The sequence below is a fragment of the Punica granatum genome, chromosome 2 (genome assembly GCF_007655135.1).
Source record: "Punica granatum isolate Tunisia-2019 chromosome 2, ASM765513v2, whole genome shotgun sequence".
In the NCBI taxonomy this organism is placed as follows: Eukaryota; Viridiplantae; Streptophyta; class Magnoliopsida; order Myrtales; family Lythraceae; genus Punica; species Punica granatum.
Genome location: NC_045128.1, coordinates 14,529,492 through 14,600,925, shown reverse-complemented (window position 1 = coordinate 14,600,925; position 71,434 = coordinate 14,529,492). Strand labels below are relative to the sequence as shown.

General features: G+C 41.0%; 4 protein-coding genes across 6 annotated transcripts; 2 read left to right on the top strand and 2 right to left on the bottom strand.

Moving 5' to 3' along the window:
- Window positions 1-19,801: 19,801 nt before the first annotated feature.
- On the bottom strand, window positions 19,802-20,332 carry LOC116193706 (classical arabinogalactan protein 9-like). Its single transcript, XM_031522454.1, has one exon. The coding sequence runs from the start codon at window positions 20,330-20,332 to the stop codon at window positions 19,802-19,804; it is 531 nt and encodes a 176-aa protein (XP_031378314.1).
- Window positions 20,333-29,064: 8,732 nt separating this feature from the next.
- On the top strand, window positions 29,065-32,719 carry LOC116196136 (PHD finger protein ALFIN-LIKE 4-like). Of its 3 annotated transcripts, none has more exons than XM_031525714.1 (6): window positions 29,079-29,357; window positions 29,504-29,536; window positions 30,399-30,437; window positions 30,909-31,137; window positions 31,226-31,361; window positions 32,108-32,719. In XM_031525714.1, exons 1-6 carry the CDS (start codon window positions 29,261-29,263, stop codon window positions 32,369-32,371), a joined length of 798 nt encoding a protein of 265 aa, XP_031381574.1. In that variant the 5' UTR covers window positions 29,079-29,260; the 3' UTR covers window positions 32,372-32,719. The 3 variants fall into 3 exon arrangements, with proteins under 3 accessions (XP_031381575.1, XP_031381574.1, XP_031381576.1); XM_031525716.1 differs by having other exon boundaries at window positions 29,264-29,357; window positions 30,360-30,437; XM_031525715.1 differs by lacking the exon at window positions 30,399-30,437 and having other exon boundaries at window positions 29,065-29,357.
- An 18,121-nt stretch (window positions 32,720-50,840) lies between these two features.
- On the top strand, window positions 50,841-53,034 carry LOC116196135 (ankyrin repeat-containing protein ITN1-like). The gene is made up of 3 exons (XM_031525713.1): window positions 50,841-51,257; window positions 51,424-51,716; window positions 51,937-53,034. Exons 1-3 carry the CDS (start codon window positions 50,888-50,890, stop codon window positions 52,819-52,821), a joined length of 1,548 nt encoding a protein of 515 aa, XP_031381573.1. The 5' UTR covers window positions 50,841-50,887; the 3' UTR covers window positions 52,822-53,034.
- A 1,192-nt stretch (window positions 53,035-54,226) lies between these two features.
- Window positions 54,227-68,752, bottom strand: LOC116196134 (myosin-17-like). The gene is made up of 38 exons (XM_031525712.1): window positions 68,605-68,752; window positions 67,976-68,119; window positions 67,728-67,873; window positions 67,493-67,649; window positions 67,323-67,381; window positions 66,791-66,950; window positions 66,534-66,683; window positions 66,311-66,447; window positions 66,086-66,232; window positions 65,549-65,650; window positions 65,416-65,473; window positions 65,221-65,322; window positions 65,050-65,087; window positions 64,052-64,178; window positions 63,800-63,970; window positions 62,736-62,867; window positions 62,527-62,636; window positions 62,293-62,353; window positions 61,214-61,391; window positions 60,429-60,634; window positions 60,169-60,288; window positions 59,971-60,069; window positions 59,619-59,840; window positions 58,917-59,056; window positions 58,632-58,749; window positions 58,474-58,530; window positions 58,291-58,371; window positions 58,000-58,170; window positions 57,717-57,872; window positions 57,081-57,287; window positions 56,333-56,470; window positions 56,179-56,249; window positions 55,992-56,091; window positions 55,845-55,901; window positions 55,668-55,724; window positions 55,492-55,572; window positions 55,225-55,307; window positions 54,227-54,838 (listed from the first exon to the last, which is right to left on the bottom strand). The coding sequence occupies exons 1-38, from the start codon at window positions 68,605-68,607 to the stop codon at window positions 54,715-54,717; spliced, it is 4,470 nt and encodes a 1,489-aa protein (XP_031381572.1). The 5' UTR covers window positions 68,608-68,752; the 3' UTR covers window positions 54,227-54,714.
- Between the last annotated feature and the right edge of the window lie 2,682 nt (window positions 68,753-71,434).

Below are 71,434 nucleotides of genomic sequence, written 5' to 3'. Positions count from 1 at the left end.
GTTGAACACGAGAGCCCAAACATTGCGTAGCGAGGGCGACAATGTTGCCATCACTGCTGCCCATCATTTTACTTATCGAAAAAAAAGGGGGACTTTGGATGACCTTTTCAGGCATCGGAAAAAGGATCTTGACACTTTTCCTGACCCTTCAGAAAGGGCTGCCACAAGTTTAATCGGCATAGGACCGTTAACGCTTTAGGAAAAGCGTCGGCAAAGGTCCAACTTAAGCCGATGCTTTGGAGCTGTCGACTTAAGTTAGTTGGCCTAGGGCTGCCTAGGCAACACTCCTTTGAGTCGGCCCAACCATGGCTTTACCTACCCACACGAACATTCGAGCCTGGTCAGACTTGGCCAACCCAAATTGATGTTGACCTTGCCTTACCAGAGCCGACTCTTTTGGGCAGTTAGCCCAAGCTAATCTAGGACAACCCTTCGAATTATCGGCATAGCCATGCCTTGGTCAACCTTCATAGGCATCGGCCTTGATCAGGCTGAGCCAACGTTTTGTGGGGTCCATCCAGTCTTGACTAAAGTCGACTCATTCTAAAGCGTCGGCCTAACCCTGTCCAACCGATGCTTCTAGAAGTCGGCCTAGACAAAGCTGAGCCAACCATTTTCAAACTCTTCGACCCTGATCCATTAATGGGCCAATTCAAATCTTGGCCTTGTCTAACAAGAAGTTGTCAACTTGTCAGATTACAATAGCAAGTTGTTATTTTAAACTGACAATAAATTGTCAACAGACAGTCAACTTGTTGCAAATAGGCAAATATAAGTGATCTTGAGAATTAAATCACATAAACACAAATTGACAACTTAAATAATTAGAGCCAAGATACTATTACTACACGATTTATCAATCCTAATGTTACAAGACCCGACAAAGGCCAATGTCGCAAGTTCAATAATAATGCAGTAATTACCAACTTGAACCAACTAAAATAAAGTTCACACATACTAATGAAAATCACTCATATTCATACAACGATGAAAATAATTATTAGGTTGTACCAATAACATCATCATACAAACCTCTACCTCCAAGCTCGTTGAAAGTAGACACTAATTCAACTTGAGAGTTGTCTACTGTATCAAGTTATACTTGACATTAAAATCTCACACTTACTCTGCATAACAATAAGAAACATATGCAATTGTATACGAATATATGTTAATATTAAGTATATATATACGTGTAAGTTTAATAACTATTATGCCAACGTAGGATCCGTACATAGGATAGAACTTGGGTCATACTTCCATCGGATTAATTGGAGTGAAGGAGTCGCCACTATCTATTCGGGGTCGTTGGAATCCCGGGCCAATTAATCACCCAAAGACACGGATTAGTAGCGAACTCTACCACCTGTGTCTTTAAAATGAAGGTCTTGAACCAAAGAATAGGTTCGGTGTTCTATTACACGTGATCTCCAAATCATGTGCCCTTTCGATACTCCTACTTATTTAGGGCTTGCCGTATTTTAATTATTTGAGTTGAATCGGTTAAGTTCTCCCACAATCTCGCGCGGTCCTATTCAAATCGAGCAACTTGGGCTCACTCGGACATGTGGCTATAGTAAAGGTCATGAGCCCTTTTTGGACTTGGATGAACATGCATGCACGGATCATGGATCAAATGTTCTATAGGCCTTCCATAGACCCAAACCTATGTGTACGTATGATAACATGAGTGATAATTCAATTCAACTTAGGATGAACCTTATATAGGTCCAAGCCCACCTATTTATTTTAAAATTCTTGACCCATTATCCATTTTCCTATATGCATCTTTTCATTTTGATTTTCCATGCATGATCAAATTTCATGATATTTAATGGGAATGGACTTTTATATAAGCCCATGTCCACTTATTTACTAAAGCCCATCTATACATATTATTTTTTTCTTGATTTTATTTATTTAATCCTAACATGTCTAAGTGAAACCTCCTCGCTTGATTCTCAAATTCTCTCGGTTTGTGACTCTTTCTCCGCTCATGCTCACCGACTTATCCGATTTTTACAAAAATGACATAGGCTTGGATCCCTCAAGGGATGGAGACCAGTACGGATTGATCCATGGAGTTAAAAAATGGGCTTTGGGCCCATACTAAGTTCAATAGATTTATCCGGTTTGAGATCAGAAGTCGTCGAGTTAGGATGGAGGCAGATCGACTCTAATCGATCCAATGAGGGTCTTAGAGAGTCAATTTTAGTTTACTCTAATAAGATGTCCATGTCTCGCTCAAATCGACTCATTTATTTTGAAATTGGGTTTGGGCTTTGGTCTACTATCAAGTTTAATTGCTCTTATTTGCATTCTAGTTATTCGGGCCCATATCACACGGACACAAAATGAATTAAATGAGGGAGATTCGGTCTGAATTTACGTGATTAACCAATTCATGTGAGTTTTGATTTCAACTAAAGCACATAACCATGAATAGTCATCAAATCGAATATGAAAAGCACAAATATCCCTTCCCCCTCATTTTTACCATTCGGTGTGCGCACCCGAATTTCATCCCGTCGGGGCACGCATGCGCCCTCCTAATTGCAACGCGGCTTGGGAGTGTCCACCTTCCCGGGGACGCGCGACGGACGCACGTGAGAATGAGTCGCCACTACCTGTTTACGACTCGAAGGTCGAGGGCCGGTGAGTCACCCAAGTCTAGGGGTATGGATACACCTAGTATGCTAAGGCAATGGTCTTGTACGGAACCGGAAATTCCGACTTCAGGGGTTCTATTACGTGTGGGCCTATATCCCACACGCCTTTTCGGTACTCTAGCTTGCTAGGCTTGCCATTTTATTTATTTATCGCGTGATTTAGAGTTGCACTCGACTCGCCCGTTTTGACACCGTAAATTCGAAGAGACACTTGAACCGTCCATTCTCCGACCGAGATTATTACATGAATAAATATACATCATAAACCCTTACATTGTTCTCTCAAATAAATATAAGACAAGCTACAATGACTAAATTCCGGTCGGTTCGCATTCGGCCATGATTTCACCCATGCTCACCGTATAGTTTTGGAAAAGATCGAAAATTAAATTAAATGCGCACTCGGTGTATGAGGGCATTGGACCCCGTGATCGACGGTTATGGGCATTGGACCCAGTGTGAATCGAGTCCTAAAGGATTGGGCTCGATCCGCATAACAAACAAGTGCAAAAAAATATAACAAGCAAGCTCAAATAAACAAACAATGAGGTTTCTTGTTATCGTCGAATTTACGTGAATTAACTAATTATTAACCAAGATATCTTGGCATACAAATCCTACCTTAAAACAAACAAAATGGATGATGGATAGGGTATGTAGCATTCCGCATTATTTTATCGGACCCGACAGACATGATGTTTGTAGTCAAGTCCTGAATGTGTGGGTTATTTTTAAGTTATTTTGTATCATGACAATACGGCTTTTACAGATTAAGAGTATTTTCACCTAAAACCCAAAACCTAACCCTCTATTTGACTATTGCCCATGTTTGATTTAAGCCGAGTTTGAGATTAATATGTTTTTCCATGTTTTAACCCGTTCTAAACACAAACCTATACTAGAGTGACGGCAGGACAAGAACCGATAGTCATGACCTTGAATCGAAAAATATGTGTGTGTATGAAAAATCAAGATTACTTGGCACGTATCTCAATACTTTTGAAATTGTGAATTTAAAAAGGGAATGACTAACAGTTCTTGAACTGTTGATGCGATTACAGATTATTAATCGGTTCGTACAATTCATTTGAAAGAGTCAAGTGATTTAATTTAGCCAAATTTAACGTCCCTATTATCCCGTATGTAGAATTTTAGGTTAATTAGAAATTTTTCGAATGCTTTAGTCTACGGATTTCGAGTCGTCGAGATAGCCATTAGTTGATCGCTCGACAAACCCTAATTTCCGACATGGTCACGTTGTATACACATAATTACAAAAATAAAATATTTAAATGGGGCACATACATTGTCGGTGGGTGATCCAAGTAGGAAAGGGTCGGATATTTTTTAGAAAATGTCCAGGGGACTGAATTGAACGATTTTAAAAGAGCAGGGACTGATTTGAAAATTCGGATGAAATTGGGGACTGATTTGAAAATTCTGAAAAAATTGGGGACTGTGTAAAAATTACTGAAAATGTCCCAGGAATTGTTTGAAACGAATTTCAAAATCTGGACTGATCTGAAAACAAAAAAATGACCCCAGGACTAAACTGAAACAACTTGGAAAGTTCCTTGGGATGCTTGAAAAAATCTGGAAAAATCAAGGACTGATTGGAAAATATTAAAGTGACTGGGACTTGATTGAAAAGAATTTTGAAGTTCAGGGCAGATCTGAAAAGTGAAAAATGGCCCCGGGACTAAACTGAAACAACTTGAAAAGTTCCCGGAATAGGTTTAGAAATTCTAAAAAAATTCAGGGACTGATTAGAAAATGGTAAAAATGGCTGGGACTTGATTGAAAATAATTTTAGAGTTCGGGGCAGATCTAAAAATAAAAAATAAAAAATAAAAATAAAAATGCATCATCTGGACTGAAATGCGACAAGACAGAAAGTTCGTAAAATTGAGATCGGGACAAATCCGATCACCCACGGAACCCAAGAACGCTCATTTCACATCATATTCATCCTAGCAAACATAAACATTCAGAAATAGAGCCCTAAACATGCGACTAAGTCTAGGATTTACCTAGTTCGGGAAGTTGATGGGTGATTCTGTAAATAAAAAAAATGAAAAAAAAAGTCAAAAATTTGCCAGGCGAGTTGGGCCGGGCCGTGATCAAACTGGGCCGAACTGGTCCGAGGGAACTCGGACGGGCCGCGATCAAACTGGGCCGCTGCTGGACGGACCGGATTGCGGCTAGTGGGCTAGTGGACACGGGCTGGGCTGGGCCGCGGAGATCTAGACTGGGTCGCACTGGGCCACTATATGGATCGGGTCGTTGGACGCGGGTTGGGCTGCTAGGCCAGCTCGTGTCTATTCAACCCGGAAAATCACAGTAGAACCGATTAGAGAAAAAAAACGAAAAATAGAGGGAATGAGAGGAGTGGTCCGGGCGGCTGCGGTGACCGGTCACGGTGACTCTCTGCTCCCGAGGGGCTCGGCGGTCGGCTGGAGGAGGTTCGTGCGACGGGGAATGCTCGGGTCCGTCCGCGTGACGGAGGGACCGAGACGAGGAGTCGGGTCCTGTGACTCTATCCGGGGTCCGAACCGAGGGAGGCAAACAATTTTTCGGAGTTGAGCTGGGGTACCGCGAGCTGAGGGAGAGTGAGGTCCAGGTGTCGTGAGCTGAGGGCTTCGTGAGCTGAGGGCATTCGGGATCGGGGAGCTGTGGGCATCCCCATCGACGAGCTCCGGATCTTTTTCCAAAATAGGCGAGCTGAGGAGATTTCTTTTTTGTTATGCCCTGTTGAGCTTTGGGAGTTCGGATGGAGCTGGGGAAAAATGTAAAGGACCGGTGAGCCTCGGGGATCGAAGGAAAGAGCTGCGAGAGGAAAAAACCGTAAGCTTCGAAGGGAAAAAAAATCTGTTGCCGCTGAGATCAGGTGAGGGTTTTTTTTTTCGATCTGGTCCTCCCGAGAGAGAGAGAGAGAGAGCTCCGGCCGTTGAGGGAAATCCTCTCAATTCTCGAAGAATCAGCCGGGAGTTAGCTTCTAGGACTCGAGGAAGACGGGAGCTGCGGGAAGAAGAAGAACAGGGAAAGTCAAACGATCAGTTTGACGTTTCTTTTTTTTCTTTTTTTTTGGGTGGTGCAACGGTCGGTCAGTTCAACCCTGACCGACCCTGCCCATCCGTCCTATCGGTCAGACCGGCTTTGATCGGTTCTGACCGACTTGACCCTTTTTTCTTTTTTCTTTTTTTTTCCCGAATTCGACGCGCGTACAAAATTGAAAATTATGTCTTCTTGATCGGACGTCGGAAAAATAATTCGAGACCGCCATCATGCTCAGAAAAATTCGTTGATCGATATTATGCGATGAAATTATTTTCAATCTCGAATTTTGTCTCGAATTTTTGAAATTTGACGTCGATGTACGCGAAATTCGAAAACGTCCCAAATGGTATTATTTTTGAAAAAAAAATCATAAAATTGGTGTTAAATTAGGAAAATTTGCCATTTCCAAAACTTCGTGAATGCTCAAGTAATTAATCAGAATTACTTCTCTCACGGGTGGCAAAATGACGATTTTGCATCTCTGGAGCCGGTGGACCAAAATTGGATGCTGACAGCCAAGTTGATTGAAAGGAGGCCAAGACCTCCACATGCCAAATTCATGCCATAATCAGGTGTTAATCCCATATTAGGTCTAGATAGAGATTAATCCCTGTTCATGACAAGTCCAATTTCTGACTTTCCCAATCTTTTAGGCCATGTTTACGTGTTTAACAATATTTGTGTACGATTTTGGCCAGGAACCACCTCAAAGTGACACAAATCCACCTAAAATGACTATGTAATGGTTACTTGTCGATGTATACAGACTTAGCCTTAGATCTCTTCATTAGACATCCAAAATCAACTCATTTTCATCATGTTTTCATTATGTACAGCATGGTTGCATGGCCATTCTAAGTCATTTCCCCACAGATTTTATTGTCTTCAAGTGATTAAAGCCAAGTATTGATTAGTCACTATTCATGTGAGGCTAATTTCATGATTTTGATGTCCAAATCACCCATTAATAGTGGTAAACATCATCTAAACATGAATCTAGCATCAATCATCACCAATCAACACATCACACACATATCAATTCCTCAATCACAAGTCCTAATCATCAATCTAAGTTCAAGAGATTCGAGTTTAATCCTGATTTAGTATGAATAATGGGCAGCCACACATGGATCAATCATGCAATACATTCATCATTCATCATAAAAGAGAGTCTAGGTCATGGTTTTCTAAGCTCAAGAAGTTATATCTAATCCCAAGAGGTTCTAGGGATGAGTTAGCTCGAGAGCTCCTCGATTATCACGAACTCTGATGGCCTTGAAGTCTGGGTTAGCCTAAGCCTAAACCAACCACCATGCCTTCTTCAAGCTCGTCTTGATCTCCTCGAGCTTCCGTGATCACCTAAGAAGGGAAGAGGAGAAGAGAGGAACGAAAAGAAGAAAAGTCGGTGCAGAAACCCATGGAGGCGCGCTCGATTCTTGGCTTGGACGGCTGGATAGGGGACTCCAATGGATGAACAATCACCTGGAGGAGTTAGAGGAGGAAGAGAGGAAGCTAGGGCGTCGTTCGTCTTGCCGAAATGTGGTCGGAGGTGACAGCCAAGAATGGCCACTAGTTGAAGCAGGCAGGGGCGGAGCCAAAAATAAAGTTCAGGGGGGCAAATTAAAAGTTTTGGGGCAAAAGTCAAATAATAAAATAATTCAGGAGGGCATTGATGGTTTTTTAAGGGCAAAAGTTGAAATTTTTACAAATTTATATGTGAAATCTTTAAAAAATGAAAAAGTCTGGGGGGCCAAAGCCTTAATGGCTCCGCCCCTGGAAGCAGGCATGAGGCTGAGCAGTAGCGGTTGTCACTTGATGAAAGGGAGTGAGAGAGAGTATTTTCCAGAGAGGAAAGCTTCTAAATGGGCATAGGATCCTGTAATGACTGTTGGGTGTTTGTTTTGGGCAAGTTTTAGGTTATATATGGGGCATGGATGGTGAAGATATCATTTCTTCTTTGATCTAAGGGTTGTCCTTGATTTCTGATTAGGGCAGAGGGCTTGAGCGAGGCCTTACAAAGCCCAATCTGCAGATTCACGAGACAGGACTAGTCCTTTTAGTGAAGCAAAGCCCTCTAGCGAGGCTCGTGGGCGAGGGCCTGCTAGCGAGAGTTATTATAAGGAATTTCCTACGACGACAAGATACACTTCCTAATATATTGTGGTGTGGGATAGAAAAATATATCGAATATTTCGTTATGGTGGTAATGTAATCTATCTTTAAGCCCTCTATAAATACTTTACATGTTCTTAGGGTTGATCAATAATTCACTACTTTTCCTCATATTAATTGCTCACATTGACTTAAGTATCAGAAAGGGAAATCAGGCACCACCCCGACCTCCCCTCGTGCAGGTGTTCGAGGTTGAACGCGAGCTGTGGATCCAGCCTCTTCATCAACAGGACGCACGTGAATCACTCGTGGTTTAGACCCGAATTTTGTGGTCCTAACAACATTTAATGTGTCAATTCTCTTTACTGGATATATATTGATTAGTAAAATTAAATTGGGTGATAAGAAATTAGTTTGGGTGCATAATAAATTCAATAAAATGTACTTAAATCTCTTACTAACTATAGTAGAAAGAAAATAGCTTGGGTGCATAATTGTGCGCACCCGAATTTCGTCTCGTCGGGCATGCATGCGCGCGCCTAAATGCAACACGGCTTGGGAGTGTCCACCTTCCCGGGGACGCGCGACGGACGCACGTGAGAAGGAGTCGCCACTACCAATTTACGACCCGAAAGTCAAGGGCCGGTGAGTTGCTCGGGTCTAGGGGTACGGGGTATACCTAATTGCTAAGGCATATGGTCTGTACGGAACCGAAAGTTCCGAATTCGGGGGTTCTATTACGTGTGGGCCTATATCCCACACGCCCCTTCGGTACTCTAGCTTGTCTAGGCTTGCCATTTTAATTTAATTACCGCTTAATTAAATTTTGCTCATCTTATGCGTTTTGACACCGTAAATTAGAAGAAACACTCTGACCGTCCACTCTCCGACCGAGATTTTACATGAATATATTTATAATATAAAACCTTACATTGTTCTCTCAAATAAATAAAAGACAAGCTACAATGACTAAATCTCAGTCGGTTCGCATTCGGCCATTATTTCACTCATGCTCACCGTGTGGTTTTGGAAAAGACAGAAAATTAAATTAAATGCGCACTCGGTGTATGGGGCATTGGACCCCGTGATCGACGGTTATGGGCGTTGGACCCAGTGTGACTCGAGTCCTAAAGGATCGGGCTCGATCCGCATAACAAACAAGTGCAAAAATGTAACAAGCAAGCTTAAATAAACAAACAATGAGATTTTGTTATTGCCGAATTTACGTGAGTTAATCAATTATTATCCGGGGTATCTTGGCATACAAATCCTACTCTAAAATAAACAAATAGATTGATGGATAGGGCATGTAGCATTTGGCATTATTTTATCGGACCCAATAGACATGATATCTGTAGTCAAGTCCTGAATGTGTGGGTTATTTTTAAATTATTCTGTATCGTGACAATATGGCTTTTACAGATTAAAAGTATTTTCACCTAAAACCCAAAACCTAACCCTCTACTTGACTATTTGCCCATGTTTGATTAAGCCGAGTTTGTGATTAATTTGTTTTCCCATGTTTCAACCCGCTCTAAACACAAACTACGCTAGGATTACGGCAGGACAAGAACCGGTAATCATGCCCTTGAATCGGTAAATATGTGTGTGCATGAAAATCAAGATTACGTTGTACGTATCTCGGTGTTTTTGAAATTGTGAATTTTGAAAAGGGCATGGCTAACAGTTCTCGAACTGTCGACGCGATTACAAATTATTAATCAATTCGTGCAATCCAATTAAAGAAATCAAGTGATTTAATTTAGCCAAATTTAACGTCCAGATTATCCCGCATGTAGAATTTTATGTTAATTAAAAACTTGCCGAATGCTTTAGTCTACGGATTTCGAACCGTCGAGATAGCCATTAGTTGACCGCCCGATAAACTCTAATTTCCGACATGGTCACATAATTACAAAAATGAAATATTTAAATGGGGCACATACATTGTCGGTGGGTGATCCAAATAGAAAAGGGCCAGATATTTTTAGAAAATGTCCAGAGGACTGAATTGAACGATTTTAAAAGAGTAGGGACTGATTTGAAAATTTTGGAAAAATTAGGAACTGATTTGAAAATTCTAAAAAATTTGGGACTGATCTGAAGATTCTAAAATAATGGGGACTAAGTAAAAAATTTACTGAAAATGTCCTAGGACTTATTTGACATGAATTTGAAAATCGAGACTGATCTGAAAACAAAAAAAAATGACCCCAGGACTAAACTGAAACAACTTGAAAAGTTCCTAAGGATTCTTGAAAAATTCTGGGAATTCCAGGGCTGATTGGAAAAAAGTAAAATGACTGGGACTTTATTGAAAAGAATTTTTGAAATTCGAGGCAGATTTGAAAAGGGTGAAAAATAGTCCCGGGACTAAACTGAAACAATTTGAAAAGTTCTTTGGGATTCTTGGAAAATTCTGAAAAATCCAAGGACTGATTGGAAAATTATAAAAATGACCGGGGCTTGATTGAAAATAATTTTGAAATTCGGGGCAGATCTTAAAAAATAAAATACGTCATCTGGACTGAAATGTGACAAAATAGAAAGTTCGTAAAATCGAGTTCGGGACAAATCCGATCACCCACGCGACCCAAGAATAATCATTTCACATTATATCCATCAAGCAAGCAATAATATTTAGAAAAGGAGCCCTAATCATGCTACTAAGTCGAGAATTTACATAATCCGGAAAGTTGAGGGGCTTCTCTGTAAATAAAAAAAATCGCCATACAATCGGGTTGGATCGGATCGGATCGGACTGGCCATCCCGAAGGAGAAACCGCCCGGAAGAGAAGCTGGACCGGAGCGTTGGGCCGAGCCTGCAAAGAAAGAGAAATGGGCCAAGGCCCGTTAGCCGAAGGGCGGCCGAGATCGGGGGAAGCGGCGGCGACGAGGTTGGGGGCGGCGGTTCTCGCCCTTGGACGCCGCGACGACGGCACGAGAGGGCTCGGGTGACGGTTCTGGACACCGCTGACGCCTCCTCGTGGTCGATCTAGGCCTCACCGGAGTTTAGGCGGTCGGAATCGGGGGGAATTTCGCGATTTTCCGGCAACGGTTCCCGAATCAACCGATCTCCAAATTCTCTAAAACGAGAGCCAATTTCCCGTTTTCTCTCACTGGGTCGTCTTCGTGTGTCTCCCAATTGTATTTATGTTTAATTAATTGCAATCTATTACCCTTTTTCGTTGAGATTTTGGCCGATTTCGCGGAAATTGCAAAAATCGCGATTTTGGGGGATCCTGGGCCGGTGAGCGCTGCCCGGCCCTGCCCGAATCTCTTTTTTTTTAAAAAAATAAAGGCTGGCTGTCACGGGCAGCCGGTCAACGCTGCTCGGCCCTGCCCGAATCTTTTCTTTTCTTTTTTTTAAGAAAAGGTAATAAATTGAAAAAAATGACGATTTTGTCCCTTTGAGCCGATGGACCGAAATGGGGTGCTGACAGTTTGCCCCTCTTTGGTTGTGTGCTCGGATAGAGGATGCAACCAAAGACCATAAGAAGCACCCCGTCTAATTTCGACGACCGTCCTGAAAGCATGTACCTGAAAGCAATGAAGAGGTAGTTTATGGATCCAAAAGCAATAAAGGTGGGCTTATGGCCTTGAAAGTAATAAAGATGGGTTTACGGGCCCAAAGAAAGTAAAAGGTGGGTGTTCAAACCTAAAGCAGTAAAAGGTGGGTGTCCAAACCCAAAACAGTAAAAGGTGGGTGTCCAAACCCAAAGCAGAAAAATGTGGGTGTCCAAACCTAAAGCAGTAAAGGTGGGTGTCCAAACCCAAAGCATTAAAAGGTGGGTGTACAAACCCAAAGCAGTAAAAGGTGGATGTCCAAACCCAAAGCAGTAAAAGGTGGGCGTTTGTACTCAAAGCAATAAAGGTGGGTGTCCAAACCCAAAGCAGTAAAATGTGGGCGTTTGTACCCAAAGCAGTAAAGGTGGGTGTCTAAACCTAAAGCAGTAAAGGTGGGTGTCCAAACCCAAAGCAGTAAAAGTGGGTGTCCAAACCCAAAACAGTAAAAGGTGGGTGTTCAAACCCAAAGCAATAAAAGTGGGTGTCCGAACCCAAAGCAGTAAAGGTGGGTGTCCAAACCCAAAGCAGTAAAAAGTGGGTGTCCGAACCCAAAGCAATAAATGGTGGGTGTCCGAACCCAAAGTAGTAAATGGTGGGTGTCCAAACCCAAAGCAGTAAATGTGGGTGTCCAAACCCAAAGCAATAAAGGTGGGTGTCCAAACCCAAAGCAGTAAGTGGTGGGTGTCCAAACCCAAAGCAGTAAAAAGTGGGTTCGGTCATCGAGGATGGCCTGAGAACGCGAGAGAGTTGATTTGGGTCCGATAATGCCAACGGATTTGTCAGATGATGGTGCTAGGTGCCTCCTTGAGGGCCCTTCGCTCGGGTTTGAGATTACGATCTTGTCGCATGAGGCAGACATGAGTCCGTCAGGGAGAGACGCCTCTTAGGATCCACCTGCCCATACCTGCATAGGAGGGTGGCAGCTAACGGTCGTTGTCAGTCGCGTGAAACTGCTGGAATTACGATGTGCAAAGGAAATCTATGTAATGATGCTTCGGGGATCTGAACTTGGTGACCATTTGAAGGGTGGCCGTGTCCCGAACTCATGTTTGACCCAAAAGAAAGGCTTTTCGCAAAATGAGGGCATGGCCCACAGAACTTTGAATAAAGGTAAAGGGAAGGATCTTCAGGATCCTCCAAATCAAGGATACGACGATTCGACCCCATTTCGAGGAACGTCTCGAGCCTTAAGAGTCGAGGAGAATTGTTTGCATTGAGAACTGCCGAACCACTACTAGTTGTAGCTTCACGCGGGGTGCTGCTGTTCTTTCGTGGTCAAACCGACAATTACCCCTAATTTTTGCCCAGGCCGCAAAACGCGTGACGACCTGATGGGGAATTTTATTTTGACTTTTCTCTCATGAATGCTCTCCTTTTACTACGACCGCCCAAGATAGGGTCCGATCGCATTTCTCGATTCCTCTAACTTTTGCCTAGACCGCCCTTTGCGGATTTTCAGCCTAGCAAGGAATATGATTTATGCTCTCCTTTTGCCAGGGCTCCCCTTTGCGGGATTTTAAGCCGTGCCCCTCGTTCCCTAACTTTTGCCTAGGTCGCATCGAGGAGGTTTTCGACCTAACGGGAAATTTATTCTTTTCTCTCAAAGGTGATCTTAGATGGAAAGAGTACAGGTGTTGATGACAGGAAGCGCTGAGAAGACATGAGCGTGGAGTTTGAAGAATATAGAAGAAGACAAATGTCGGTAATGTAGCTTGCAGTCTGCGGGGACATGAAGAGGCTGCAGAATGACCAAGAAAGGTATCAGGGATAGTACTTTTTGAGGGCGTCAGCGTTAACTAGGAGCGCATTTTCTGTCCCGTCCATGTCACTTAAGATAATTGCTCCTCCAGAGAAGGTTTCCCTGACGACAAAGGGCCCGTCATACTTGTATGCGAACTTGCCCCGAGAGTCAGGTGTAATGTGAAGAACCTTCCGCAGGACGAGGTCACCAGGGTTGAACTCGCGGTGGCGGACTCTTGCATTGAATGCTCGAGCCATTCTTTGTTGGTAGCATTGGCCGTGGCATAGCGCTGTTAGCCACTTCTCGTCGATGAGATTGAGTTGTTCGTAGCGTTGCTTCGCCTATTCTGCTTCTTCAAGCTCTGACTCGGCCAGGACCCTCATGGAAGGAATTTCCACTTCGATTGGGAGGACGGCTTCCATGCCGTAGACCAAAGAGTACGGAGTTGCCCCGGTTGAAGTGCGGATAGATGTTCGGTATGCTAAGAGAGCAAAAGGGAGCATCTCGTGCCAATCCTTATAGGTCTCCGTCATTTTTTCGATGATCTTCTTGATGTTCTTGTTCGCAGCTTCCACCGCACCGTTCATTTGGGGACGGTATGGTGTGGAGTTACGATGCTGCACTTTGAATTGCTCGCAGAGCTCATCGATGATCTTGTTGTTCAAATTCTTAGCGTTGTCAGTGATGATTGTCGCGGGGACTCCGTATCGGGCGATAATGTTGCACTTGAGGAAGCGTGCCACGGCCTTTGCGGTGACCGAAGCAAGCGTTATGGCCTCGATCCACTTGGTGACGTAGTCGATTGCCACCAAAATGAAAAGGTGTCCGTTGGATGCTTTGGGATTGCTGGGGCCGATCACATCTATGCCCCACATTGAAAAGGGCCACAGGGCTGCCATCGGATGTAGCTCATTTGGGGGTGCTTTGATCTGGTCGGCGTAGACCTGGTACAAGTGGCAGTGTCTGACGTGTTTGGCGCAGTCGGCCTCCATGGTGGACCAGAAGTAACCCAAACGCATAAAGTTTCTTAGCGAGCATGAGCCCGCTCATGTGGGGTCCGCGACTTCCCTCGTGTATCTCTTCCATAAGGCGTTGTGCCTCAATTTCATCGACACACCGGAGTAGTGTGGCATCGAAGGAACGGCAATAAAGAACCTCTCCACTCAAGAAGTAATGTGCTGCGAGTCGCCGCAGTGTTTTTTTGTCACGCTGGTTGGCGAATGTCGGTATTGGCCGATTTGCAGAAAATGTTTAATGTCTTCATACCACGGTTGTTCGTCAATTGCCTCGATTGCGTCGCAGTGAGCAAGGCCCTTGGCAATCTCGATTTCGAGTGGCTCAATGAGATTCTCTTTTGTGATGCTCACCATGGATGCGAGCGTCGCAAGTGCATTTGCGAATTGGTTCTTGATGCGCGGTGTGTATGTGAATGAGATTTTCTCGAAGTTCTCTGCTAACTCCTCGAGATACTCGTGATATGGCACTAGCTTCGCGTCCTTCGTCTTCCATTGCCCCAACGTCTGGAAAATTGTAAGCATGGAATCACCAAACACTTCTAGTTCCTTCACCTTGAAGTCGATCGCTGCCTGCAGGCCGATGATGCATGCTTCGTATTCGACCACGTTATTAGTGCAGGGGAAATCAACCTTTGCTGCGACCGGATAGTAGCGTCCGTCGGGGGATATCAGCACTGCACTAAAGCCGGACCCAGTGGAATTTACTGCGCCGTCGAAATACATCATCCATGCGAATTTGCTTTCCTCACTGTCCACTTGGAGAATCCCTTCGTCCGGAAAGTCAGAGTTGATCGGCGTATCGTCTTCGATTGGGAACTCCGCTAAGTGATCCGCAATTGCCTGCCCCTTAACTGATGTGCGGGGCACATATTCAATGTCGTATTTCGTCAGCTGACATCACCACTTTGAAATGTTCTTCATGGAAGATGGACTATCGAGCAAGTACTTCAGGGGATCCGCTTTTGACAATAAGCGGATAGTATGATAGAGAGTGTACTGCCGGAGCCGCTGCATGACCCACACCAGTGCACAACACATTTTCTCAATCTCCGGGTAGTTGGACTCCCCTTCGGTGAACTTCTTGCTTAAATAGTAAATGGCATGTTCTGCGTGCATGGACTCGTCTTCCTGCCCTAACATGCATCCTAGGGATTGCCGGCGCACTATCAGATAGAGAATAAGAGGGCGATCTGGAGTAGGCGGGACCAATACCGGGGGTTGAACCAAGTATGCCTTGATAGTGTCAAAGGCCTTCTGACATTCTCCGTCCCACTTAATCGCTGCATTTTTGCGAAGCAAGCGGAAGAGTGGTTGACATTTGTCTGTCAGGTTTGCAATGAAACGCGCAATGTAGTTCAGCCGTCCCAGGAAGCCTCATACTTCACGGACTGTCGATGGTGGAGGTAGCTCCCTGATTGCCTTCACCTTGTCGGGATCAACCTCGTTGCCTCGTTCGCTAACCACGAAACCTAGCAGTTTCCCTGACTTGGAGCCACACTTTGCCGAGTTAAGTCGAAGCTTGTACTTCTTGAGTCGGTCGAATAGGGGTTTTAGATTAACGAGATGATCCTCTCCTTCTTTTGATTTAGCAATCATGTCGTCGACGTAGACCTCGATCTCTTTATGCATCATATCGTGGAATAGCGTGACCATGGCCCTTTGGTATGTTGCCCCGGCATTTTTGAGGCCGAAAGGCATGACTCGATAACAGAAAGTGCCTCACATTTTGATGAACGTCGTCTTTATCTTGTCCTCATCGGCCATCCGAATCTGGTTGTACCCGAAGAAGTCATCCATGAAGGAGAACAATGTATGGCGTGCTGTGTTGTCAACTAAGACGTCAATGTGATGCAGGGGGAAGTTATCCTTGGGGCTGGCCTTGTTGAGATCCCGATAGTCGACGCAAGCTCTGACTTTTCCATCTTTCTTCTCCACAGGCACAATGTTCGCCACCCACTCAAAGTAATTACAAACTTCCAGGAAGCCCGCGTTGATTTGCTTGATGACCTCTTCTTTAATGCGGAGGAGAAGGCCGGCTCGCTGACGCCGTAAATGCTGCCGTTTGGGTGGAAACCTCTCTGTATCGAGCGGAAGGAAGTGCTTAACTATTGAGGGATCCAGACCTGGCATGTCGGCGTAAGACCAAGCAAAGACTTCTTGGTACTCCTTGAGGAAATCGATCATTCGGGCCCGCTATGTAGAGTCGAGGCTCGTCCCGATCTTCAGGATGTGAGGCTCTTCTTCGGTACCCACGTTGAACTCTTCTGTCGGCTCAACTGAAGTGAATTGACGGTTCTCAAGGCGGCACAAACTCTCCTCTATCTCGGGCACTCGACCATCCTCGTCGAGCCCTTCCCCGAAGTATATGGGTCGGGACTCTTCGAGGTGTTCCTCGGATGAGTTCGAATCGACGTGTCGAAGATTTGGATTCGAGTGGAGCCTGGCAATTCAAATGAATAGTCTTAGAAATTTATAGCGTTGTGAGATAAGTGAAAGAAAGGAGAAAGTAGACGTGAAAATTCAAAAATGCGTGCAGAGATTTTATTAATGGTGTAAGCATGAAGCCATAACAAAATCCATCTTTCGTCATGTGGCTTATGGCTATGCCGACACGCGGGGAAACATCAAACACATAGATAGCCTTACACATCGGCGATTACAACCGAGTAGCGCGGGACTGAGGTCTAGTTGTTGAGCTCCTCATTCTCCTGTACGAGACAGATGTGGACCCCCAAAGGAGTCTCCTCAGTGACGGCACATATGGCTGACAGATCGACAGGCTCGTCCTCTAAAGCCGAGAAGGGGCCGTCAAGAGTACCTCCGATGACGTGCGGCGGTGCGGGAAAAAAGTGAGAGAGTGGGGGAACCGGGATGCCCCTATTGATCTTCCCATAATATGCGGCGAGATGGTGGAGGTGCATGCTCTTACGGGCCTCGATAATCTCGTGGCAGGAAGGGCGAAAACCGAGACCCCTCCTGTTCTTGTACTCTTCAATCTCGATGGGGCAATTGATCCCCTGCCCCTGTGCTCCGAGCCCGGTACCGGGAACGTAGTTGTGACGCAGAAGGACTTTCCCGACCATGCGGTCAGCACGAGACGGACGAACCTCCCTATAGTCCCGAATGACTGAGATAGTCTCAAATGAATGGAATGGAAGATTCTTGTCGTCTCCGATGCTAATATAAGGTACATCCGTTTCCTTATAGATGGCATAGTCCTCTTCACCCTTGACCGTAGTGAGTCGACCCTCCGCGATGAACTTGATCCTTTGGTGCAGGGACGAGGGAACAGCTCCAGCTGAGTGGATCTAGGGTCTTCCTAGGAGCAGGCTGAAAGCATTCGGGATGTCAAGGATCTGAAATGTGACGTTGAATGAGCACGGGCTGACATCGATCAAGAGGTCAATCTCTCCATTCACTTCCCTCCGTGAGCCGTCAAAGGCTCGAACTACAGTTTTGCTCGGGCGGACGCGGTTGAGGTCCACATTCATTTGTTTCAATGTGGACACTGGGCAAACATTGAGGGCGGAACCGTTGTCGATCATGACCCGGCCAATAACGAAATTGTTGCACTTGCAGACAATGTGCAACGCCCGTGAGTGTGCCCATCCTTCAGACGGGAGCTCGTCATCCGAAAATGAGATGGCATTGGAGAAAATCGAGCTGACGGTCTCTTCAATCCGATCCGGAGCTGTCTCCTTAGGAACCTGTGCTGCAGTAAGGACTCGTAGAAGGGCTTCTCGGTGTGGCCCTAAACTCAACAGGAGAGCGAGTAGTGAAATATGAGCTGGAGACTTACCCATTTGTTCTACTACCTTGTACTCGCTCGCCTTGATCACTTTCATGAAAGCCTCGGCTTCTTCTTCGGTCACCTTCTTCTGCGGGATAGGCGGGGCTTCCGGTGCAGCTCTGGATGCAGCGGGAGCCTTACCCTTGCCTGCGATCTCCGGGTTCGTGTACACCCGGCCCGAGCGTGTCACGCCCATGACACTGAACTGTTGCTCAAGGTTCCCAATACTTCCTTCGTAGGTCTAGGGGACCTTGTTGTCTTGGTATGGCTCGCGAGCGGGGACTTCTATTATGAACGGGGCGGGCGCGGCACTAGACCCTGTGAACCCTGCGGTGGCCTCCGCGGGGACATACTCGATTACAAATGGAGCAAGGCCCTCCTGTTGGCTCTCGTCCTCCCTCATAGTGCAAACACTGATCATATTGATGGTGGGCCCCGAGCTCGACCCGTGATCAGGGAGAGGGTTAGCTTGCACGTTCGGGGGCCTAATGGCATTGAACGAGATCTTTTTACTATTGATCAACTTCTGAACCTCCTCCCGCAATTTCCAACAGTTGTCGGTGGTGTGACCGGGTGCACCTGAATGGTACTCGCAGTGTAGACTCTGATCTTGGTTTTCCGGAATGAAACTGGGACCCGGAACCGTGGGTCGGATCATGTCGTCGGCTAATAGTTGCCTGTATATGTGGGAGAGTGGGGTAGGCAAGGGTGTGAACTGTGTGCGCTGTCGGGATTGCGTCGTACCGCTCTGTTGGCCCTGTGTGGCTGGGGTTTGCTGTGCCGGCTGAGGAACTCTTGAAGCCGGGGGCCTATACTGTTGGGTCGAAGCAGGGGGGTATTAGTGGACAATTTGTTGCGGGGCCGGTGGAGCTGAGTAGTAAATTGGTTGAGCGGGGTGTTGAGGCTGATAGTGTACAGTCGGCGGAGCATATGCAGGAGTAGCAGGTGGCGCAGGTGTGAAATTCACCGAGTACTGTTGAGATCCCAGATGCCCTAGATTAACTGTATTAACCGAAGCCTCCTTTCCCCTTCTGCCGTTAGTAGGGGTTGCTGCAGCCGCGGTCTTCCTCGAGGACTCTCCTTCTCCCTTCTTTGTTGGACCCTCTAACCTTCCGAGCTTGATGACCAAGTCTACCTGCTTCCCCGCCATAATCATCTCGAAAATGAGGACTTGTGGCCCATGAGATGGGAATAGTAGGCCCCTTTTGAGTGTTCCGTGGAACATCTATATTTGTTGCGCCTCGCAAATTGGGGGAAAATGCTTCGCTGCTTCTGAGCGCCAATCAGTGGCGTATTTCTTGAACTTCTGGCCTTCTGCCATTTCCATTGTGCTTAGCTCGAGGAAAGATCGAGGCGTCTCTATGTTGTACTGATACTATTCAACGAACTTCTTGGCCAGTTCGACCCAAGATGGAATGTCTTCCGCTTGGAGCGACATGAACCAGTTAAGGGCCGATCCCGATAGACTTTCTTGGAAAGTGGCGACAACGAACTGTTCATAGTCCCAGTACTGAAGCATCTTTGTATGATAGTGGCGAAGGTGGTGCCGCGGGTCTTTGGTTCCATCATATTTCTCGAACTTCGGCATTTTGACTTTCAAGGGCAGCTGCATTCCCGGGAAGAGAGACGAATCCAAGTAGCTCGTGCTATGTCGAGGATCACTTGCTTGGAGGGCTCTAATAGTCTCTTCCATCTTCTTCATTCTCCTCTCCTGCTCAGTTTCCATTTCAGGAAAGAAATTTGTGGGTGGAGCTCTAGGGGCCGCTTGAGTCGGCGTGTCCGGTTCGGAGAAAGTAATATTTATGGGAGGTGGAGCTTGGTAGGGGAGGCTGATATGGGGTTGTGGAGCTTAGTGAGGGAAAGGCTCAGTTGTGTGAGCAGGAACAGGGGCGCTCGATGTCGGGAAGCCCATCGGCGGAGGAGCAGTATAAACGGTAGCTGGAGCTGGCACGGACACGGGAGGTGGTGCGAACATGGTCGGATCCGGCACGGGAATCGTCATGGGCGGAAGTGAGACGGTTGCTGGAATGGTAGACTGAGGATGGCCGAAGTCGACCGGGTGAATTACCAGTGCGTGCTTCGTATGAGGAGCGGGCACTGGGATAATTGCTGGCGCGGGGGCGGTCGCTATGTCGCCCTCTGATGCATGGGTTGGCGGGACCCAAGGAGCGAGGTCGACAGTTGGCCCTCGTGCGAGAGGCGGGATGGAGCTAGAAGACGCGCGATTTGCCCCCCTGAGCAAAGCCATCATCTCGGCCATATTAGCGGCAATTAGGTCAACCGTGTTTTGAAGAGTTGTGACGTTGCCCTCGAGAGTGGCCATGCGAGTAGGATCATGGGCAAGCGGTGGTGCTTGAGTCGTCGACGACGGCACGTACATCGGTGGTAGTGGTGCGTACCCCGATGGTAGTGACATGCTTGTTGAAATCGGTTGTGGGAGATGGCCGAGAGAGTCCCATGATGTGCTAGTAGCGTGCCTGCAGTGGTAAGTGGTGGTGGCGCGTTCACCGTGGGCCGTGGAGAATGAACTGGCGTCGGTGGTGTATTCCCCTCGAAGACAGCGAGTTGATTTTTCTCTGCCATTCTTAATTGGAAGCGTGTGGGATATCGGTGGGGCGCCGCCGGTTGTTAATACCTGGATTCCATAAGTGTGTGAGTTTCGATGCAAGAATATTCTCTTTAAAATAAGCATGCAAAGTAATGAAAAGAGAGGGAATGCATGAGATGCATGAAATTTCAAAAACTAATGCTGTCATTCGTATTAACTCCGAATGGTTCAAAGTGCAATACAAATTTTAAAAAGATAGTCCTAAGTCGGTCTTCCAACGTGCCCGGGGTGCAAGCGACCATCGCCATGGAAAGCACCGATTCCAGGTGAGGGCCTGGTAGAGGTATCTATCCTAGGATGTGCGTGGACCTCCACGGGCCCTCTTCCTGGACCTCTCCAAGGTAGCGTTCGCTTGCGCCAACTCCTGATCACGCCTCTGCAGTTGGGCGTGGGCCTGGGCAAGCTCCTTCTGTAGTTGGTGCTGATCGCCAAGCTGCTCATTCTTCTCGGCGACCTCCTGGCGGAGGCGGTCCCTTTCAGCCCTGAGATTGGCGAGCTCGACTTGGATGGCCATGTCCGGTACCGGTGCCCCGGATGATGTGCTACTCTCGACCGGAGGAGAGTCTGTGAAATCATCATTCTCTGATGGACCCCATCAATAAAAGCGGAGGATATATTCCTCCGTGGCTTGAAAGTCCAGTTCATCTTGGGTCGGGTGCTCGGGGAAGTAAAGATGCTCGATGACCATAGTCTGCCAAGTGTGTTCGAACTTGGTTCGCGCCGTACCTTTGGGAACAGTCTGTAAGCCACCTAACTGCCTCACTACTCGCGCCGGAAAATAAGTGGTGGACCCTGCATGGCTCACGAGTGGTACTCCGTTAAAATCAAGACATTTAAGGGTCATGGGTCCGGGTGGCATCCACGCGGCACGCCTTTTAAAGCCCTTTGGTGCTATTTCGCGAAAAATTTTAATCCACTCGGAGACTTTACGTTCCTCCACACGCAACAGAGGTAGTAACCGCGAAATGATAGACTCCGGACGTGTGAAAAACATAACTGGACGAACAAGGCCGAAGGGGTTTGCATGGCTTTGGAGCCAAATTTGCAAAAGGATTGGGGACCCTCTCAGCCTTCGATCGGTCTTTCTCGTAACGCGATCAAGGGATCGTATGGTCTCGGCCTACGAGGCCACCTCGTACTCGCGACCTCCCGCCACTTGGAGGACAACGCTAGCTAAAGCTGCGTCAATGTGACCGGCCGAGTGAGGGAATAATAGAGTCCCGAAAATTAAGAATAAGATCGCATGACATAAATTCTTTTGTAAAAGATCCCCTTGAACCTCGCGCGCTCGTATTTCAATAAAACGGAGGAGTTTCGCGGTGACTATCTCTGTGCCACCGGAATATGCAAGTTCGGCTTGTAGCTGAGACCTATGCACCCCGAGTAGGCACGATACCAAAACAAGTCGGGTGGTATGGAAATTAGGTTCCACAATGCCGTGGGTGGCTGCAATTCTTCCGACAAGAGTACGATATTCCTCGATGGTAGGTGTGAGCTCGGTACCTTGGATGTTGAAGACGGCGTGGACTGGGTCCCAAAACGTTACCGCTGCTCCCAAGAAATTCCAATCCACTCGGCGGATGGCTAGCATTGGTATATCCCCAACAAAGGTCTTGATGTAATAACGGTCGACTTGGCGCAGATAAGCCCAGATATGACTGATTTCCTCGAGTGGTGGCGTGACCCTGTCGAGGTGTGGAAAGGAGACCGAGCACGCCATCTCTTACCAAGATGAAAGAAAAGCCGATTTAGGACTAGTTAATACAAATGACACCTAATTTTGAAATTATATGATGCATGGGTACAGAAAATAAATGCCAACGACTTAATGTATATAACGTACATCTCTCAAAAACAAAAAAGGACTCAAATGGCGCGCAGGCCGACTCGAGGGACTGTTATTGAAGTCGGGTTGGAAGATGGCATGAAGCTCCTACAGTATGCATGGTTTCGGCACTACAAGGACCGTGCTACCTAGGGATGGGGGCCCCCGACTCAAGGGTGTCAATTCCTTGAAATCGAGCGGGATTCTTTTCAGAGCCTAAGCGACAGTCGAACTGCGCGCCGTACCCCTACTTCGAACCCCTATCTAACCTATGCTCCTATTACCGATCGTGGGACGCGACCCATAGGTACCTAAAAGTTAGTATGATATGCAATGCGTGTACGAGAAATAAAAGTGCGTAAAGTAGATAAGCGAAAAATTGCGGAAAGCGATAAATAAACAAGTAAACAAAGCAAGCGAACAGTCGAACTGCGCGCCGTACCCCTACTTCGAACCCCTATCTAACCTATGCTCCTATTACCGGTCGTGGGACGCGACCCATAGGTACCTAGAAGTTAGTATGATATGCAATGCGTGTACGAGAAATAAAAGTGCGTAAAGTAGATAAGTGAAAAATTGCGGAAAGCGATAAATAAACAAGTAAACAAAGCAAGCGAGAACAAGCCCGAACCCTCTAAGTGTCCCCAGTGGAGTCGCCAAGCTGTGCGCACCCGAATTTCGTCTCGTCAGGGCACGCATGCGCGCGCCTAAATGCAACGCGGCTTGGGAGTGTCCACCTTCCCGGGGACGTGCGACGAACGCACGTGAGAAGGAGTCGCCACTACCTGTTTACGACCCAAAGGTCAAGGGCCGGTGAGTTGCCCGGGTCTAGGGGTACGGGGTACACCTAATTGCTAAGGCATATGGTCTGTATGGAACCGAAAGTTCCGAATTCGGGGGTTCTATTACATGTGGGCCTATATCCCACACGCCCTTTCGGTACTCTAGCTTGTCTAGGCTTACCATTTTAATTTAATTACCGCTTAATTAAATTTTGCTCATCTTATGCGTTTTGACACCGTAAATTCGAAGAAACACTCTGACCGTCCACTCTCCGACCGGGATTTTACATGAATATATGTATAATATAAAACCTTACATTGTTCTCTCAAATAAATAAAAGACAAGCTACAATGACTAAATCCCGGTCGATTCGCATTCGGCCATTATTTCACTCATGCTCACCGTGTGGTTTTGGAAAAGATCGAAAATTAAATTAAATGCGCACTCGGTGTATGGGGCATTGAACCCCGTGATCGACGATTATAGGCGTTGGACCCAGTGTGAATCGAGTCATAAAGGATCGGGCTCGATCCGCATAACAAACAAGTGCAAAAATGTAACAAGCAAGCTTAAATAAACAAACAATGAGATTTTGTTATTGTCGAATTTACGTGAGTTAATCAATTCTTATCCGGGGTATCTTGGCATACAAATCCTACCCTAAAATAAACAAATAGATTGATGGATAGGGCATGTAGCATTTGTCATTATTTTATCGGACCCAATAGACATGATATTTGTAGTCAAGTCCTGAATGTGTGGGTTATTTTTAGATTATTTTGTATCGTGACAATATGGCTTTTTAGGTTATGGCTTTTCACCTAAAACCCAAACCTAACCCTCTACTGGACTATTTGCCCATGTTTGATTAAGCCGAGTTTGTGATTAATTTGTTTTCCCATGTTTCAATCCGCTCTAAATACAAACCTACGCTAGGATTACGGCAGGACAAGAACCGGTAATCATGCCCTTGAATCGGTAAATATGTGTGTGCATGAAAATCAAGATTACGTTGTACGTATCTCAGTGCTTTTGAAATTGTAAATTTTGAAAAAGGCATGACTAACAGTTCTCGAACTGTCGACGCGATTACAAATTATTAATCAATTCATGCAATCCAATTAAAGAAATCAAGTAATTTAATTTAGCCAAATTTAACGTCCCGATTATCCCGTATGTAGAATTTTAGGTTAATTAAAAACTTGCCGAATGCTTTAGTCTACGGATTTCGAGCCGTCGAGATAGCCATTAGTTGACTGAACGATAAACTCTAATTTTCGACATGGTCACATAATTACAAAAATGAAATATTTAAATGGGGCACATACATTGTCGGTGGGTGATCCAAATAGAAAAGGGCCGAATATTTTTAGAAAATGTCCAGGGGACTGAATTGAACGATTTTAAAAGAGCAGGGACTGATTTGAAAATTTTGGAAAAATTATGGACTGATTTGAAAATTCTAAAAAATTGGGGACTGATCTGAAAATTCTAAAAAAGGGGACTGTGTAAAAAATTTACTGAAAATGTCCTAGGACTTATTTGACATGAATTTGAAAATCGGGACTGATCTGAAAACAAAAAAAATGGCCCCAGGACTAAACTGAAACAACTTGAAAAGTTCCTAGGGATTCTTGAAAAATTCTGGGAATTCCAGGGCAGATTGGAAAATAGTAAAATGACTGGGACTTTATTGAAAAGAATTTTTGAAATTCGGGGCAGATCTAAAAAGGGTGAAAAATAGTCCCGGGACTAAACTGAAACAATTTGAAAAGTTCTTTGGGATTCTTGGAAAAATTCTGAAAAATCCAAGGACTGATTGGAAAATAATAAAAATGACTGGGGCTTGATTGAAAATAATTTTGAAATTCGGGGCAGATCTTAAAAAATAAAATACGTCCTCTGGACTGAAATGTGACAAAATAGAAAGTTCGTAAAATCAAGTTCGGGACAAATCCGATCACCCACGCGACCCAAGAATACTCATTTCACATTATATCCATCAAGCAAGCAATAATATTCAGGAAAGGAGCCCTAATCATGCCATTAAGTCGGGAATTTACCTAATCCAGAAAGTTGAGAGGCTTCTCTGTAAATAAAAAAATCGCCGGACAATCGGGTCGGATCGGATCGGACTGGCCCGCCCGAAGGAGAAACCGCCCGGAAGAGAAGCTGGACCGGAGCGTTGGGCCGAATGGGCCGAGCCTGCAAAGAAAGAGAAATGGGCCGAGGCCTGTTAGCCGAAGAGCGGCTGAGATCGGGGGAAGCGGCGGCGATGAGGCTGGGGGCGGCGGTTCTCGCCCCTGGACGCCGCGACGACGGCACGAGAGGGCTCGGGTGACGGTTCTGGACACCGCCGACGCCTCGCCGTGGTCGATCTAGGCCTCACCGGAGTTTAGGCGGTCGGAATCGGGGGGAATTTCGCGATTTTTCGGTGACGGTTCCCGAATCAACCGATCTCCAAATTCTCTAAAACGAGAGCCAATTTCCCGTTTTCTCTCACTGGATCGTCTTCGTGTGTCTCCCAATTGTATTTCTGTTTAATTAATTGCAATCTATTACCCTTTTCCGTTGAGATTTCGGCCGATTTGGCGAAAATCGCGATTTTGGGGGATCCTGGGCCAGCGGGGTCGCGGGCAGCCGGCGAGCGCTGCCCGGCCCTGCCCGAATCTTTTTCTTTTTTTTTAAAAGGGTTGGCGGTCACGGGCAGCCGGTCAACGCTGCCCAGCCCTGCCCGAATCTTTTCTTTTCTTTTCTTTTTTTTTTTATATACATATATATATAATTTAATTTAATTAAAAAAATTTTATTCTTTTTTTTTAAGAAAAGGTAATAAATTGGAAAAATAACGATTTTGCCCCTTGGAGCCGATGGACTGAAATGGGGTACTGACAATAATAAATGCAATAAAACACACCAAAATCTCTTTTTTACTACAAAAAAAAAAGTGGAAAGTGCTGAGAAAGACGATTATCATCAGGTGATTTTTCGTCATCCTTATAGGCTTTTTCTCCATTCATTTGTAGGCCTAAATCTGATTCAATAGCTTAGATTTGAGCTATACATGACAAATGCTAATTTCAGAGCCATGATAATGTAGACAATGTGAGAAAAAGGATGTTGATCATCAGGTGATTTTTCATCCTCTCTGTAGGCTTATCTCCATTTATTTGTAGGCCTAAATCTGATTAAATAGCTTAGGTTTGAGGTACTTATAACGAACTCAAATTTCAGAGCCTAGATAATGTGAAAAATGCTGAGAAAAAGGCTGCCGATCATCAGGTGACTTTTCGTCCTCTTTGTAGATTTGTCTCCATTCATGTGTAGGCCTAAATTTGATTTTTGTCCTCTATTCGATGTTTATCGTTTTTCATAGGGAGTGTCTCTCCCACTCCCTCTATGGAGCAGGCTGCTCTGACTTTGTGCAGGATGAAGGATGCCACTAGGATGATCCTTGGTTAGGAATGGGATTTTATCATAAGCAAGTGCATTAAAATAACTGGGATAAACTTAGCTGCAGGGGAATAAATCCTCAGGAAAAAGTTTGAATGGAAATGCTTGCTTTGACCAGGTGACTCCGATACGGACGGCATGAGTTATCGTTTGGGCCAAACTGGCGGTAAAGGAAAAGCATTATAAGGGGTCCCAGTGCCTCCCCAAAAAAGCTCCGTGCTAAGGCCTGCAGGGAGAAAGAGGCGAAAACTAAGTATAAGATCAAAGGGAAGGTGTTTGTTCAGAAGCACGCTTTGAAAGTAGTTGCTCCTCTCCTGGTAAGTTCTATTATTAGTTTTTGAATTGTCTTATAAATTATTAAACCGTTTTCTCATATAATTAATTTTTTTACAGAAGGATCACATGATTCAATTTGCGGATTAATTTTTTCCTCTAAAAAAAAATATCCCTTGAATTATGTCATTCGACATTCCCCTATTATGATAGGGGAAACGTCAACATAGCGTATAGTTTCTCCTGCTATATGACATTCCAAATTCGTCAATAACCCCCTTTTGAAGTAATAGTGTCAGCCCCAAAAGTCCATGCATCACAAGTTCACACGTCTTTCAGTGATAGTAGTTGGCTCCTAAAAATCCTACATCTTTGTTATTATGAGCTATCAAGTAAAGTCTTTGAAAATGTCATCACTTGGATTGGATATGCCTTTTCTGCAATGCTGCTCTGATTAGAAGCCGATTAGAATTCACCTCGGGAAGCAAGGTGACGCGATCGTCGATCCATTTTCCAAAGTTCCTGATAATGTGAAAGGGATTGCTGTGAGGGCGCTTAAAGCCAACGAGCCCGATGAATTTGGTGTTTGCGCTTCGTCGGTAAGATGCTCTAGGCAATGGTAAAATCCAATGAAAAACTGCCATAATTCAGTAAACGAGTAATTTGTTCAATAACTTCTAAAATTCATAATTATCGACAAATCTATCAGGATAGTTATCATGTTTGCATAAATAGAGAGAGATATTTGGATGTTTTCTGTATTTACATATCAAATTTCAAGTATAAACAAATTCTCATAATTTGTTGATGAAAAATTATGCTGGTGATCCTGTCGTCCAATTACTCTTTTTTTTCTTTTAATTTCATAAACAAAGAGAAAAACTTCTTTTTTAAAAAAGAAAAAAAAATTCTTTATTAGGGGTCTATCTGCAAATTAATGAAATATAAGGGGCGTACGACAATTAAAGTAATTTGCCCATTGCTTTATCTCTAACCAGATCCATAAATCATTTTTTTAATTACCCAAAAGAAATCGTTTTTTATAATTTTCTTTTTCGTTTTGTGGGAGAATAATCGCCACCTTACCTTAAAAATTTTGAATTTTTTTTTTGTCTGTAACGGAACAGAAGAGAAGCTTTGAAGCAGCGACGACAACAAAAATCAACAATTCTCTTACATCCAAAGTCTGTTGTGTATATATATAATTTTTTTGGGGCAACCTTTCTCTTTGAACTCGGGATTTCTATTCAGAGTGTGGTTGATTGATTTGAGAGAATCGCTTCCCAATTCCATTGAACGTGGGAGGTGATTTCTCCCATACTGATTTCCTAAATCGGAAGGAGGTCATTTCCGATGCCATTGATTTGAGGATTTTTGGATATATATATATATATATATATATAAAATATTTCCGATTCCATTTCTCTTCTCTAATGCATTTGGTACCACATGGATGCTGTCAACATTGAATTGAGCAAACTTTACATGCAACGTAGGAATTTGAAATCCATTAAAAACAAGACTAGATACAAATCCGTTCAGGATTATATAAGCATATATTACTGTGATCTCAAGGAAATAAAATCAAGACAGAAAAAAGGTGAAATATACACTAATCACAATCTCAAGGAATTTGCTCCAGTGGTAATGAGGATATCAATAACTAGTCCATCCCAAATCAAAACCCTTTGAGCAATTGCCAGTCCAATAGGCTCAACTTACCCGTCTCATACACTACACGGAGTTCACGAGGTCCGATGATTAATCGGGGATACCCCAATTACAATTACAAAGAATAAAAAACAAAAGAAAGTATATACTAATTCCAGGAGCAAAGTAATAATATAGAGAAAACTATCAAATGATACATCTTTTTGTCCACAACCCTCAATTTGATACATGAAAAATTTTTGTCATCAATTTCATACGAAACGTTCGATTTCGTTTATTAAAATGCCTAAAATAATATAGTTTTTAATCTACATTTTTAAAAATAAATATCATTACAACCTCGTTTTGAGCATTTTGATAGACGGAAACGAATATTGTGTATAAAATTGATGACAAAATTTTTTCATGTATCAAATTGAGAATTAGGAACAATATGGTGCGTCAATTTGATAGTTTTTTCAATAATATTTGTATTTTTTTTAATATCGTTTTCTCCCTCTACTTGTCCTCGTTTTTGCCTCTCTCTCTCTCTCTCTCCCCGTGGGAAATGTCTGCTCTTTTGGCTCTGTCTCTGCGTCCACAGCTCCATTAACGTCCCCTCCTTCTGATACTCTGCAACTCTCACTGCTCTGGGGGCTCCAAAGGAGGAGCCTTTTGTTTCCATTCCAGTAGGGCGGTTGCTGGCTTTGACCCGAATGGACGCAGGCGCACAGTACAACCCTAGGACCGTGGAGGAGGTCTTCAGGGACTTCAAGGGCCGCCGCGCCGGCATGATCAAAGCCCTCACCACTGGTCTCTTTCTTCGCATGCTTGCTCACTCACTCACTCACTCTTCTCGCCTTCTATTTCCCCAATTTCCCCCACTCTCTCTGCGTTTTCTCTGAATTCTTGCATTTCGCAGTAGTTGCTGATAATTATTGTTCGCCCTCCCCTTGCAGATGTTGAGGAATTCTACCAGCAGTGTGATCCGGGTTAGGGTTTTCACTTTCTTGAATTTTTTGGCTTCTAACTTGTCGTCATCGTCGTCTTCTTCTTCTTTTCATAAATTAAATTTTCAATTTTGGGTAAAAGTTTGAATCCTAATGAACTCCTTTATTTAGTTAATCTGAGGGTAGTGGTTTCTTTTTTCTTTGAATTACTTGGGAGAAAATCATCTCTAAGCGATAAATTGTTGTTTGCATTTGGTGAATTGTGTTAAAGTTTGCTCCTTTTGGCTGCACTGCTATATGAGTACCATATATGCATACAATGTGCTTAGATGAACTTTAGTTTGTATCCCGCGACAATGCAAGTAAGTGGGTTCGACGAGCTTAGTAAATATTTATCCAGAAAAGAAAAGGGGGGAAAGGCTTAGTAATTAAAAGGTTTCCTGACTTTATCAGTTGGGTGGTGCTTTTTCTCCTCCTTTTGGCTTGATCAGTGACAAGCAATAGTTATTATTATAATCTGCAATAACTTCGGGTTTTTTGTTTATCTTGTTCGATGCTCGACTTAGGAATTATCGGTGGCCATCTTATGCATTTAGAATTTTTATAGTTTCACTAAGATTTTATTCATATTTGGTTCCTCTTGCTACAGATCTCTCTGTCAGGGTCAGGGCCGTCCATCAGTTATGTTGATATTCATGTTTAGATGCTGTCCTCTGGCAATTACATTTTCCTATCATGATAACCTCTCTTGATCTTGAAACGCTACGTGATTTGAGGTTCTAGGAAAAGCTTCTCATTTTATTCGTCTGAGTACAAGCTGTCTTTAATATAGAAAAGCCTCTAATCCTTGCAACTCATTCTTCAGCTGATGCAATTTGAATCGACTTACTGTTTTATGAATTAGTCGGTGCTTGCAGGCCTAACGTACTTTCTATGAAAAAAGGTGACTTTCTTATGCATACCTGTACTTTCACCTGGAGTTTTCTTGTCATTTTCCAGTCATTTCTTTTGAATGAATCGAGCTGATTATGCATATTCTTTGAGCTGCTTAACTAAGATGTCGAATGACAGCAGTGTTGGTATTCTAGTAAAATATAGCTTAGCATACAAGCCGGTTATACTGAGGAGTTGCTGGTCTAATTCATAATGCCAATCTGAAATTATTCAAAATAGAGCTTGTAGTTTGCTCATAATTTTATTAAGGATTTATAGAGAGGCGGAGAGAGATAGAGACATTCTTAGTTCTTGTTAGAGAGGAGGAGAGAGATAGAGACACTGTTAGTTCTTGTTTAGGAGGTTTTCGCTGCTAGTGGACTGATTTTTCCACGCATATACATCTATATCTTTCTTTTGTTGAAAACTGTGCTAATTTATCTTTTATCCGTATACTGGGTTTTTTTCCTATGTGTTCCAGAGAAGGAAAATCTCTGCCTCTATGGATATCCAAATGAGACATGGGAAGTTAATTTGCCCGCTGAAGAGGTGCCCCCAGAGCTGCCCGAGCCTGCTTTAGGCATCAATTTTGCAAGAGATGGGATGCAGGAGAAGGACTGGCTGTCCTTAGTTGCTGTTCATAGTGACGCATGGTTGTTGGCTGTGGCATTCTACTTTGGTGCCAGATTTGGTTTTGATAAGGCTGACAGGTTTGTTATTCATCGTGGCTGTGGTTTATCTGTGCTTGTGATTTCTGGATTTAGTATCTTGGGGACTTACTACATTTCTCTTATGCAGGAAGCGTCTTTTTAGCATGGTTAATGATTTGCCTACAATATTTGAAGTTGTAACTGGAATTGCAAAGAAACTGCCGAAGGAGAAGTCATCTGTTTCTAATCACAGTAGCAGCAAATCAAAGTCAAGCTCAAAAGGGGTAAGAGATTCTTCTTTTATCTTTCTTCTGAAGCCGTCAACTAATGTGCCTTTGGCTGTATTTGGCTGATTTTGTTTTAAGGATGCCTCTATGATGCCACCAGACTTTCTAGGACGTAATGCGTTCTAATGGCTACCTAGCAAGCGTGCATATTCCCTTAATAGAACCCATCTGACGTTGTAGTACTCCACTGTTTTCTATGAGGAGCTTTGGCTCATTTTGCTTTTCAGATGTTTAGAATTTATGTGGACTTTCAGAGATTGTTATTAATCTGGCAACATCCCTGAGTTGATGGTTTTGTTCACCAGTCTCAGTTTTGGAACATTTTATGTTTGCCATTGTTGGCAAGATTTATCCATAAATATTTGAAAGTAGAGTTGTTTATTAGTTATTTAGAAAGCCTTTCTGAATGATCAGCATATATCTGGTTTTTGCATTTGTTCTTGATAAATAAGGGTTTAGGGTGGAACAAATGTCAAGTCCTGTATGGAGTCAAATGAATGTTCATTGTGTGGCTTAGCTACTAGAATATGTAGAAGATCTTTTAGCATATACTTATAGTCCAGAGCGAGGGATGGAGGGATCATCAAGTGTGCACTATGTGCTTGAGTAGAGGGTGAGGGAAAATGTGGTGTTACAGTTTCTAATTTTTGAAATCTACTTTTTGGTTATGGAATGCTTGCTTGCTATGAATATGCCTGCAAATCCACACTCATGACTTTACAATCACGCAATTGGAAAAACAGAGATCGTCGGAGTCAGGCAAGGACTCAAAGGCAATGCAGTCAAAGGAAGAGGATGAGGGCCTAGACGAGGAAGAGGAGGAGGAGCACGGGGACACCTTGTGTGGGGCCTGCGGGGAGAACTATGCTGCAGACGAGTTTTGGATCTGCTGCGACATCTGCGAGAAGTGGTTCCACGGGAAGTGCGTGAAAATAACTCCTGCCCGAGCAGAGCACATCAAGCAGTACAAATGTCCCTCCTGCAGCAACAAGAGGGTTCGGCCTTGACAATAAATGAAAGTAAAGGAAAAGGGGAAGAAGGGACGGGTAGGTCTTGGTCACCCCCAAATGTAATTCTGTGTTAATTGGAGGAACTAAACTAACTCTTTTAGTGGTTGGGTAGTTTTCATTTTGTGCTTGTCGTGTAGGAAACACTTGATGGACCGAAACACTTTTGGCATTCTCGGATGCTACTGCCTTTAGATATATATGTAGTTTAACGATCCCTGAGGTTTTGTCTGTATTCTTTTCTATTCGTATTGTTGCTTTCAGCTTCCATGTTATTTCTGGCATGTTGGTTGATGGACGCTGCGAGAGGCAGAATGTTTGATGGTATAGGATTTTTTGGCCGCTTGATTCGGGTATGTGATGAGAAATTTATTAGATGTTATATATATTTCAAAAGATTTTGAAAGTTAGATAGAAAATTACGAGTCTATACATAATATATAATGATCGAAACTATTAATCAGGTTTTGCCACGTGTAATTTATGGCTTTTCCATCTTCTATCATCTGTCGCCAAGCATTGTAATATGTTGCCATGTGTCGAAGTTTTTATGTGGGTTTTATCATGTGCTATCATTTGTTGAAGTGTCTTAATTATATAATTACTATTTCTAAAAAAAAAACACACACACATTGATCTCTCCCTGGCACAGCCAAAGTCTTTAATTGCATAGCAATTGATTTAAAAAAAAAAAGATTCATCTTCAAATTGCTATTTAGAAATAATTGTTTACCCTTAATTACAAATATTACTTACATAAACAATTGATAAAAAAAATATCATTTCCGAACTCCTTAATACAAAAACAATTGCTATTCTAAAAAAAGTTATTCACTTTAATTACATGAACTTACTTATTCGAATCTATCTATGGAGGTGGCATTACATAGAGGAAGCTGAGCTAGTGCTCTTGATTGGCAGTAACACAGTGTCATTGGTCCCAAATTGCAGCAAATCGAAGGTGGGAGGGTTCTCTATTGTCGGATTCCTCCTTGAGTTGTGGACTCGAGTTTTGCCTGTTTCTTTATTGCGTAGGAAGCTTCTTGTTTTCTCTTTCTGCATTGGAAGCTGACAAATTGCTTAAGAAATTCCTACTGGTTTGCAGGTGGTGGTCTGTGGTCCCGAGTTTGTTCCCTCCATTCCTTTTATAATCTTCGAAATTATGAAGGATACTGTAAGTAAATCAATGTTTTGCTTGATGAAGAAAATATTTGAATGAAGAGAACTGCCAACTGAATCCATTATTTAATGCTTGAACAAGGGAACATAGTTTGGCTTAATTCTTCACCATGGTGATGCATTTCAAGCCTGCTGTGAGATATTTGGGAGGTCAAAGAACCATATTAGCTAAAGACTGGGATAATATGTTGTGGTTTGAACTAAGAGGAATATTGGATAACTTTGGTTATAAAGAACAGAAAAAGATGTGATATGGCTATAAAGAACTGAAGAAGATGTAGTATGTAGTCCCTCAAAAGTTGAGAGGCTAGTCCGAGAGAAATGAATACAAATATAGAAGTTTCGGAGATGACTGAGTTTGGGATAAAATATGAGATGACATATGTTTATGTTGAAGCTGATAGGAAAGACTCCGATGATTATCACTCGTGGAGAAATGACGATGGTGATCATGTTGTAGATGGTGTTCTTCATGTTGATGGTGATGCTGATATTAATGATGTTGACTGGTTGGTTGAGGGTGGAGAAGATGATGATGATGACGACGATGATATTGATTATTGTCCACTCGCAGAAGGAAAGGAAAGTGATGCTTATTCAAGTAATGATGATGAGTATAACAAGTTTGTTTAAAGTCAGAGAATGAAGAAGAGCCAGAGAAATAGAGCAAGGCAGGGGCAGATAGACTAGAGCAGGGACAGAGCACAAGAAGGATATGAGAGTGAGGAGCATGTTGATTTTAGTGATGAGTCATTCCCAATATAAGTGATGGTGAGGGACGAAGCAGTAAGAGGCTTAAGGGGCTTCAGGTCTTCAAAGCCAAGTGTGCAATGGCCAGCTTAAAGTTTGTAAAAGGCTTGATGTTTGAGAGTCCTACTCAGTTTAGGAATGCTCAGAAAAATTATGCCATTTATAATGACTTTTCTCTATGTTTCTTAAAGTCAGGGGAGAACAAGATAGAGGCAATTTGCAAAGCAAACTACCCATTGAGAATATATGCTATCTGGGCCCTGAAGAGAGAGCCATTTCAAGTTAAAACGTTGACTGATTATACTCATGTAGTAGGGATCCAAGGAATAATCAACTTACGTATGATTGGCTAGCCAAACACTTTTTATAGAAGTTTTGAATGAATATGGATTTCAAGGTTTCAGATTTAATGCGAGAAGTTAACTAGAAGTTTGGGGTTATAGTTTCAAAGGCCACTTGTTATAGAACCATGTCACTTGTGGGGAAGATGCTTCAAGGGACTATATATGAGCACTATCACCTGCCGCCCTCTTATGTGGCAGAGTTGAATAAGGTATACAAGAACATCACATTTGATCCTTGTATTTGACAGAGGGACAACTAACTCACTTGTTAGGTTTTAAGAGATTTTATGTATGTTTTGATTCCTTAAGGAGGGGATTTCTAGAAGGGTGTAGACCAGTGATTAGTTTAGATGGATGTTAGGAGTACTATTGTGGCAATGTTTGAGAACACAGTGGCTGAAATGAGAGTGCTGAATGCGGAGGGGATTGATGTCCGCAAGTTCTGTCGTGCATATATTAATGAATGGCCCAAGTATGATGTGTTTGACTACAATATATGAGAGTGTTTTAATAATTTCATTTTGCTTGCTAGGAGTAAGCCTATCATAGATATGATGGAAAACATTAGAATTGCAATGATGCAGAGGATAACTAATAATAGAGATAAGTGTAGGGCCTCCGCTGATGAGCTTCGCCCTAGGATAAGAAAGGTGCTTGAGAAAAATACTTTTAGCTCTAGGTTCTGTGAGCCCACATATGTGGACATTCAACATTCGAGGTTGGCCACTTTGGGAATAGATTTATTGTGAACTTACTTGCCAGGACCTACACTTGTAGAAAGTGGAATTTGATAGGAATTCCATACCTCCATGCTATTAGCTGCACTAATAGATTGACGGAGACCCCTGAAAACTATGTCAATGAGATGCAGAAGAAAGAAATATACCTCAAAACCTATGCACAACCCTTGAAGCCATTGAACATGAAGAAAGTATGGGGCAAGCCGCAAGGAGATCCATTATTCCCTCCCAATGTGAAAAAACAACCAAGGAGGCCAAAGAAAAAGAGAAAGAAGTACATTAGTGAGCAAGAACCAGAACCTAGTGGTGATAAATTATCAAGGAAAGGAACGGAGATGAAGTACAGCGTATGTTACTAGTATGATCATAACAGACGGACATGCCTAGAAAGACACTCTGAAACAGCTCCCGAAGTAAGTTATTTCTTGGTTATTTCATTAAAATTCAAGTTACTTCTAGTTTTACTTAAAGTAAGGCCCACTGAACAAGTGGACCAAAACATCGACAGTCAAGTGGACTAGAACATGGGAAGCCATGTTATCACTAAACATGGGAAAACTTCTGGATTTGGGGGCATTGTAGAGCAATCTGACCAAAGCAAGGGCAACCAAGCTACCCGAGATTAGGGTACCCTTCAATAGAGCAGCATGACCAAAATGGGGGTAGTAAAGAGAGGGAACATAGAGCTAAGGCAATCACAATCAGTGGAGATTCAGGCCATAGTACAAGTAATAGCCTTCAATTTATGGAGGCAGGCCAAACCTATAGGTTTTGGCTTTTATTTATATAATCATTTTTCTTGTAAATATACTAGTATTATTAAAGTGATTCCATTTACAAATTCGAAGGAGTGAAACATCTCAAGCAAACAGGAAAGGAGAACTCACATTGGAGACACTTATACATAGAGAAATAGCACAAGCCTACAAAAGGTTAGGAATCCTACATGGTGAAAGTAGACTGAATTATATTCATGTAAGTGTAGCTGAATAAACACTATAAGTGTGTGTGTATATATATATATATATATATATTATAAAACTTATTGGATGATATTTATGTGCTTGTATATGCTGTTTTAGATGCTTGGTGAGCATATGAGGGTATACAGAGGGAGGCATGGAGGACAGTGCAGCAGTCCAAAAACAAGCAGGAGCTCAAGTGCAAAAGAATAAACAACAATAACAAACTCACATACATAACAATTTGTAGAGTAACCGGCAGAGAGATGTGCATCAAGAGCAACAGTAGAGGCCGAGAACCAGAGCACAACATAAATGATGGAACGTGCTATTGACCAGCAAAACAGAAAGCAGACTGCCCTCTTATTGGTACAATTATTGCTGATAAGTTTGGTCTTGTAGCTTGTTATTTTGGTTAGAACGGAATTTGGATAGTTTGGTGTCATCTTGTTAGAAAATGGTCATTTCAGTTAAATTAGTGACAGATTGTCATTTTGGTTAGAAATGTTGGAAGATTCTTATTTTGGTCTCTCTAGTTTTCACCATGTGTCACCAAACGTTGTCATGTGTGCATGTTCCCATGTGGGTTCTAATTTGAGCTTCCTTTCAGCGGCCAAGTGAGGAAGATGACCGCCGTATATCAACAATGGTGGTTGGGATATGGCCACCAGTGCTCGAGGTTTTCTCCTTTTCTCTCTTCGAGCTCGAAGGCGAGGGATTTGAGGGTAGACAGCAGCACGGAACTTCAACGAGAGGAAAAGGGAGTGGTGGGAGAGGTAGAGAGAGGGGGAAAGGAGTCACCGACCTCATAGACCACCGAGCTTTACCATAACTTTAATTAAATAGGCAGGATCGAAAAAAGCAGGAGTTGGAGGGGTCTCTTCCTCTATGAGCTTTCTTTTGCTTTGAATGTAGGAAAATTTTAGTGGAGATAGAAAGGAGAGTACGATAGCAGCTCACTTTATATTTTTCTTTTGTATTTTTTTTTTTCAGTTATTGAAGATGAAAAAATAAAGATGTATTCAACCTTAAATCCCTCATTTTTTAACTAATTAGATTATTAAATTACATATATTTGTAAATTATTAATAATCTTTCTCAAATTCGGTCCAATCCATTGAACTTAGTTGACCTAAAAAACCCATTAACCCATGACTTAACCGGTTCAACTTTCGTTCTAATTTTAAAAACTATGGTAGGGATGTACTTCTACAAGCACCTCTTCCATATGCTTCATAATTTCAACGAGTTTTGCCTCTTAAAATTGAGAGAACGCTAAATCACATAAAGATAAAAGTAGAGAAACAAATAAAAGTTCTACCTCTGCTACAAAGAATAACATATTATTGGTTCGAATATCATCCACTATGTCCTAAAATACCCTCTGCCAGTGATTCTTCCACTTCACCTTCTTGACAACTTCTTCGACTCTGGGACACTTACACCCTCTGCCAATCACTCCTTGGCTGCTTGCAAAATTTGTGGTGCCATTTGAAATAAAAGGAAGAAAACAAATGTCATCTTTTCAATCTTAGAAGATTTCAATTAGATTGAATTTTGCCTCTCTTATAGTTGCATTGATACCTTTGTTTTAGTAGTTTCTCTAATATTGATGGTTCTAATGGCATCATAAGATCCCTCTTGGCATCTTTTTTATTCATTATTAAACTATGTAATTTTATCAAGAACCTCCTCATTGGGAGAATCAACATTTGCATTGCATACAACTAACATTAAATAGTTACAAACCAAAAAAAAATTAAACCAAAATCTAATTTTAACATATATCTCTTCAATCTTAGAAAAAATAGTGTTGCTATGCTCTATGAAACTGGACAATTACTATTGAACTTTGATCCACTTATTTTCCCGGATGCACTTATCATCACATGCCATGTCAATTCATATTAAGTTGGTGTCATTATAGCAAAAGTATACTTTAATATAAAAAAAATGTCAACATGTTGTCAAAATGCGCATGACAACCTTTTTTGTCAAAATGTATCAAAGTATTGTCACGGTCTTTTTACATGCCTTTTTCCTTTTTCGCCTCACTCTCCTTCCTATAAGCACCCAAGCAACTTTGTACCAGTTAGCCTTAACTCTTAGCATAAAGTATGTTGCCAATTGAAACTAAAAAAAAATGTACAAAGTTAAGATCATATTTTTCTCATTTAGTATATATACCCTGAATGCCAATGAAGGATTTGATTCGTAATAATACTAGAATTGATGACCAAAAAATCTTATTCCTTTATAAGAAACAAACGAATGACTCGAAGTGACATATTATATTCTTATCTTGAAAAAAGAATCAACCTTTTAATCCATAGAGACTTGGTAAAACTGATACTTGAAAAAGGCAAAATTAAAGCACACATGATATATAGTTGTCACACGGCGTGATTTTTGGGCATCCGCCATCAACTTATTACTTAAGTGTTCTATTAGTTCACATTGCCTGAGACTCAATCGGGATTGGAGTCGCCACTATACCGTTTTATTTGGCTGATGAGCCACCTAAGTCGCCTCGGGGTCAGGATACTAATCGCATGAGGATTTAAGTTTGACTCGGTCTTTCTAACCAGAGAAATAAGTTTGGGGAATTTGTTAGAGATATGTCTGCAAGCCAAAAACTTGCTCTTTTCGGTACCCTCTTGAGCTCCTACTAGTTGTAACACTTTTTATCATTTATAGCCAAGTTATTTAATCCTACGGTTGAGTGGATTTGCGAATGTACAAGGAATTTAAAGAATGAATTACAGACTCCGCACGATATACATGCTTAAATAATTATACAATCCGACTCTTGAATAACGGGCTACACATTCAGACCAAGAAAGATAAATGGACCATATATTTAGGCCAACATACATACATGGACCATATATTCATGCGAAGTATTCACCCAATGGGCCAAGTGGCGCCTAAAGCCCGAAAAGGAAATATGGGCCTATGCCCCTAACCTAGAAAATTTCTAAATTAATTTCCTATATCTACTAATTTTTATTCACGGTTTTCCGATTTATGTCTGATTTTATCAACAAAGTCTTGTTTACATGAATTATCCAATTAATTTTCAAATTCTACAAAAATGATCTTAATCCCTCAAGGTCAATTTGACCTTTCATTTAGATCCTAAGACTCAATTAATTAGTTAATTATTCTTAATCACCGTGACATGTGTCAATACACATGATTACCCCTTTTAACCGATTTACACTCAAAAGACCGAATTATTATTCCAATTAATCCAAGTGGTTGACTTTAATCATGTTGAGGAAACCCCAAGTCCTAATGATACACCCTCAAGATCACGAAGACCTTCATAGGTCCTAAGACTCCTAATTAAATCACTAATTAGCCCAAACCCATGAATTAGGCAAAGTATACATAATTATTACAAATTAACTTACAATTTTCACAGTTTGACCAATTTTGACTCGAATAATCACATACAACTTCGGTCATACACTCAATCCTGACTACTTACACTTAATCAAACCTAAGGACACTCAATTAGACTCGATTGGACTATGATTCATAAGGCTGAAACACTAATTAAGTCAATTTCATCTGAATTGGTCTAATTTCTCATAATTAGACTCTAAGTAAGCGAAATCGAACTCAATTGGACCCTAATCCACTCGGCCGTACACATCATTCATACATTCATGAGCTCGATACATCAATTGAAGCACAAATTATAGGAATTGGACACAATTAAGCCCTATTACACAAGGGGAATGAATAATCAACATAATTAACACCTAATTAAGCATAATAGCCCTTAAATCGATCAATTAAGACTCGAATCATTTCGGCAAAAAATTTCTATCATGTTTAAGAGGTTGATTTTGAGCTAATTAAAGCTATTTGAACCTAATTAAGCAAGATCTTAAGTAATAGGAAGTTAATCACACCTAATTAAGCCTAATCAAGCTACAAATCACCAAATTAGCTCCCCTAGCCTAATTTAAGGAAAATTACAGAATGTTACAAAGCCCGATTTTATGCTAATTTCCCCAAATTAAGCTAATTCAAGCCTAATTACTCATAGCCAAGTTTGTGGGTAAGCCGATTACACACAATTCAAGCCTAATTAGACTCAATTGACCCCAAATTGGACTAAATCACCACACGACCAGAATGTTATCACGAGTAATTAAGCACGATTTAATCCGATTAGAAACTAATTAGCACATATACAAGTTAGTTACAACTAATCTGTCCTAATTATACATGAATCAACTCAATTAACACCAAATCGAGTCCAATTAACATGCAATTAGTCTCTTCCCAAGCACAATCAAGATTAAATTGTCAAGTTTGATCCTAATTAAGCATGATACTATCCAATTAATCCTAATTAGGCTTTAATATACACAATCTACCCACCTAGTCATCTAATCTATACATATACACGTAATTAAAACCCAAATCAACCAAAACACGAGCTAAATAGCTCGGTTCCAGCTCTGGATAGAGGCGCTTGTCGCCTTTCTCACCTTAGTTCAGGCAAATTTCAAATCACCGAGCTTGGAATCGTCGAAATCGGGCACTAAGCTCTTCAAAAATCCTACTAATTACAAGAACCTACGCTTAATTTAGGAATTTTGGGTCAGTAATTTGACAGGTCTCAACACATGAGAATGATGAAAAGTCCAAAAATCTACAAATGACCCTCTATTTATAGGGAAATGAGAGTCGAGTGTTTTGTAAAATTCGACAGGTCAAGGAACAAAATGTAATTTATTTATGAAAATTTGAGAGCTCTGGACAGATCCAGCTGTTCGAACATGTCCGTTGGGACAACTAGCCCGCAGACGCAGCTAGTAACCGCGCGGTGCAGTTAGTATTCGAGCTACGGGGGAGCAAACCGCGTGGCCCGATTAGTACCCGTGCCCCACTAGAACAAACAGCGCCCTTATTCTAAATTTCCACCTCAATGGGAGCTCACTTGAATAAGTTGAACTGAATTGGTTTGGTCTGGCAAAAATAACACATTCGCCCTCAGACTTTCAAAAATCTTTCATTGTCACCCTTTTTATGATTTTTAAGGCACATTGGAGGGTACAAAATTATCAAAAAATATCCTCAATTTAGAAAATATTTTCTAACTAGAAACCACCTCGACATGAATATTTTCGCTACGTGAAAATATCTTTTTCTCCGTCTTGTCCTGTTGGATAAAATATATGAATCAAAGGATTTTAATCGGATAAAATTTATCGTGCCTTTTTTTATTAAAAATTACGAGTAATTAGATTTAAAATAAGGTCTTCGGAGAGTAGGCGTCACATTTTTTTCGAAATCCGTTTTACACGTGCGTCTCCGCAAGGAGAAATATTGCCAATTAACTCGTACAAATTTTAAAAATAGGTACGGATGGTCAAAATTAAGTACTCATAACTCGAGGACTTATCTATTTGTTCTTGATGATCCGTTTTCTCACGAGCAATTCTCAGGTGGTTTGTCGGTATTCTGATTTAACAGCAATAGGGCATGTTTCCATTCGGAGGACAAGACTAGGCAATGGGTGGAGGAACCGCCTTAGGCCATCGCATAAAGGAGACTAGTTGTAGAGAGTGATCAGAAGGGCAGCAGCGGGTGAAATGGTGGTAGGCGGCAACAGCTGGTGGTAGAGAGTGATCAGAATAGTGTTGCTACGGTCTATTTAATGGACAAGTACCGAATTTTGATCCACTCACATTCCGGCACACACTTCTCAACATATGCCTTGTTAATTTATATTAAGTCGGTGTTATTACAACAAAAGTTTACTTTAGTATCAAAATGTCAACATGCTGTCAAAATGCGTATTACAACCTTTTTTTGTCAAAAAGTGTTAGAGTATCATCATAATGTTTTTGCATTGCTCTTTACCTTTTTATCTCCTCATTCTTCTTTTTATAAGCACCTAAGCGACTCTTCACTAATCAGCGTTTGACTCTTTGTAAAAAGTACGTTGTCATTTGAAACAAAAAACATGTAAAAACTTAAGATTATAGCTAATGTTGATGTGGGATTTGATCCCTTAATAATATTGTATGTCCCTATTACCTATACAATTTTGCATTTTTGATAGTTTTTTGTTTGAATTACTTTTCCCTTAGGTTAAATTACAAAATCAGTGCTTAATTTTAATTAAACAACACAATCATCCTTCGTTTTGTAGCATGTCGAATTGTGTAACTAAAAGAGTAATAGGCATCCAAGGTAATTTAGCATCAAGCCAACACCAACATGGATGGATCCGGGGTTTGGCTTGGTGGTGGTTGTGGTGGGGGGCAGTCGCTCCTCTTACAATTACAATGTCTTAAGAAAATATACATATGGTTTTTGCCCTCCCTCCACCCCTTAATTCGAATTTTGCATCCGCCCCTCCAGACTGCGATGTATCTATTAAATTAGGAAAATTGCAACATCTATCACAACCTTTACATGTTGTCTTAGTTTTATCCTAACATCATTTTTTTATGAGGTATCCTAACGTTAATGGTTTGGTATCGAATTTATCCCACCATAAACATTATGTCCATTTTTAATGGAAATGCTAACTTGACGCGTTAATTGCTTGACAACATTTTAATATTTTCTCAATTTTATCCCAATATTTTTTATTTTTTTCTCAATTTTATCCAAAATCTTTTCATAATTTCTCAAATATATCCCAACCCGTTAGGATAATATGGAGAAAACAGTAAAAGATTGGGATAGAATTGAGAAAACAACAAAAGATTAGGATAAAACTGAGAAACAACAAAAACGTTGGGATATCTGGTGTAATTTTTTCATTATATTGGGACTTACACACTCTCCACGTCAGCTCCGTAAGTAATTAACATGCCACGTCAGCATTTCCGTCAAAAATGGATGGAACTTTTACGGCATGATAGATTTGAAACCAAACCATTAACGTTAAGATAACTCAGAAAAAATTCGACGTTGGGATAAAACTAAGATAACATGTAAAGATCGGGATACATGACGTTATTTTCCCCTATTAAATTTGATATTTTTTTTCATTTGCTTAGGTTGCTATTTAAAAATAATTATTCACCTTAATTACAGAAACTACTTACGCAAAAGAAGTGATTTTTAAAAAATATCTTCGAATTGATGTTCTAAAAAAATTACTCACCTTAATTACATAAGCTTAATTATTCAAATATATATAATATACAATGCCTGAAATAGTTAATCAAGTTCCGCCATGCGTAATCTTTGGCCTCTCCTAACTTCCACCATGTGTAATCTTTGGCCTCTCCTAACTTCCGCCATGTGTTACCAAGCGTTGTCGAGTGTCCAAGTTCCCATGTGGGTTCCCTCACATATTGCCATGTGTTGAAGTGTCTCAATTACATAATAACTATCTCGAGGGAAAAAAAAAAGCACATGGATCTTGTGCGCACCCGAATTTTGTCTCGTCGGGGCACGCATGCGCGCGCCTAAGTAAACGCGGCTTGGGAGTGTCCACCTTCCCGGGGACGCGCGACGGACGCACATGAGAAGGAGTCGCCACTTGCCATTTTACGACCCGAAGGTCGAGGGCCGGCAAGTTACCTGGGTCTAGGGGTACGGGGTACACCTAATTGCTAAGGCATATGGTCTGCGGAACTCGAGGTTCCGAATTCGGGGGTTCTATTACGTGTTGGCCTATATCCCACACGCCCTTTCGGTACTCTAGCTTGTCTAGGCTTGCCATTTTAATTTAATTACCACTTAATTAAGTTCCGCTCATCTTATGCGTTTTGACACCGTAAATTCGAAGAAACACTCCAACCGTCTACTCTCCGACCGGGATTCTTACATGAATAAATGTACAACATAAATCCTTACATTGTCCTCTCGAATAAATAAAATACAGATTACAACAATTGAATCCCGGTCGAATCGCGTTCGGTTATTATTCCACCCGTGCCCACCGTGTGGTTTGAAAAGACTGGAATTGAAATTAAGATGCGCGCTCGGTGTTAGGGGGTTAGACCCCGTGATCTATGGTTGGGGCGTTGGACCCCCTATGAATCGTATCCTAAGGGATCGGGCTCGATCCGCATAACAAAACAAGTGCAAGAATGTAACAAAACGGGCATAAATAAACAAACAATGGGGTTTTTATTATTGCCGAATTTACGTGAATTAACCAATTATTAACAGGGGTATCTTGGCATGCAAATCCTACCCTAAACAGACAAAGTGGGTACAAGGTGTGAAATCGATCAAGGATCGCCTCGGGAAGGTATTTCGCACTTGGCATTATTTTGAGGACTTGATGTACGTGACGTCTGTTGTCAAGTCTTGTGTTAGTGGGTTGCTTTTAGAATTGTTCTATGTTGTGACACTACGATTGTTACAAGTTATTACCGAACATTGATTCCACCCGTAAATCCTAGAACCTAGTGCCTATCCCGCTATTGCCCGCTTTCGTCTTAACCAAGTACACAATTAATCCGGTATTTGTATTTTGAGCCCATCTACCGAACTAACTACCCGAGACTATGCTAGAATAACGAAAAAACTCATCGGTCGGATAGAGCGGGCTATGCAGATGAACCTGCGCTTAGATAGGTAGCCCATCCCTACCCTGATACCGTAATGTTTCTCTTATTCTAACCCTAGGGGTGTCGCTAAGTTGCAAATAGACGATTTTGCCCTTGAGGTAAAAATTATTTTCGGGAAAGAGAGATTACGCGGTGCGGGCCACCTCGGCCTGTGACCGGCGCTAACCGATCCCGTGGACTTTCCAGGGTTGTCAAGAACCCTAAAAGAGCCAAAAGATCGGTTAATCTATCCGGAAGTGATCTAAGAAAAACTTCCACGTCCCGACCTGAGTTTCCTGAAATCAGGTAAGGCCTCGAGTCGAGACGCGCAAGTCCTTCCTAGACATCCATGTCACATCGAACCACGTGTCTCGAGTTTTATAAAATTTGCAAGTTTTGAAAAGGGCACCAACGCATGTTTGCAACCTATCGACACGTGTTACCGATTTATTATCAATTCGTGCAAAATTATTAGAGCCAAGTGATTTAATTAATCGTGTGAACGTCCCAATTACCCGTTAATGGAATTGTTGATTAAATTAATTAATGTTTTTGCCAAATGCTCTGAATATACGGGTTTCAGACCGTCGAGCCGATCATTAATAGATCGTCCGATGCGAATCCTAATTCCCAACCATCTTGGGATTAAAAAATTGATTTTAGGTCTAGTTTACATGATTAATCCGATTCATGTGAGGTTTCGATTAAAACGAGAAAATAAAGCATTTAAACACGAATCAAGAGCACATTATCACGTCAAGCACAACAAACATGCAAATTTACACAATCGGTGCCGCCATGATCATGATAAACACATACAAGCATACGCAAACATAATGTTGATAAAATTGATAAAACGGCACCGACTCATGGAAAGCGGAAAATCATGCAAAGCACACACGTTGTCATGCCGTATACATATAATTACAGGAATAAAATATTTAAACATGGCACAAACGTTGTCGGTCGGGGATCCAAGTAGGTAGGGGTTGGATATTTTTAGAAAATGCCCAAGGACTGATTTGAACGACTTTTAAAGAACAGGGACTGATTTGAACATTCGGATAAAGTTTCGAGGACTGATTTGGAAATTCTGGAAAATTGGGGACTGTGTAAGAATTATTGAAAATGTCCCAGGACTCCTTTGGAACGAATTTGAAAGTTCGGGCTGATCTGAAAAGTGAAAAAATTCCCCGAGGACTGAACTGAAACGACGCGAAAAGTTCCGGAACTGATTTAGAAAATTCTGAAAATTTCAAGGACTGATCAGGAAATATTAAAATGGCCGGGACTTGGACGGAAATAATTTTTAAAATTCGGGGCGGATCTGAAAAAGGCGAAAACGCCCCCGGGACTAAACTGAAACAACTTGAAAAGTTCCTTGGAGTGCTTGAAAAATTCTGAAAAATTCCAGGACTGAATGGGAAATGGTACAAATGACTGGGACTTGGCTTGAAAAGAATTTTAAAATTTGGGGCAGTTCTGAAAAAATAAAAATGCGTCCTCTGGACTGAAATGAGACAAAACGAAAAGTTCGTAAAATCGAGTTCGGGGCGAATCCGATCACCCCCACGACCCAATAACGCTCATTTGACATCATATTCATCCAAACAAACATTAATATTCAGAAGCGGAGCCCTAAACATGCCACTAAGTCGGGAATTTACCTAGTTCGGGAAGTTGAGGGGTGATTCTGTAAATAAAAAAATTAAAAAAAAAAAAAACGCCGGACGGGTTGGGCTGCTAGAGGGGCCGGGTTGGGCCAGATTTGGCCAAACTGGGGTATCGGGCCGAACTGGGCCTTTGGCTGCTGAACTGGGCCGATGGGGGTAGACTGGGCCTGACTGGACCGCGGCTAGTGGGCCGGACTGGACCGCGGTGGCTGGGCTGGGCTGGCGTGCGCGGGCCGAGCTGCTGGATGGCATGCCTGTTCAACCCGAAAAAGAGAAACCGACCCGGTTAGCAGAACACGGAAACTCAGAGGGAGAGAGGAGGCGGTTCGGCGGCCGAGTCGTGGGCGAGGGAGACTCGAGCTGCGGGTTTCGGGCGTGAGGTCGAGCTGTGGGTCTCGGCGAAAAGTCGAGCCGGGAGTTTCTCGGCCGTGGTCAAACTTTCGGTCTCGGCGAAAAGTCGAGCTGGGAGTTTTTCGAATCAGCTAGCCGAGGGATTTTAGAGAGAGTTCGTGAGCTGAGGGGGGGTCCGAGTCCGGGAGCTGAGGGCGAATCGTCCGAACGAGCTGAGGGAGAGCGTCTGTGTTTTTCGAACGAGCTCCTCTTTTTGTGTCCGTGAGTTCCGGTTTTTTGAAAAACCGAGAGAGAGAGAGAGATGGCGTTTGCGTGTCGGAAATCGTTGGCGTGTGCAGAGAAGTCGCGTGCGCAGAGGAGTTGGCGTGCGGCAGGCTCGGGTGCAGCGGCAGCCGAGGTGGCATCGGTTGTCCCTGCCAGAAAAGAAAGAAAAAAAAAAAGAAAAGAAAACGTGAAGGAATGAACGAGGAAGAAGAAGAACCAGAAGAGGGGTAACAGGTCAACGGTCAGAAGTCGTCAGACTTCTGACCGTTTGACCCTTTTTTTTTTTTTGAATTCGAATTCGACGCGCGTACAAATTAAAAATTCCGTCTTCTTGATCGGACGTCGGAAAAATAATTCGAAATCACCATTGTGCTCAGAAAAATTCGTTAATCAATATTATGCGATAAGATTATTGTCAATCTCGAATTTTGTCCCGGATTTTGAAAATTGACGTTGAGGAACGCGGAATTCGAAAACGTCCCGAATAGTATTATTTTTAAATTAGGCAAATTTGCTATTTCCAAAAAGTCGTGAATACTTGAGTAATTAATCGGAAATACTTCCCTCACGAGTGGCAAAAGTGACGATTTTGCCCCTCTGGAGCCGGTGGGCCAAAATTGGGTGCTGACAGATCTCTCCCGCACACGCCCAAACTCTTTAATTACATATAACAATTGATTTGAAAAGGATTATTTTCTAATTGCTATTAAAAATAATTATTCAACTTAATTACAAATGTTACCTACATAAAACAATTGATTTTAAAGAAAATGTTCTTCGAACTCCTTAATAGAAAAATAATTGCTATTCTAGAAAAATTATTCACCTTAATAAAATAAACTTAATTATTTGAATCTATATATTATATATAATGTCTAAAACAGTTAATTTTGTTTTGCCACGTGTAATATTTGGCCTCTTTAGATTTCGTCATGTCTCACCAAGTGTTGCCGTGTGTACAAGTTCCTATGTGGGTTCCACCACGTTTTAGCATGTGTTGACGTGTCTTTATTACATAATTATTATTTCAGAAAAGAAAACACATGGATCTCTTTCTCAACGCTCAAACTCCTTAATCGCATATAACAATTGATTTAAAAAAAATCATCTTCAAAATGCTATTAAAAATATTTATTCACCTTAATTACAAATATTACTTACGTAAAACAATTGATTTTAAAAAAAATCATCTTTGAATTCCTTAATACAAAAATGACTGCTATTCTAAAAAATTATTCACCTTAAATACATAAAATTAATTATTCTAATTGATAGAATTACAGCGTTATATAAACTTAACTAAACGAAAAAAACTATTTTAGACAAACTTAATATTTGAATTGGTAGAATTACAATGTTGTGCATTGAATATCAATTTTAATACAAATATATAGAAACTTAATTAAACGAAGAAAATTATTTTAATCGAATTTAACATTTGAATTGGTAGAATTGCGGCGATGTACATTAAATACCATTTTAAATACGAATCTATATATTAAGTCAATTAAATGAAGAAAATTTTAATCGAATTTAACATTCGAATTGGTAGAATCATAGTGTTGTACATTGGAGATTATTCGAATTGGTATATAATAGATAATGCTTGGAATAGTTAACTGGGTTATGCCACGTGTAACATTTGGCCTAGCTAGCTTTCGCCATGTGTCGCCAAGCATTGCCATGTATTGCTATGTGCCCAAATTCTCGTGCGGGTTCCACCACGTGTTGCCATGTGTTAAAATGTCTCAATCACATAATTACTATCTCACAAAGAAAAAAATGCACATGGATCTCTCACTTACACACCAAACTCTTTAATTACATATAACAATTGATTTTAAAAAAAAAGTTAAAGTTGAAATTGCTATTTAAAAATAATTATTCACCTTAATCTATATAATATATAAACTTGACTACACCCTAATGAATAGGGGTAGAATAGTAAATGTTTAATAATTTAATATGTTGTATAGAAATTAAATAACAATAATTATTATTATTGTAATTAAAGAAAATATATTCAAAAATATTAAAGAAAGACGTCAATGACTACTAGTTATTTTATTAGTAAATAAAAATACATAATTTTGAGGAAATTAAGAACTATTTAAAATTACATTTAACCTTTCCTTAACAATCAATATTAGCTTTATAAAGTTAAATAAAGTAAATCTCTTATGATTGGTCATTTTATCTTAAATCATTTATATTCAGAAAACTTAATATATAAAATATGAGGAAGTATAGGACAACAGAATACTTAACTTTACAAATTTGATCACATTGTCACTAAATAATTATTTCCAGCATCTAAAAAGCACCCGAAAGAAGAGAAGAAAGAGAGAGAGCTTGCATGTGGATTGATATAATAATGAGAAAGAACGGGAAGTGGTCCCATTTCACCTAATCAAATATCTTTTCGAAAGAACAATAAAGCCAACTTGTGCATTCTTTTACAGCTATTTCTTGGTAATATTTAGTTAGATAGACAGAGACTAGGGTATAATTGCGATCTAAGGATGGTTATGGGTCTAATACAGAATAACAAAAAGAAAAGAAAAAAAAAAAGAGAATGAGAAAGTCTTACTGATAAAAACTGCAGTATAAAATTAAACTTTTGATTCAGGTCACGTTCTAGAGGCAATGTACAAGCCCCATTTTGTTCTCATTATAATATTCAGATAATTATTTTCTTGTTTATTCATAAATCAAAAAAAGAAAATATAGATATATCACTATTTACTCATCTAAATCTTATAAAGATTAAAATATGACTTATTATTCAGTACTTTCATCAAAACATATTAGATCGTAAAAGTTTCCTATAAAAGAAGACAAATAGCTTTTTATTTATTTATTTATTTATTTTTACCTCAGAAGACAACTAGCTTCAATCTATCTTTTCATGTAACTATAAGAAAATTTTAAATGGTCCGAAATAATAAATAAGATTACTGTAATGAATAATAATTGTGAAACTACTTACATGGTTAATATCCATTCACAGGAAAACTCTATGATACAATCAACAAAAGTGATTGCACTGTGCAATCAAGAATATTACTAAAAATTGAAGTAAAATTTTTCAAAATCCATGTAATTTATTAAGTGGAACTCTCGGAATTCTGTGCAATTTTCTTCAGTTGCAAGTAATTTACTTATAATAAAAAAAATCATCAAAAAAGGGTATAGTGCGCGACGACGCACGTCCTTATAATCGAAAATCATTTTTCTCAATTAATGTGGATTGGTTCAAGTGATTCTTGAATTCAATTCTTATGAATAGAGAAAATTCATACTGGGAAAAATTTACCCATTGAATTATCGATATCCTCTGAATTTTTTGATATCTAGCACAAAGAAAGAAAAAAGAATCTTCTCAAACCATGTGAAATTTTTTATTTTTCTCAAATTATGTGTAATTCACTCTATATTAAGATACATATTTTTAAGTGATTATACCCTATACCTTTCTCATTAGAATGTTAGAATCTAATTACTGTTTCTTTACTCCATGTGACAGAATGAGATTAATGAAAATCTACTTAAGAATAACTGCCCCCTCCGACAACTAACCATTCATACAATTAGTCAAAGTCAACGCCTTCCCAAACGGTCTTCGGAAACTTCTATGGGGTCCCGGGCGCCATTTTTGACCAATCTCACACTGAGCCTTTGAACCGCCCAGTCAGATTCCTTCCATTCCTATGGAGTCCAATTCTCTAGAGAGAGAGAGAGAAAGAGAAGGTTTACACTTCAGAGAGGGACAGAGACAGAGCAGAGCAATGGAGTCGAAGCTGTCCGATGCCGCGAGGACCGGGGACGTCCCGACCCTGCTGGATCTGCTCCGGCAGGACCCTCTCATCCTCGACAAGGTCACCGTTCTCTGCCTCTCGGAGACCCCCCTCCACACGGCGGCGCTCCTCGGCCACGTTAAGTTCGTCCAGGAGCTGCTGAACCGTCTGCCCGAGCTGGCGATCGAGCTGGACTACGATGGAAACTCGCCGCTCCACTTGGCCTCGGCGAAGGGCCACGTCGAGGTGGTGAAAGATCTCCTCCGCGTCAGCCCTACTATGGGTAAATCCAATTAAATGATCTTTGCCTCTGAAATGCTAAACAAAGAGATACGGGAAGTTCCACTCATGAGAATCGAACGCAAGACCTCTGCACCACACTTTCTTAGGTTGCCAATGATTAATGTAGCGCTCCTCTTTCGCAACATGATTCGTATATTTTCTATCAGGAAAGGTGAGGAATCTCGATGGCTGGACGCCTTTGCATGTGGCGGCAATCAAGGGCAGAGCGGAGGTCGTGGCTCAGATTGTCCGAGACGTGCCCGAGTTGAGCGGGGTGCTGACGGACCGCAGTGAAACGGTGATGCACCTCTGCGTGTTGAAGAGCAGGAGGGAAGCACTGAAGATGGTGGCCGGAGAAATTATTAGGAAAGGAGGGGACAGTGATCATCAGTTGGTGAATTGGAGGGATTCCGATGGGAACACTGCCCTCCACATCGCCGTAGCCAAGAGGCACGTTGAGGTAACTTAACTCTCACATAATAATTCTCTATTGAATATATGTGCTTGGATTCGGTGTCAGGTTGTTTATATTGAAATTAATAGTACGGGTACTGGCCAACAACCGGAGTTACGTTATGTTCCGTGAGTGTCTGGATCGTAAAACATCATGTGAAATGCAATCGAGCAACAGTATCTAGGCCCAGCTAATGCCGGTTCTGACAGTAATCGACCTTGTGCAGATCGTAAAGTTCCTGCTCACGATCCCTGGATTGAATGTGAACCTGCAGAACAAGAGTGGCTCTACCCCTCTAGATATTCTAATCCATAGCCCCCGGGAACTGGATGACTTGGAAATCCAGGATTCTCTCATAACAGCAGATGCCTCGAGTGCCAAGGAAACTCACTCGATCTCCTCCCGTGCCTACCACCCCTATGACAATCCAATAGGGTGCCCGGAAACCTCAAAATCTCCATCACCAATACTGCAGAAAGGAGGCAGCTTGGCAAAGAAGCTCTCGCAGCCGAAGCATAAGCACGGAACTGACTGGCTGGGCAGGAAGAAGAGTGCCCTCATGGTGGTGGCCTCGCTGATTGCTACTGTGGCATTCCAAGCTGCGATCACGCCTCCAGGAGGGGTCTGGCAGGATGACCTGACAATGGATGCAAATGGCGTGGCGGTCAAGAATCCGCACAGGGCGGGGGCGGCGATCATGGCCTACAACCAGAAGAAGGAGTACGGGCTGTACATGATATTCAACACGATCGCATTCCTGGCATCCCTCAGCATAATCCTGCTGCTAGTAAGTGGGCTTCCAATGAACAAGAAGAGGTGGATGTGGGTCCAGATGGCGATCATGTGGATTGCGATCACCGCTCAGGTCATCACCTACTTCTTAGCGCTGAGGCACATGTCCCCGGACGACGCGGAAAAGAGGCTGCGGGACGTGACCGAGATATCGATGCTTGCATGGCTCTGCCTCGTGATCGTCGTGCTCTTGGGTAACATCGCTCGAATGAACCTCTGGATCCTCAGAAAGTATGGGTTGCTTAAGGGGAAAGAGGAGAAGCCTTCGGCGACACTTGGTGCTGGTGGTGATCATGAACGAGAAGGAGAGGAGGTTTAAGAGAAGATGTACTCTACGGTCAATGAGTCCGACTCAATTGTCGATGGAATTTCTTGATTCATTATTATCCGGTAGATCGTTGGTGATTGGTGTAAATGTTGTAGGAAAATCGAATTTTGAATTTTGGATGACATTCACGCTCTTCCTCGTGGTTTTTGTCTATGAATACCAAAGCTTGAGCAAGAATTATATGCTGAGTTCCCCTTAAGATGATTCATTTTCTCATACCTTCCTCACTGCCCATTCCAATTCAAATCCCATTTGGCTACTCTATCCAGTGTATATATATAATCTATTGTTTATGGCAAGAAGCCAAGACGCAAAACAATGTCGGGGGACCGATGCACGGTTGAAACCATATCATCAGCTACCAACTTGACCTTGTCATGTCATCACTACCTTCATGTGGTGTGGATATCAACCACCTCGCTCGTCCAATTCCAGGCGCTGTGTTGAATCACTTCAGCAACTTTGTCCTGAGGAGACGCACCGGAGTTTAAGGTAGCTCCCCCCTGGTGCTAAATTAATCAGCGGGCTTCTGGTGGCAATTATCGAACCAAAAACCGTTGCCTATAATGTTCCTGATCAGGGACTATGCACTTCATCGAAACTTTAGGACCTTCCTCCAATTATAAGGGACTGTTGCTATTAACAGGAAGTGACCAGAAGCTCTCTTTCTTGATAAAAAGTTATTATAAGCCAAGCCAAATATTCCCCGCGCCGTCACATATGCCATTTCGGTTATTTGCTTGTCTCAGCCGAGCATTGTGCGATCTAATGGAACAGTTTTGCCAAATCCTCCTAAAAGTCGTTTCTAACTATACAGAGGCATGAGTCGTAATTTTTTCTACTTCCAGAAATTATTTTTGCAAACCACCCACAATGCCAAGAGTTGCCCCTAAGGCAAGCCACCCGCCAACCATGCCCGCCCTATTCCCACTGCCATCAGCTCCTTCCTCCGGAAACGTTAGGGTGATCGGACACGGTGGTCGGTGGAGGCATCGCCCCCTCCGACCATGCGACCATCCATTTCTCAAACTGGAAGGAAAACAGAAAAACCTTTTCTTTGCTCCAAAAAAATATTTTATTTTCCAAAGAAAATCTCCTCTTTTTTTTTTCAATGCTCTCATTTAAATTTTTTTTTCTGATGTAGCATAATTACATGCGATTTCGATTAGTTAACAGCAAGAGGCACAATTTCCCTCTGATTATTGAGGGCGATTTCAATTAGAAAACACTGTTTAGTAAGGCATCCTGGGTATGCAAAATTCCATGGAGAGTGTACATCAAATGAAAAGAACATCTCTCAACACAAACTGCAATTTTTTTCATATACAGACTCCAGCAAAAGAAAAGATCATTCAAAAGTCGAAAAGAGAGAGAGAGAGAGAGAGAGAGAGGGAGAGAATTACAATCACAAAACCCCCGAAAACTTTCGATAAAAGGTTATATGATCTCATCAACTGCTTGTGCTTGTCATATACAAAAAAATCAATCGACCAACCCCTACTTTGATCCCAAAAACTAAGAACTATTCCTAGGCAGCCCTTTCCCCCAAGAAAAAACAAACAAATTAATTATAAAAGAAAAAGAAAGCTCGTCATGAGCCTCGCAGAAATGGGCACCTTTGCCCAAATCTTACAATAGATGCTCCATACCACACCAATAGTGATAATGGCATCTCAAAAGAATGCCCTCTTGTTGAAGAAACTCGAGGGGTGAAAAAAACAAATTTGAAAGCAATACTACCGGGGCGATTAACCAAAATAAATAGCCCCGGTACAAGGATCTAAAAACTTATGTGCAATTGGACATGACAAGAGTCGTGAGTCCCAAGGATTACGAATGAGGCAGGAATTTTACAGCTCGTATGGACTCCCATCTTGAGCATCATTATTCCGAACGTGGCAGCAAGAAGCTGAACCCAGAGTTCTCACGAACCAACAGAGGAGGATCGATGTCGGTTATATCTACTTGTTGCATCGACTTGGATATGTCGTCCACAGAAAATGGTATGCTGCATAGGCAAGAGGAATGTTAGGGATAAATGGAAACTCAACTTCATATTTTCCAAAAAAAGACTGGATCTGCCGATCCAACCGAAAGCCTTCCGGACTCCTGGTCAGCCTGCATCTCATCTTGATATGCAAACTGAGCCCATTGAACCAGCTAGTTCGTGCCTGTTTCTCTCACTCAACAGGCAGGTTCTTGCCATTGCACGGCTTCCATAACATTAAATTTGTTAGAAATAAATTTCGTGGGGCCATTGCATTCCTTTAAACCCATGAACCCCTAACTCAGCTGGTTCCATCTATTTGGTCGGGTCTAAATTTTATGATTCTATTTATATGTGAACCGTACAAACAAGGGTTTTAGAATTGAATTTGTCAAACAAAATGATACCTCGAATCATCATCCAAGAGGAAAGAACTGCTAACAGCATTGTTTGAGTCTTCTGTCATCATGACTTTCATGGTTGAAATAACCTGTGCAGACAAACTTTACCTTAAACTCAGGACAAGAAAATATACATATTGAGAGAAAATATTTCAACTTTTTAAGATATTAATAGTTGGCAAAAGTTTATCTTGCAAATGGACATTAAGGTCTCCGCATTTTCGTTCTTTAATGAGGTACACCTGTGGCAGACGATTGAGATAGCTTGCTTACTTCTGAAGAAACACTGTGGGTTCCATACTTGTCGTCCCAGTACATTGTGCTGATTCTATACAACTGTTGTATGCTGAGCGTCTGTCCAAAGGCAGCAACAGCAGTATAAATTTCTGAATTTTGAGATCAATGTCAATCATACGTGATGATTTGATTTAGAACCAACAAATACTCACTGGGCAAAGTTCCTTTGTGATTTCATTCAAGGTCTTTTTGGGTTTCTGGTGCAAGACCTAATCAGCAGAGAAACACAATGGTCGCAGTGGTCAGGAACCAGCATAAGAAAAAGAAAAAACAACAACAACAACAACAACAACAAAAGGTATTAAAAAAGAATGCAGAACTTGTTTTACCAGGAATCCGACAGCCTGCCTGATATGCTTCAACTCATCCCAAGCAGAGCCTACATACTGTGCACAGAATAGAACAGGCAAAGATGAGAAAAACGAAGAAAAAGAATGAGCACTCAAGGGAGAGAAGCAAGAAAAAGCACAGCTCACTTCTTCAGTCGTTTCGACACACCACTGTTCAAGTTCAGACAAACCAGATTTCACATACTCCCCGTTGCTAAATGAGCAGCATTCTCGTCGCAAGAGAAGACTGCAGATGTTAAATTCAAGATAATGTCAAAGATCCACACATACATCACACATAACTGAGACACACTCAGACAGAATGGCCACTTACCTATTAAACAGCTGAACGTTTATGAATGAAAATATTTGGGTGAACACTTTACGTACCAGGAATGGAGGTACCTGAAACAACAGAAACAGTAAGGTGGATGCTGTTAATGCACAAACATCCTAACCAAAATATTCTTTAAGAATTACCAACTTACAAAGTTCGTTTTCATTATCGTCAGATAGTTGTTCAGCCTCTTTACAATGCTTTGCCAGTGAGCAATTAAAGCTTGCTGGGCAACAGCATTAGCCTGGGACCGTCCTTTCACCAAACTAGCCCGTGATGTCCTTGGAACCTGCATTCACATAGAGGATATTTGACGTGCGAAAGTGAAAAGAGCTCTTGTTTGATGGCCATAGCCTGTTTTAACATGCCTCAGACCCCTTTCACATTAATGTATATCACAGTTCCTATTATTTGTTAGGCAAATGCACGAGTTTCCTGTTGCCATAATTATGACACTGGGGTCCTGATTGTAGGCAAATAATACTAAGTGAACTGTGGATTGCAATTCTGATGTATACTTTCAAGCACAAAGAAAACCCAACAGTACATGTACTAGTTATTTTCTTCTTTCATTTCCAAAGTTTGGTCAAGAGGTTAAAGAAGCGGATTAGGAATTGTGCCAACACCTCATGTTCAACTGCATAAACCCTGTAATGTTGTGTGGCCACCAACTTCATGAAAAGGCCCAGACTTTGCTCAGGGTTGCTCACTATTTAGTTCCCCGTCAACGCAAAATGCGGAGAGACACAGATTCCTTTTGTTTTTACACCTTCATGATGTGAGCTATCAAATGAGCCTTATATGGCTGGATTCCTGGGAAATATATTCCCAAAGGTGGCTTAATCCTTCAGGCACTTTTGCTTTCTATAATTACCCTGAATAATCAAGTTGGGAACTACCTGAATGCATAATCCAAGCAATGGAGAGATCTCCTTCTTTAGGTTGTCTCTAATCATGCCGTACATTTTTTCAAGGAAAGCAGTAAGCTGCTGCTTAAACAACAGTGCTGGATACTTGGCCTCGACTTGCCTCAAGTCATCTAGTCTGCGGAAGCCACGGTTGTTGAGGAATGAAAGCCCCGGACTTTGGGGAGATGCCCGTAGACCCTGCCAGTTAATAACGAAGACAAGTAATAAGTCAGCATGAAGGAAAAGATCTGATTAGGGGTCAAGTATATAAGGTACTTCTATGTACTTTTCTAATAAACAAATTGGCCTGGCCAAACAGATCACCCTGGAGCACATGTTTCTTCACAGATTTGGGTATGCAATTTAACCCCTTTTTTTTTGCCATTGCAAGTTAACCCATTGAACTAGCAATATTCTTGAGTAAACTGACCTATGTTTTCCCTGAAACAATCAGCTTTTTTGTGAAACTTATTAACTTACATTTTAGTGATTTCTCAAATTATGTTTAATAATCCACTGAGAAACATGGGTCGACCATTAAATGCATTAACTCCAGAGTTGCGAACATTATGCCTAAAAGAGCAAAGAGTAACAGTCTTTCTATAAGGTTTTGCTTTCAGTTCATACTTGTGACATTCTTCCAAAAAGAGATGCAGATGAAGTTCTCCGCCGTTGAGGAGTCAGGCTAGCTGCTCCTGTCGCTTTGAGTGTGTGTTGGAGTAGCGACAACAAAGTAGATGCATTAGATAACCAATAGGCCAGTACTTCATTATTATCAGGAACCTTCAGCAATAAAGCAGCAAATAGCATTAGTAAATAACAGCTATTTTACATGGAAAGGCTTCTATATGATTAAAAGAAGCTGCGGTAAGCCACTAAGTTGACAATCTGGGATCCCACTTTGACTTACTTCTATTGCCACAGCAATGGTTTGGATGATCCGGTCAAAAATACTTGTCCTTTCAACTTCAAATGACCTCCAATGAAGCAGGGACTTGTATATGACAGAGGCAGCAACTGGTTTGCCCCCAGAGAAGCCCAAGTTTTGGGATACACATTTTATCAACAGTTCTTGATTCTCCTGGATAAACCACCAGAGATTCAAAGAATGATTTAGAGAAATATTTCAGTAGAACATTTGGAATTCCAATAATCAACTTAGATCAAGAAATAAAACATTAGGCACTAACTGTCCTCTTACCTGCTGCTTTTCATTGAGTGATTTCTGTGGTTTTTCTTCCGACTCAGGTTCGCGGGGAATTGGCGTAGCCAAAATAGTATCCTGTAATATTCAAATAATATATATTAAGAATATGATAATTATTCTAGCATCCCGAGTATCTTCTAGAAGTAGATATTCCAGACTGGCATAGTTTTGACTTACTGGTGCAACCTTTGTTTCTCCATTTATGACATTTCCATTCTCTGGTGTCTTCGGCGACTTTTTTTTGAAAGAAAGGAAAAAAAAAAAGGAAAAGTTCAATGAGAATAGATTTGAGAACTGAAATGTTCAATTTTTTTCACATCAAGATCCTTCCGAACCTGAAGAAAAACGGCCTTAGGTCGTCCTGATATGGGTTTCCCTGTGGGTGACATAGTCAATGCTTGCTGCCGGAGCACTTGATTTTCTGATTCTGTATTTGATAGTTTTTCTTCTAGCCTGAATAAAAAAATTGAAGAATATTATTAATCTCTAGTCTTGAATGCAAGGTTCGTCGGACTTACTAATGGTTTGGAGAAAATATGTAAAACCCCCAATGCATGAAGGCAGACTGGATAGAAGACATGAGGTAGCTTGGAACAAAGTTCCACTGATAGCTTACGGACCTCTGCACTGAATCCTGTAGCTGATCTAACTTTCGATCTGAATCCTCCAACTTTTTAGCAAGCTCTGAATTCCTGACTTCAGCATCTGCTCGAGCTTTCCTTTCATCTTCCATGGTTTGTCTCTCTTTTTCCAGCTGAGCCTATAAGGCCACAAGTATTTCAGAGTAAGTCCTGCAGCCGCGATTTTACTGTGTGCGTCTGTATTTGTGTATGTGTGTGTATGTTGTAATCATCTAATCTACAATGCTGACATATATATTCATGTATAAACCACCATCCTTATTTTGTGAAGTCTTTTCCTATGAGAAACGGTGACCCTCTGTTCTTGCTGTTAAGGTAAGCTAAACATAAGATGGGATACCGTCACTAAGTTCTCTAAAGTTGAAATGACTACCATATCAACTTGTACTCACAAAATTATGCCCTGTGATCACTATGAAGTTGGGTAATGACTATAAGATATCGTAACCTTAGAATTTGAAGAAATACCACCACAATGCCTTTGAACATTGTTCTCTTGAAAACATAAACAGAAAATTAACTCAACTCAATTTTGCTCCAAGGAATTCCATGTGTTGACATCCTCTAGTGTTTTAGCTACCATAGATCAGGTATGCATCATTTCAATCATGCCAATCAGGTCACGGCAAAAGCTCTAACACCACAAGGCAATATCCTCAGGAGCAAAGAATTAGTAAATACCTTCAAGCTCTCAACTTCTGCCGTTAGCATGTTAATCTTCTCCGTGTCTTCCACCATTACTGGAGTCTCCTTTATGACTGGGGGTGCTTCTTCGATAGCTTTTCGAGCTGCTTCTCTTTCTTTAACTATGTTTGCATTTGCTTCCTCCAATTGCTTCTGCAATGCAAGCAAAGCATCCTGGAACTTAGCAGCTTCCTGTGCCTTCTCCTCTTCCAAATCAGTCTGTGGTCCGAAAACAGATAAAGATCAGAAAATATCCTCCAGCTAGTGCCCCATTGAGACAGTTAGAATATCTTTGAGAAAGCAATCATCTGATAAATAGTAATTTTTCTACAAGGTTTAGAGTTATTACCCTCAATCTCTTCTCGAACTGCAAACGCCAAGAAAGTTCTTCGACACGCTTCTCTAATTTGTCCTTAGCTTCTTTAAGGGCCCCTGTCTCCCTTGCAGCCTAGATGGATTTGATTATAAGTTACAGGTTGTTTACAACTTAAGGAAAATATTTTCAAACATTAGCAACAAGACAATTGCAGTTGGAAAGCTGACAGACCATTTTCAGTTTTCTAAGCTCTCTGCGAGCAACTCTACGCCTCCAACCACACTGAGTAATAAGCGCAGCCTTCTGAAGATGTTGGTAATATGAATATTCTCTGTGGCAGCGGAAGTGGGCCTACAAAGTACAGAAGACACCCCAGTTATAACCAACCACCAGTGAGTTAAATCATCAAGATATTAACCTCTTCAGGTATATCAATAAGTCCTCTAGTTTCCTGCTGAAGAAGTTCAGGTCCACATTTTTCTCCTACTGACCTGAATGCAGATTGCAGCCTTAGTCTGCTTTCTGAATCTGAATTCCTTGTGAGAGACCATGGCCCTTAACCCTGTCTGCAGTGTGACTGCAGAGGACTTTGTAGACAAGTATGATGTCCTGGAAACGTATCTGCGGAAATTCTTCTGAATGTTTACAGCAGCTGCTTCACGTCGCATTTGCTCAAATAGTATGCGTGCCAATTTACCTATTTATCATTGAGACGATCAGAATATCTATAAGAAAACAATCATCTATAAAAGAAAGTTAGTCATGAGAATCAATATGCAAAATGTAGACACGCATTTCCTATCAAGTGCCTCCAATATTTGTATTCACATGCTTGACATACATCCTTTTTGTGCGCTTATCCGCAGACTTAAACTCGTTAGACGAATCAAAAACATATATTCACACTCCAAGACCTGGTAAACCATTTTCCTCAACTAATTTTTGTCTCTGGTGCTCTTTCAAGTTCTTTCTGTGTATGTCAAGCCGGCTTGCACATGAAGAGAACTTTCATCTCATGCTTCATATACATTGTTGCTGCACTTTCTTATAAGATCAATCTTCTAAAAAAGTCACCCACTTAAAATTTGTTATCAAAACCACGAGGAAAAGATCTACAGAATACATCATAATGGTGATGATTTCTGTTAGATAATATCATTTTCACCTCATGTAGGCAAAGCTATTTCCATTAAAATGCCTCATACGACGGCGAACCTACTCCTATCCACCGACAAACATAATTTCAAATTAGTATGATTAGCAAGTGATAGCATACCTCTCCAACGAGTTTGCAACTTAATAGCAGCCTTGCGCATGGCAATGAACTCCCTCCGAGCAATATAAGTACGGGTTTGCCTCTGAATTATCTTAGCTGCATTGCCAAGCACTTCTGCTCTTCTAGCATCCAGCTCAGCCATCTGACCAGCCCGTAGGAAAACTTTTGTCTTCCCCATCTGCAGTTTTTAAGAGCCACATTATGATATTGAAAGCCCTACCACCAATAAACCATGGGATACACCAAAATGATGCACACTAAGAAGATGTAAATTCGAATAAAAGAAGAAAACACAACCATCAGAAAGAAAAAGAAAATAATGTTTAGATTCATGACTTTCTCAATTTCAAGTTAAAAGACTACTATATGTTACTGTCAATGACTGAGAAAAACCATTTCGTATGGACAATAAATTATTGCACAGTAACCAGACATAGAATAAGGATGTGTTCTGATAGTCCTGGGACAAGCATATCTTTCCATTGCTGAACATAAGTTGTTCAATCAAAGGAAGTATCAATTAGCCAATCCAAGGCCCATCCTAACATTGATTTGCTAAGTGCTGAAGCCCCAATTGCTGTCAACTCTGCAATGCTATAATCAGAAAAGTGTCTGACTTTTCCATACGCCTTGAAAACTTGTAGAGATAAAGATACTCATTATATGTCGATTTGCTTCTATATGACTTGAGAAACAGTCAACAATTCAGGTCTTTTAGCAAGGTTTCAGCTCACATCCAATGAGAGGTATATTAATATATGCATTCGTAGGTCTGATAGCAAATTCAACAGAGAGGTAATACTAATGTGTTTTAATAAATTTAAGCAATCCCCTGTCTATACTTTCTGGAGCATGAACAGCGTGGCTGTCAAAGGGTTAAAGACCAAGAAATACCAAGCTCTTAATTCCAGATACCTCTTCAAATTCATCCTTTTATTTTCATCAACTGTTACTGCATGAAACTATGGGACATCATCATATAAACCCATAAAGGCTTTGAACTAGTGCTAATACACTCCAAACATGCGAGGGGTTTTCATTATGGTGAGGAACAAGTTTCAGGACTATATCTGAATTACCTGGTAACCTTTCAGTCCCATTTTGTCCAAAATTTTCTGGCATGCAACTTTGTCATCACAGCTGAGAAAGAAATAACAATCACTCATAAAAATAGGACATTGTAATAATAATATTGAGAAAGAAGAATACTTAGTTTTTGAATCCCCCTTTTACAGTGTGGGCAACACATATAACAAACTAAAGGTCACAACCTACTGTTTGACACATAAAGAAAGTAAGAACCAAAGACTTACTTTCCATCCAAAACCTCTGGAGCAAGCACACCAAAGCGTAGAAGAAACTCATAAAATGTTCGTCTAGTTGGATATCCAGCACAGCTAATCCTGATAGCCTCGAGGACACCCTACAATTGGAAAAGAAGGACAACATAAAGTTATATTAAGTTAAAATCAGTTTTACATATTAGTGAGCGCAGACAACAGAGGAGGTCAGGTGTACTCACACCACATCGGAGCTGTTGGATGATGTTCAAATTCTCAAAAATAGCAGGTTTGAGGACATTGTTTGGCTTGACGCATCTGATATAGTGAGGTTCTGTTGAACTTAAGGTCTCCATTAAAGATTGAAGTTGCAACTGCATTTTTCAGAGAGAATGTAATTTAGCTGACTTTCTACAGCCAAAATGTAGGAGCATCTCAAGTTGACTGTCATTCTCAAGACAAGCAACAGCACTTCATAAAAGCAGTATAGAATTGTTCGCAAAGATCAGATATATTCAGCAGTAAAGAAAACTTTAATGATGTCCGGTCAGGTTATTCATTCTGGAGCATCTCCTGAAAAAATAATGACCAGTTACTGCAACTTGACAAAGAATGCAATTCATGTTCCACGCCCAAGAAAAACTAGATCTGAAGCTACTTTCCTTTGCCACCTTACTATAGTACCCTTACCTTTCAACTTCTTTACTAGAAAGGAAAAAATTTTAACTTGCTGGATTGTTCGTTATAGTGAATCAAACTTGTACAAACTGAAAAAGTGTGAGAACATGGCTGAGAAACTACCACATCAAAATCCACACATTTGACCATAAAAAGAAAATAATAAAAAAAGAACAGAAAAGGAATGTCCAAATATTTTATTTAGATATATGATTCTGAGTTTCAGTTTCTCGGGAGCTAAACAGAGATGAAAACTCAGCAAATAAGATGGACCAGGCAGTAGATAATGTAATTAATAATAAATAAATAAATACTCAGTCAACATGAGCCTATACAAGCATATAACACTTCTCCTGTACCTTCAGCGCCTAAATCAATCAAATGTACAAAATGAATTATGAGAAAAACCATTTGACATCTTCATCACAGAGTTAAGACACAGCTCAGACCATTGTCTTCCCATGTATAATCTCCAAATGAGAACTCCCAGGTGTGAAGGAATAGTTCCTTCATTTTAACATTCATATTTGTGTGAAGTAAAATCATGGTCATATAATCCAACTCAAATTTTTACTGAGCTGGTTGAGTTTGTTGAATTTGGTTGTACTGATAGTTTAGCCAAGCACACCTTAAACCGCGACCCAATAGATGAAAATTTGGATGACTTCGATGATTCCTCAGGAGATGGAGGAAAAAGCCCAGCCACAAAGGAACATGTGGAGGCTGTCAATAGATCTTGATGTTCGGCCACGACATAATCTTTGTTTTTGTCAAGGAACAAATCAGCCAGATATGTGACCTAAAAAAAGTGAAAGATTCCTAAAGTTACTCATAATTTGGTGTCAAGTGATACAAGTAATCCAATCAGGAAATACATTACCTCTCCAGCATAATGAGATAGAGTGAAACTTGTACGAGAAAGCTTAGGTTTGATGAAGCGTTTATTGTTCTTAAAGGTTTGGTACAGCTTCTGGGCAAATGTCTCATGTGTCGACTTGGGAAACATGCTGTGAACAAATGAAACTGAATCAATAAAGGAATCAAATAATATGTAACTGCCCGCAATTAGACAATTGTTTTCTTGTTCACAAAATCAAGAATGGACATGCAAAAATTTATAATACCAATATAAGATGGAAGTTATGCTAGTAAACTAGGAAATTGCATCACTTACAACAAATCTTCTGATTATTCTACATTCATATGATATATCTTTATTATTTTTCTGAACTTCACTTCATCTAGACAGTCTTAAAGATGCATGTCCTTTTTTTTTTTTAAGTTGGAAGTTCCTAATAACCAATCTATATCTGCATCAATCACCAATAACTATATTATAGCTAGCTCTTCATCAATATCTCATGCTGCCACATCATCGAGAATTCTTACTCCATCACATCATCAAGATTTCTCTCGTGGTCATAATGTATTCAGTATCTTCTTCACATAGACTGTTCACATTAGGGTAAGAAAATACATATATAGTAGATGCGAGATGTAGTTTCCTACCAAACTTGAGTTTCCACTATTAAGTTGCCTAAAACGATAATCAGTTGTTACTGCAAATATTATTATGGTTAAGTATAGTCTTAATATAATTTTCCATCAAAATTGAATTTTAAGTTGCTTGACATGAAATTCACAATATCTACAATCCAGGATAGGTTTCATATCAACTATGGAATATTTGTTTTTTCATAAGGGGTATTTTCCATTGCTAAAACAAAAATGAAGAACGTGCACTGTAAGCTAATCCTCATCATTGAAGATGTCCATTTAAGAGTTAAGTGTTAAATGGATATTAGGGTATCCAAAATACAGCAAAACAAATACTTGTTTAGGTAGAAATAACAGGTAGTTCAGGATTAAGATACGAACCAGGCTTCATCTAAAAGGGCAATGATTCCTCCAGGTTTCTGCAAGAAGTTCAAGATTTTTATTATAGTATATTCTACGATGATCATATTTGTGATCTTCTAACAAGTTAGTGGCATTTACACCAAAAGGAAAGAGGAAAGACATGACACTCAAATTACAAAGAAAATCGACCTTTTCGATCAGGTCTAACACATCTTGGTTATCAACAAACTCTATATAGCTCCAATTAATTTCTTCCTTCGTATATTCTTCCTGCTCCATTTTAAAGACATGCTGCACGAACACAAATTGAACAAAGATTAGGTTTGGAAGAAACATAAAGTGTCGGAAAAAAAGTGCATATATTGTCTAAAAAATGAGAAAAACCTGATTGAAATGCTGCTGCAATTTCTCGTTTGTAAAATTGATGCAGAACTGCTCAAAGCTAAACAACAGCAGAAGGTCATTCTTGAGCCGAAAATTACAGAGGACAGGACACGTACAAGAATTCAATGCTTACCTGTTGAGCTTGAAACTTTCAAAACCATAAATATCAAGAACACCAATCAATGTTTTTGAATTTGGGTCTTGGCCAATGGAGTTGTTAATTTTATCAACAAGCCTGCATCAGTAAGGATTTGTCACACTAAAGAAACAAAAACCTACCAGATATGGCATACAGAGATAACTAATAGCAATACAAACAAGTCAAGAGAAAGAGGCATTCATGAGGTCCACTTGTTAAATACCATGTTTATCAGCAAGAAATTAAAGGACCATCAGGCTGCTAGTTACGATATCCTTGCAAGACAACCTTAACTTCAAAATATTATTGGTTTTTGGTTGGGGGGTGGGGGGTGCAAAATTTTTCCTTACATGATTCTTCAATACTATAATTCTGCCAAAACAAAGCCTACTTACCCCGACAAAGAAATGTTTTCTAAATTACAACAATGAAGACTTTCCTCTTTTTTGCAATTTTTATTAACCTATATGTGAGAAGCACAGTAAGAAGGGCAGGACTAACAAAATTAGTAAAGGAATGAATGTACATTACCAATCAAAAAGACGGGAGTACATGGTTTTGGCTAATGCATCCCTGCTGCCAAGAGCACCGACAGGATCTAGTGTCCTTGTGATGATCTCCTCAGGTGTTACCATGACACGCTTAATCAAGGCATTTTCCAAACTCTTCGCATCGCATCTATGAAATGAATGGTCATTAATGGAGAATGTCTAACAGAAAAAAGAGGTATCTTCTGCAGTCATATATGAAGCATACCTGAGCAGCTCAGCTGTCGTATTTAGGTGGAACCTGGATTTATCATCCTTGATAACAGAAGAATCTATCTCCTCCCCTTTTGCAAATTCAATATTTCCAAGGTGCAGAATTGCAGCTACTACCCTGAAAATTGCTTCCTGTATAGAATAATAATAATCTTATCAGAAAACTAATTAAATTTGCAATATCCCTCCCATTTTTAATACCAAATAAAAAGGATGACCTGTTCTTCCTCACTGATTCCTACTATATCCATTGCCCTTCTGGTCGCAAGATATTCCTCAGCATCATTTACACCATCCAAGGCATAGCAATTTGATTGGTTCAAGTAATGGAATGAACTAGGGCTTCCGAGCTTATACTTCTCTCTTTCCTGTAAATTTGCAAAAACAGCCACCACCAACTCATGAAATTGAACATGATTGTCACAAACATATGCCGGCAACATTGACAATGTCTTGAGTTTTTCAAGAATATTACCTCAGGCGGTGCTGCACAGAGAAGGTAGAAGCAGTGATAGTTTCTTTCAGGGTCTGAAATTTGGCAAACACGAGATCTTTCAAGTAAATAGGTTCGGACAGCAGCCCCAGATATCCTCCCACTCTTGTCAAATTGGATCTCAACAAATTTTCCAAAACGACTGCATTTTCATAAGAATACAAGAAAAGTAAGTTAAAACATCACAGAACATTGTCCATGCAAACTTTCATGAGATGACTTCTCTATTTTAGATAGGACAAAGGAAAGATGTCCACTACTTGGATGATATATCCTTCATTGTGGGAGCCCAACAGGAAGTTCTGGAGATCCTCCCTTTCTTATCCTTTAATTGAGATCTCATGATATAAAAAGGGAAAGGAGAACTTTCGGGCTGTGTAAGTTATTAAACAACTCGTTTCAGCTATTAAGTGCTTGCAAGTTCCAAGGGGCTCATCATCCAGACAACATACAACTAATAGACAAATAGCCATATTATTCAACATAACAGAGAACAGGGACAATAAATATTTACCTTGAATTATTGTTCCTGACAGTTTTTGCATTCCCAAATGTTTCAAGCACTGGATTAGACTGTATTAACAGACCAGAAGCATCCAGTAAGGTATGTACTGAAAGGGAAGTAAAAGAAATCACAAAGGGGAAAAGTTTGACGAGTAGACTTGAAGAATAATATAATCTTACTTCCAACACTTGTTGTTCAACTGTCCGCCCTTCTACACCTGATCGCCCACCGAGATAAGCAAGATATCGCATGAGCATCTTTGTTGTCTCAGTTTTTCCAGCACCACTTTCTCCACTAACCAATATCGAGTTGCTCTTCCCTTCATTTATCATTGCCCTTTTTCATATTACGTGCAAAGTCAGCACAAAATATGAGAACGAATAGCGAATGATTAATTCATATTATGGCACTGACCTGTATGAGGCATCTGCAACTGCAAAAACATGAGGGCTTAGCTCTCCAAATGCGGCCCCTTTGTATTGTTCCATCATGTGAGTATCATATAGATGAGGTAATCGTTGGAAGGGGTTTACTGCAATGAGGATATTTCCAGTGTATGTCTGAAAAGGACGGACAAACATTATCCATGAGCATCCTTTTACTTAAATTGGTGAGTTACATCAAAATAAGCATCAAAATAAAGCTCTGAAAATACATCTTACATAGATTTCGTTAAGTTCATATCTCATAGCCAAGTTATGCAGAACTCCCGGTTCATGCAAATATGAAAGCTTTGTCATATCATCTACACCTCCAGGAGGAGCTTCTGTATCTTTAGGAAACACTTTGGAAATATTGGCAACAACCTGCAATCAGCATTTCAAATGGAAAAAATATCAAACTATAAATTAGCTAGTAACAGTAAAATGAGTTTGAGGAAATAAGTGCTTTTTAAGAGGAAAACTTGGATTTTAAAAAATTCGAGTTCAGAAAACTGCTTTACTTCACGCATAACAACTTTTTGGAATTCTAAGTTGAGAAAAATATTCTTCTGAGGAAATTAATTTTACAACCTAAAAGTAGATAATAAAGTTACCTACCAGCCTTCACATATATGAGTTCTATTAATATATAATAATATAATTTAATTATTAATAAGCCATAAAGAAAATGTTTTAAAAAATCTTGACAGATGCAAACCGTCATTTCCATTTATTCTACTAATATGGACTTCTTCACAATTAATGCAGAAGATTTCTCCATCAACATGGAGGTTTTCTTGCTAAGAATAAAATAATTTAACTGTAAAAGGCATAGACATAGCATGTAAAAATGTTGAAAGGATGCAAACCATTTTTCCATCTGTTCTGTTGATATGGACTTCTTCGCCGTTAATGCGGAAGACTTCTCCATCAACCCATGCCAGCACAGGATCTTCAACCCACACATGAGAACCAACAATTATGTTCACAGGTGCAGCCTGCAAGAATATCAGGAAATTGTAGATATTAAGAAGCATAGATAGTTAAATCTAAAATAGCATAGCAATATCACGGACAAGATAGAATAAATTTATGGAATACACATTTACGTGCCACGTAGAACTCTCCAGGGCATATGAAAGATTCACAGATTAGTTGGAAAGAACAAAATCAAATGAACTTAAATAAAAATCATATACTAAAGGGCAAGTACCATTCATCACATAATATTATAAATATTACTGAACAGACAGTTACCAGGAAAGAAGAGAAACAAGACAAATTTCTATAAGCTCCTTTGGTTTGTGTTGGTTCTCATACTGACCAAACAGATAATTGCAGCATGCTCAATCAATTCTATGATAATAAGACATCTCGCAATTCTTCATGCACAAACACACATCCAACTTACAGAATTTAAGGAACTGCACTAACAATTTTCAACATGTTTAACTATTAGAATGGTTACTTCTAGTAGGCTGTTCTTTTTCAGATAATTAATGCCACAAGATTGGCAAATGACAGTCAATTCAGTTGAATACCATGCTTATTTTTGTTGTCTAAATAATTTTGTCTTCAAAAGTGGTTTCTCCTAAATTTTATGGACAATTAGATGTTAATTTTCTTTTAAATTCATAATTTCATGGGTAGGAATGGCAAAGAACTGCCAAGCAAAAAGATTACAGTGCAACCAGATATTTGGTTCAAGGATAAACAGACAAAAAGTAATGAATGCTCCAAGAAACTATCCAGGGGAGAGGCCGCAACTTAAGTCGGTAACCAAATATTGAGGCCTCGAACTACAAAATTACTGTTACATGAAAGGCCCAAAACCCAAGCAAGCTACCCCTCAAAGAAATAAATGTAATCCAAATCCAAAGATCTTGGGGAAATTAGAAGAAAGTTTTCTTGTATGGTTATTGCAAAATACTTCTAGATCTTAATCTACAAAATGTCAATTAGCTGCCAAGAAGCACATGCCAAATGATTTGCCAGTTGTTCTTCTGATTGTGCTTACTGAAATTAAATGAGCTTGAATTTGTTCAAAGATATATTCTATGGAAACGTTAATTTACAGAGTGCATTTGGATCATATGAGCCATCAAAGATGATCCTCAGCCACGGATAATAACAAGCAATGAGTTCTACAGTGTCATCACTTGTCTAAGTAGTATGCCTCCTCTTCCACCAATACAGAATATGGGTACGCAGCTCATCAATATCAAGTTACTTAAGAGGGTTCTGCCACAACACTTTTTTTTCCCTGGGAATACATGCTTAATATGACCAGATTCTGGCTGCCACTGTAATAGCCATATTAACTGAGAATTCTCCCACTTCATTTCCCAGTGGAGTTAAAGGCAATTCCTAGTTAATGCTCATCATCCCAATAAGCTTCCCCTTTTATGGATCAGTGATCAATACCTCCACGAAGATGAAGAAAATCCAACACTCGCCACTTAACTACTGATAGAACCCAGTATCATTTCTGATTCACTCCTTGTAAATGACACAGTCCAAAAGCCAGCTGAAGCATGGCAGTAGTCCACAATTATTTAATGGCTAGAGAATCCATCGTGATTTTCATTTTCATCAACTTCCTTGCTTCATCACCATCACTGTCTGCTTAGTATTCCAGAAAATTCACAAATTCTTCAAGACTTCTAATGAAGTTGTGGAGAACACAGAATTTGAATTAAGTGTGCAACTTAGTCAAATCTTGGTCAATTGAGAATGTAATATGAAAACTTAAAATAACAGGCACCGTGCGATTCAATCTAAGCTATGTCCCCATTTGCACCGACCAAGGTTTGTAAATAATAGAAGAAGTACTGAAAAATATTCATGGCACTGCTTAGCAAAACTATGCAATAGCGGACCTTGATTTCCCCCACCAACTGGACTGCAAATGTTAACTGTCACCCAACAGTTCCCACTAACAGCAATTCTTATTAGTACTAAGCTTTTCAAAGCAAAATGCTTGTACCTAATTCCGATGATATTACCCGACAACTCTAATGGAACGCTTGGCATATTTTCGCCACATACACACACCGTATAATAAAATATAAGATCGTCAAGGAATGTCGAGTGCTCATTAGGATCCTAGGCTAGTAATCCGAAAAGATAGCAATACAGAAGATTGCATATCACCAAGATTATCACTAACTCGATTCAATGGAACGGTGACAGAGCTAATACGCAGCTCCGAATCCACACAAACAACTCTAATCCAAGCGCACTTCATCATCAATGATTACTTTTCAGAAGAACACAAATCAAATGAACCGAACAATCAGCTGAAACCGACCACAAGCCAGCAAAACATCGAAACAAGCAAACAATCGGCGGGAATTCACCATCGAGTTTACCATGGGGCCAGCTCAGCAGCCGATCTCCTCCCTCAATTCATGCAAGGCACCGGCCAGCTGTCCCGGAACGAACTCGCCGGCTCAGATCGGGCACAGCGGGAAGCCAACTTCGTCAGAGGGAGAGACGAGGCTGCTGAAATTGAGCTGACGGAGACAGAGAGGATGAAGCAGAGGCGATTCCGAGGTTGGGGGCAGGCGAGTTTTCTCTCTCTAGGAATGGAGTTGGGGGGGAGGGGAGAGCTTATATATATGAGAGCAAGGGAAGAAAGGAAAAGCGATGTTTAGATGTTTGAGCTGGCCTTCAGCACTTTCTCTCTCTACTGAGTAT

Bases quoted from the DNA above. Each gene is read 5' to 3' on its own strand.
- LOC116196134 (XM_031525712.1), bottom strand. The intron at 60,070-60,168 runs GTCTGTCAGCTT...AAATCCATCTAG, and splicing joins AGCTTAGAAAACTGAAAATG to GCTGCAAGGGAGACAGGGGC. The intron at 55,725-55,844 runs GTAAAACAAGTT...TCTGCTGATTAG, and splicing joins GGCAGGCTGTCGGATTCCTG to GTCTTGCACCAGAAACCCAA.
- LOC116196136 (XM_031525714.1), top strand. From the start codon at position 29,261: ATGGACGCAGGCGCACAGTACAACCCTAGGACCGTGGAGGAGGTCTTC. The intron at 29,537-30,398 runs GTTAGGGTTTTC...TTTATGAATTAG, and splicing joins CTACCAGCAGTGTGATCCGG to TCGGTGCTTGCAGGCCTAAC. The intron at 31,138-31,225 runs GTTTGTTATTCA...TCTCTTATGCAG, and splicing joins GGTTTTGATAAGGCTGACAG to GAAGCGTCTTTTTAGCATGG.
- LOC116196135 (XM_031525713.1), top strand. From the start codon at position 50,888: ATGGAGTCCAATTCTCTAGAGAGAGAGAGAGAAAGAGAAGGTTTACAC. The intron at 51,258-51,423 runs GTAAATCCAATT...ATTTTCTATCAG, and splicing joins CCGCGTCAGCCCTACTATGG to GAAAGGTGAGGAATCTCGAT. The intron at 51,717-51,936 runs GTAACTTAACTC...GACCTTGTGCAG, and splicing joins TAGCCAAGAGGCACGTTGAG to ATCGTAAAGTTCCTGCTCAC.
- LOC116193706 (XM_031522454.1), bottom strand. From the start codon at position 20,332: ATGTACGTGCCGTCGTCGACGACTCAAGCACCACCGCTTGCCCATGAT.